Source organism: Capricornis sumatraensis, chromosome 4 (genome assembly GCF_032405125.1).
Source record: "Capricornis sumatraensis isolate serow.1 chromosome 4, serow.2, whole genome shotgun sequence".
NCBI lineage: Eukaryota > Metazoa > Chordata > Mammalia > Artiodactyla > Bovidae > Capricornis > Capricornis sumatraensis.
Window position 1 is genome coordinate 70,294,571 of NC_091072.1, and position 56,443 is coordinate 70,351,013.

Below are 56,443 nucleotides of genomic sequence, written 5' to 3' on the forward strand. Positions count from 1 at the left end.
ACAGTTAGAAGTGGACATGGAACAACAGACTGGTTCCAAATAGGAAAAGGAGTATGTCAAGGCTGTATATTGTCACCTTGCTTATTGAACTTATATGCAGAGTACATCATGAGAAACGCTGGGCTGGAAGAAGCACAAGCTGAAATCAAGATTGCTGGGAGAAATATCAGTAACCTCAGATATGCAGATGACACCACCCTTATGGCAGAAAGTGAGGAGGAACTAAAAAGCCTCTTGATGAAAGTGAAAGAGGAGAGTGAAAAAGTTGGCTTAAAGCTCAACATTCAGAAACGAAGATCATAGCATCCAGTCCCATCATTTCATGGCAAATAGATGGGGAAACAGTGGAAACAGTGTCACTTTATTTTGGGGGCCTCCAAAATCACTGCAGATGGTGACTGCAGCCATGAAATTAAAAGACGCTTACTCCTTGGAAGAAAAGTTATGACCAACCTAGACAACATGTTCAAAAGCAGAGACATTACTTTGCCAACAAAGTTCCGTCTAGTCAAGGCTATGGTTTTTCCAGTTGTCATGTATGGATGTGAGAGTTGGACTGTGAAGAAGGCTGAGTGCCAAAGAATTGATGCTTTTGAACTGTGGTGTTGGAGAAAACTCTTGAGAGTCCCTTGGACTGCAAGGAGATCCAACCAGTCCATTCTAAAAGATCAGTCCTGGGTGTTCATTGGAAGGACTGATGAAGCTGAAACTCCAGTGCTTTGGCCACCTGATGTGAAGAGCTGACTCATTTGAGAGAACAGCACTGAAACATGTGTGTTATCATATGTGAAACAGATCACCAGTCCAGGTTCAATGCATGAGACAGGGTGCTCAGAGCTGGTGCACTGGGATGACCCAGGGGGATAGGATGGGGAGGGAGGTGGGAGGGGGGTTCAGGATGGGGAACACATGTACACCCATGTCTGATTCATGTTAATGTATGACAAAACCACTGCAATATTGTAAAGTAATTAACCTCCAATTAAAATAAATAAAATTTTTTTAAAAGAAAAGAAAAGACCTTGATGTTGGGAAAGATTGAGGACAGGAGGAGAAATGGACGACAGAGGATGAGATGGTTGGATGGCATCACTGACTCAATGGACATGAGTTTGGGTAGGCTCTGGGAGTTGGTAATGGACAGGGAGGCCTGGTGTGCTGTAGTTCATGGGGTCGCAAAGAGTCAGACACGACTGACTGAACTGAACTGAACTGACTGATATACATACATATATATCTGTTCTTTTTCATATTCCTTTCCATAACAGTTTATCAAAGGATGTTGAATATAGTCCCCTGTCCTTATACAGTAGACTTTGTTGTGTATCTGTTTTATATAGCATGCATCTGCTAATCCCAAACTCCTAATTTATCCCTCCCCTACCCACTTTCCTCGTAAGTGTCTGTGAGTCTGTTTCTGCTTTGTAAGTAAGTTCATTCATATCCTAATTCAGGTTCCACGTATAAGTGATACCATATGGTATTTGTCCTCCTCCTGACTTATCTCGCGAGGTCCACCCATGCTGCTGAACTGGCATTATCTCATTCTTTTTTATGGCTGGATAATATTCGCTGTGTGTGTGTACCACATCGTCTTCATCCATTCACCTGTTGGTGGACATTTAGATTGCTTCCATGTCTTGGCTATTGTGAATAGCACTGTTATGAACACTGGGGTGCATATATTTTTTCAAATTAGAGTTTCCTCTGGATGTATGCCTAACAGTGGGGCTGCTGGATGGTATGGTAGCTCTATTTTTAGTTTCTCAAGGAATCTCCATGCAATTTTCCATAGTGATCACACCAATTTACATTCCTACCAACAGTGTAGGAGGGTTCCCTTTTTGTCACACCTTCTCCAGCACTTGTTATTTGCAGATGATGGCCATTCTGACTGGTGTGAGGTGATACTTCATTGTAGTTTTGATTTGCATTTCTCGAATAATTAGCGATGGTGAGCATCTTCCCATGTGCCTGTTGGCCTTCTGTATGTCTTCTTTGGAGAAATCTCTGTTTAGATCTTCTGCTCATCTTCTGGTTGGGTTGCTGAACGTTTTTGTTATTGAGTTGTAGGAATCGTTTGTATATCTTGGAAGTTAAGCCTTCGTCGGCCGATCACTTGCAGATGTTTTCTCCGTTTTGTACGTTATGTTTTCATCTTGTTTATGGTTTCCTTTGCTGTGGAAAAAATTATAAGTTTGATTAGGTGCCATTTGGTCTTGGGGTGTTTGTTTTTGGTTTTATTTTGGTTTTGATTTATCTTCTATGGCTTTGGGAGACTGATCTGAGAAAACACTGGTACAATTGATGTCAGAGAAAGTTTTGCTGAGTTCTCATCTTCCCATGTGCCTGTTGGCCTTCTGTATGTCTTCTTTGGAGAAATCTCTGTTTAGATCTTCTGCTCATCTTCTGGTTGGGTTGCTGAACGTTTTTGTTATTGAGTTGTAGGAATCGTTTGTATATCTTGGAAGTTAAGCCTTCGTCGGCCAATCACTTGCAGATGTTTTCTCCATTTTGTACGTTATGTTTTCATCTTGTTTATGGTTTCCTTTGCTGTGGAAAAATTTATAAGTTTGATTAGGTGCCATTTGGTCTTGGGGTGTTTGTTTTTGGTTTTATTTTGGTTTTGATTTATCTTCTATGGCTTTGGGAGACTGATCTGAGAAAACACTGGTACAATTGATGTCAGAGAAAGTTTTGCTGAGTTCTCTTCTAGGTGTTTTATGGGGTAATCTTATATATTTAGACCTTTAAGTCACTTTGAGTTCATTTTTGTGTATGGTGTGAGGGAGCTGTATTCGTTTTCTAATTACAAATGACCACAAATGTACTGGCTTAAAATGACACAAATTTATCATCTTGTAGTTCTGGAGTTCAGAGGTGCAAGATGGGTCTCACTCAGGCTAAAACCAAGATGTCAGCAGAGCCACATTCCTTTTTGAAGGCTCCAGGGGAGAATCCACTTTTATGTCCAGCTTCTGGGGGTCACCCACATTCCCTGGGTCATGGCCCCATTCTCTCACTTTCAAACCCAGCAACATCCAGCCAAGTTCTCACTTTGCTATCAATCTGTTTCTCTATTCTGAATCCCTCTTCCACACTAAGGTGCCTTATGATTTCACTGGATCCACTCAGATAATCTGGGATAATTTCACTGTTTTAAAGCCAGTTGATCAACCTTAATTCCATCTAAATCCTTATTTCCCCTTTGCCACATAATCTCAGATATTCACAGGCTCTGAGAAATCTCCAGTTCAAGAATCCCACGCTCCACCTACAACCTCCTGAGAAGTCCACGTGCATTCACCTTGTCCAGACCTCCAATCTACTGATTCTGCCATGATTTCCATGTAGCTAATGACTACATTTCCCAGACTTCCTTGCAGCTAGATGTGACCCTGTGACTAGACTGTGGCCAGTAGGGTATAAGCAAATATGACAAAGGCAATTATGGGCGAGGTCCTTGACAAAGGAGGAGTGTGTCCTCCCCTTCTCTCTTCTCCGCTTCGCAATGACTGGAATGAGATGAGGGGTGGGCGTTGGAGCAGCCATCATAAACCACTAAGTAGAAGCCACATTAAAAAAAAAAAAAATAGTAGTAGAGACTTCCCTGGCAGTCCAGCAGTTAAGACTCAGAACTCCCAATGCAGGGGGCTCAGGTTTGATCACTGGTCAGGGAGCTAGATCCCACATGCCCCAACTAAAGAACCTGCATGCGGCAACTAAGACCTCGTACAGACAAATTGAAAAAAGGAAAAGCTGTGAGACAGAAAGAGCCTGAATTTTGACTATTGCAGAGCCACCACACTACCCCTGTTTAACTTTTGTTAAAGCTGCAGTATTATGACCTTATTACTGCATCTGAACTAGTATCTTAATATACTTGTCCACTTCATCTTGCTAGCTCACTAAATATAACCTCCATATAATCAATTATTCAAGCCAAAAACCTGAGTCAGTTTTGATTCGTGCTTTTTCTTCAGTCCTCACATCAATAAGGCTTTGAATTCTATCTCCAGGATATATCTTGACTTCCTCCCTCTCTCACCTTCTCCTTAGTTCCACCACCGTGATGCATCACTTAGATGTCAGCAACAGCCTCCTGACTAAACCTCTCTACCTCCACCCTTACCCCTTCCGAGCCACCCTCCCTTCAGCATTTAGACAAGTGATATTTTCAAGGTATATACCTAATCAGGTCAGCCAATCTGCTGCTTAAACCCTTAAGTGTTCTCCAGTTGCACTTTCAGGCAGAATCCAGACCCTTTCCCTGGGCCTGCATGCTCCCACCTATATCCCCCCCCGAACCTCATCCCGCCCCACTTTCCTACTCCATACTGCACAGCCATGCTGGCCTCCTTCGTGGGACACAGTGTTTTGCAGCTCAGAGCTTTCACCCTCATGGCCGCGCCCTCTGCTTAGAACCCCATTCTTCTTGCTCTTTGCTTTGCTGACTCCTGCTCATCCTACATGTCTCAGCTCAAACATCTCTTCTCAGGGAGAGCTTTCTCAGCTACCCGACTCAGTGCCCAGCCCATCTTCCTTTCCACCAGTTACTTCTGTCACCCAGCCCTGTTTATTCCCTCATTGCACTTACTGTGCTCTGACATTATTTATGTACTTGTTTACTTGTGTATATGGTTTCCACCTCAGAAACATGTAAGCTCCATGAACCCTGAGAACTTGTCAACCATTAGCATTCACCATTTTCTCCCTGGTGCCTTGAACAATAATAACTGGGCAAACAGTTGGAGTCCAACGAATGAGGCTGAATTGACTTCATGAGTGAACAGAATGAATGAATGACCGGATGAATGAGTGGTGAATTTAGCCACTCCTTTCCCAGGAAAGAACAGGTAACAAACCAAGAGAAGCTAGAAGTGTTCACTCAAAATTCCATCCCCTGGGGAATAAGGGAGCAAAGTCCTCTAATGGAAAAGGCACGGGGAGAGGGCTGCAGATAACGGTCTCCCTCTCTGAGAGTGGTTGGGAAGGAAAGATCCCAGGAAGGGCTGAGAAGCCTTTGCTCAGAGGTCCGGTGCTCGCTTTCCCAGCCTCTACAGAATTAAGGCAAATATGAGACCACCTTCCCAGAGAACAAGGTGCAGCATCAAATGTACAGGCTCTGCAGCACGGAAGCCTGAGGTTGCGTTTTAAGAAGGGCTTCTCAACACATGTACAGATAGTTGCTGTTGTTTAGTCTCTAAGTCTTGTCCATCTCTTTGTGACCCCATGAACTGTAGCCCATCGGGCTCCTCTGTTCATGGGATTTCCCAGGCAAGAATACTGGAGTGGGTTACCATTTCCTACTCCAGGGGATCTTCCCAACCCAGGGATCAAACCTGCATCTCCTGCATTGGCAGGGGAATTCTTTACCACTGAGCCTCCAGGGAAACCTCTGTATAGGTAGGGGAACCCCAGAATCGGGACTTTCTTTTACAGGGGGTGAGGGAAGGATCTTTAAAAAGAACATCCCCCTCTAAACTTCCTACATAGAATCTGCAGCTCAATCACGGGGAGACAGGAGTGGGGACAGAACAACCTCCACAGAGCCTCCTGCCTGCACTCCCTCACCCAGTGAGACAGGAAAGCTAAGGCTTCTTTCTGGGTGTCTGACCTAGGACCAGGACAGACACTGGTTCTCTCCACTGTCATCTCCATCTCCCCCTGTCCCAGGGGCCCTTCTCCTCCAAGGGGAATCACAGAAGCTTCCATTCATAGACTCCAATGCACAGTTTCAGAACAACCTAGGATCCCAAAGAAGAGTCCTTAAAGGTCCAACTCTGGGCCTAATGTAAGGAGCCCCCAGACAGCCTCTGGGTACTTCCAGAGACTGAGATCTCCTTATACACATGCAGCTTCTTCCAGGTTTGGGCAGCTCTGCTTACAAGAGAGTCTTCCTCCCAGCCAGCTGAAATCTTTCTTTCACACCAGCGTCACTAGTTCAGGCTGGTTGTTCCCACGTGACAACCTTTGAAACATCTGAAGGCAAGTATCATTCTAATAATAAATGCTGCCATTTATTGATGCTTACCAGGCACTGTGCTAAACATTTTATGTATATTATCTCATTCAATCCTTGCTGCATCCCTATCTTGGAGGACTTATTGGTCCCATTCTGGAGATTAGGGGAAAAGCTTGAGAAGTAATCAGCCCAGGATCACCCAGGTATTGGAAGAATCGGGATTTGTTCCAAGGCCAATCTGACTCCATCCAAAGCCCATGCCCCCACTTCTCCTGTTACACAAGGTCATCCATCCCTAACAGAGTCGTCTTTAGTCCTGGCTGGATGACAACAAATCCTTCAAGCGCTTCTTCTCTGAGAAGCTCAGGGCACCCATCTCCCCATTTGCTCAGAGAACTTCCACGTTCAATAAAACCCTTGCAATATCTAGTCTCAGACCCTCTTCTGGAGGCTGGAGAGTGAAAAGGGAAGCTCTGCTTCTGTGACAGCAGAAAATGGGAGTCTTTCCAAAAGTCCCCCACTGGGCCCCAGTGCCCCCTCAGTCCTCAAACAGCCCTGATGACCCACCAGTTTCCACTACCCCCACCTCCCTTATCACCTATCAACTCCCCTGTCTCCCAGGATTTGTCAGTCTGGCTCCTCCTTATCTCATGCCTCTTCTACCCTAAAGGTCCACTCACCTTTAAACAAACCCAGCTCCAATTTCCCCTCCTCCGGGAAGCCTTCTCCAGCTCCGTCCCCTTCCTCAGTGCTCCCAAAGCCCTCACTTTTCCTATTTCCAGCTTCACTGAGATATAACTGACATACAACACTGTATACACTTAAGGTGTACAATGTAATGACTTGAGAGATATATATATATAATGAAATAAGTACCACGATAAGTTTAGTTAGCACATCCATCACCTCACATTGCTACAATTGTATGTGAGTGTGTGTGATAAGAACATCTAAGATCAATTCTCCTAGCAACTTGCAAACACACAATGCAGTATTGTGAACTGTAGTCACCATGCCGTATGTTACATCCCAGAACTTGTTTATCTCACAGCTGGAAGAAGGCCCCTTTGGATCCCCTTCATCCATTTTCGCCTCCCCCACCCCTGGCAACAGGTAGCCTACTCTCTGTGTCTGTGGATTTGCTACAAAGCCCTTGTTTCTGCCTCTACAGCAGCAGCTGCTCTTTTGCATTTCATCATGTCTCCTGCAGCTCTGGCTAGGCTTCTCTGGGGCAGAAAGTGTGGCTTTAATGACTAGGCCCGTCATAGAGCAGGTGTTTGCTAACTGGATGCTGCTGTCAAATGCAGACTGACATCTTTGATCCTTCAACTGGAAGAACGGTGGTTAGACTGCAGAAAGTCGGAAAACAAGGCCAACACTGAAGAACCAGTTGAGATACCAGAAGAGTGAGCCCCTCCACGTGGCCCAGCACCTGAGCACCACCTGGTCTCCAGGAATTGAATGAAAGAATCCAGCCTCAATGAGTCCAAGGAACAAAACAAGGTTTGAAGCAGGATCTGCTTCTCTCTGGTGACCATTCCACCTCAGGGCTATGTGCTTGGTATTCTCTCCTTCCTGACACAGAGAAGATGCTAGTATGAATTTAAAACCTAATGGCCCTTTCTCCAGGCACAATCTTAACTGTCCCAAATGATTTTGTAACAGAATACTAAAATCAGAATTTCAACTGGGCACCAAGATACAATAGATGACATTTCAAATCATCATATGAAGAATTTCAAAAGAAATGTTTAAGAACTAGTTTCTGACCCCCAGATCAAGGCTACAAAAAGGATCAAGGATACAAAAAGGCATCTTTTAGGGAGAGGAGGTATTAGCAAGACATTAACAAGTGTGTGTGTGCTTAGTCGCTCAATCGTGTCTGACTCTATGCAGCCCCATGGATTGTAGCCCACCAGGCTTCTTCATCCATGAGGATTCTCCAGACAAGAACACTGGAGTGGGTTGCCATGCCCTCCTCCAGGGAATCTTCCCAACCCAGGGATTGAACCCAGGTCTCCTGGATTGCAAGCTGATTCTTTACCATCTGAGCCACCAGAGAAGCCCAAGTCATTAAGTCATGTCTGACTCTTTGGGACAACATGGAATAGTCCATGGAATTCTCCAGGCCAGAATACCAGAGTGGGTAGCCATTCCCTTCTCCAGGGGATCTTCCCAACCCAGGGATCAAACCCAGGTCTCCCGCATTGCAGGCGGATTCTTTACCAGCTGAGCTACCAGGAACAGATGGGGTTAAACCAGAGTATATATCATATCTTACAGAAGTAGAATACCAGGCAATAAGAGAAATTGTAACATGCACTAGACAAACTCAAGAACCAGAGCATACATTTTAGAACCCTTCTGTGTTCTCTTTACTGATGCTTAGCAGAAAGGTGAACTATGACCTCCTAGGTCTTCAGGTGGAAAGAATAAGTCTCAGTAATTAATGATTTTAAAAAGAAAAAGAATGCAGAAACAAACACCTATTTTCAGGAAAAGAAGTAACCATAGGAAAGATAATAAATCAGTCTAAAAACGTCCAGTTCAGAGACTTCCTTGGTTGTCCAGTGGTTAAGAATCTGCCTTCCAATGTAAAAGACATGGGTTTGGTCCCCAGCTGGGGAACAAAGATCTCACATGCCGCTGGGCAGTTACTGAGCCCGGCACCACAACTAGAGAGAAGCCACAGCAGAAAATCCTGCATGCCTCCATGAAGAACCCTCTAGGTGCAACTAAGACCTGACACAGCCAAATAAATAAATACATTTTTGAATAACAATAATGAAGGCACTCAGTTCTGTTTCAAAGGTAAAGATCAACCTGATGCACATTCTTGAGCTGTTCTGCAGGATCCAAAGCCCCTCAACCACTCAACCAGCAGATTCACTGGAGCCCAGAGAATGAGGATGCTGACCTGGGCTGACCCTCGTGACTTCACTCAATGAGCTGCCTGGATTTTGTCAACCTAGAGTGCCCTGTGCCTCATTTTAATGCTAAAATCTCCACTCCAAGGGCTGGATTTGCCGCCATGTTTGAACATGCAACCTATGTTTGAACATGTCACACTGCACATGCATGTCTGGAATTCCACATCTACATGGATGATCACATTCACCCTTTCGTGAATATGCATGCATTTTAGCTTAAAACTTCCCTGATCCTGCTGTTATCGGAGACAACACTTTGAGAGCTATCTCCGTGTCTCCTTACCTGTCACAAGTAATAAATTCTTCTGCTTTAATCAAAAGTATTTGATGTGTTCATTGGCTAAGCACCCCAAGCAATGGACCCATTGCATCCAGTAACAAAGGGAGGATTTTGCAAGGAGGAAATGCATGCAGGAAGCTGTGCTGTGAACCCCATCCCCTCTCTCCCAGGAAAAGGGAGGGGACCTACCCCCTTACAGCAAGCCTAGTGGATGCTAGCATGGTTTCCCCAACAACAGAATATGTGGCCCCTAGAGTGGGGGGGGGGGGGGGTGGAAGTATCCTGGGGCATGGATGCTTCCCAGAAGTTTAGAAGGAGAGACAAGGACGAGGGATCAGCCTGTGAGCAGGCTAGCTAAGCTGGTGCCTTGTGGCAGCCTGGGCTCCCAGAGTTTGCCTGGCCAGGGAAGTACCGAGTTCCCGGTCCTGGGAGAGAAACAGATGTGTCCACATACATCCATGCTGGGTGCTTCCAACACAGCTTCCTCAGGGCACAGAGACCTTAGCAGCTGAGGAAGGAGGCTCAAGTTCCCAGGATAAGGACATACAGGTGGACGGGGCTGCTCGCAAAGCTCTGAGGAGCCAGGAAAGCACCCGTGCGAGAATGGTCAGCAGAGAACATCCGAGAGGAAGGGCAGGAGCACTGCCAGCTGAGGGAGGAGGAGGCTGAGCGCCAAAGGACGTAAAGACTCACCTACCCCTTCCTGTCTGCTCTGCACCACCAGCACCCGGCAGGGCTGGGGGGTGGGGGTAGGGGAGGAGGGAGCCGAGAAGCCAGCCGCTGGCCCCTTCACAGCCGCCAGCTGAAGCAAGGCCCAGCAGGCTACAGAAGAGAGGTGGTAAATAGAATATTATGCTTAGTGAAACGAGTCAGAGAATGACAAATACTAAATGACATCACTCGTGTGGAATCTAAAAAATAATCAAATCAATCTATATGCAAAACAAATAGACTCATAGACATTGAGAACAAATTCATGGTTACCAAAGGGGAGAGGAAAGGAGAGAGGGACAAATCACAAGTATGGGATTAACAGATACATACTACTACACATAAAACAGATGAGCAACAAAGATGTACTGTATAGCACAGAGAATCATACCTAATATCTTGTAACAACCTGTAACAATGTAATATGCAAAAAAAAAGAAACAAAACTGAATCACTATGTTGTACTCCTGAAACGAATGCAATATTGTAAATCAATTGGACTTCAATTTTTTAAAAAAGACTAAAAGAATAGCAAGCCAGAAAAAAGAACACTTAAGTTTCAGGTTTTGGTTCATATATTGATTGATGTGGTCATTGTAATTTCTGAATTGAGCCTGTCTCTTATCTGAGAGCAAGCAGAACAGTTAAAAGGCTTTCCTGGGTTTTCTCCAAGGAGCAAGCAAATAAATTCTCCCTGCCCACCAGCCCGATAAAGTATAAAGGATTGCATCATGAAATCAAACTCATCAGGTATTCAAAATGCAACTTTATTCTCTTATTACAGGACAAGTTGTGGTTTTCATACAATATATAGTATATAACATACACAGAAATATGTGTAATATAGAATATGTACAGTGTATAATGTAATGGGGTTACACTCTCCCCTCCAATGGGACTAAATTACAGGGACCCAGGGTTTCCCCTTCAAAGTCCCTTCAGCCTTCTTTCCTGCAGTCCAGAGCACCCCTACTCCCATCCCTTTGTCTCTGTACCATCAGTAGCCTTTCTTTCTAGGCTTCTTGAGGGCCAGTCCACCCCCACCCATGGGTCCTGAGCACTTCCTCTCCTCCTTGGGGAGGGGAGAGATCTCCCGTACCAGCTCCAGCACAGCCTCCTGGAGCACTCACCACCTCCCTGCCCCACCAGGCACTCTCACCATCTGTCGTGGGTTGAAGAGTCTCAAAAAAGTTCATGTCTACTTAGAACCTCAGAATGTGAACATATTTGGAAATAGAGTCTTTGCTGCTGCTGCTGCTAAGTCACTTCAGTCGTGTCCAACTCTGTGCGACCCTGTTGACAGCAGCCCACCAGGCTCTGCCGTCCCTGGGATTCTCCAGGCAAGAACACTGGAGTGGGTTGCCATTTCCTTCTCCAATGCATGAAAGTGAAAAGGGAAAGTGAATTCGCTCAGTCGTGTCTGACTCTTAGCGACCCCATGGACTGCAGCCCACCAGGCTCCTCTGTCCATGGGATTTTCCAGGCAAGAGTACTGGAGTGGGGTGCCATTGCCTTCTCCAGGGTCTTTGCAGATGTAGTTAATTAAGGATCTTGAGGGGAAATTATCCTGGATTTAGGGTGGGTCCTAAATCCAACAACTGATGTCTTTACAGGAAGAGGAGAGCACGCAGAAAGACGTACAGGAGGGAAGAAAGCCATGTAAAGAAGAGGGAGAGACTGGAGTTACGTTGCCACAGCTCAGGAACGCCTGTGGCCATCAGAAGCTGAGCAAGGCAAGGAAGGATTGTCTCTGAGAGACCTCAGAGGCAGCAGGGCCCAGCTGACACCTTGATTCCAGGCTCCTAGCCTCCAGAACCGTAAGAGAATAAATCCCTACTGTTTTAAGCCATCCAGTTAGTGGGATGTCGTGACAGCAGCCCGAACCAACACACCGTCTCCCCCTGTTCTTCTGGCTGGAGCCGCATTCAAGGGCCAACCCCTGGCAAGAAGAATGCCAAGGCTTGGGCTGGGGCCCAGTGACCTCTGCCAAGCCTGGGAGGAGTGGGGGAGGAGGATGGGCTGTGACTTTCAAATGACCCCTTCCATCCTGCTCTTGCTGAGCAGCCCCAGGAGAAACCAGGCATCTGCTCCCCAACCACCCACCCTCAACAACGCCCCATCCCTCCTACTCGTAGTAACCTACCTCAGTCCAGTCCTGTGGCTGGGGAATTTTCCATCCCACTCCCAAGTCAAAGTCATTAGATTTAATCATTAACAGGGCGGGTGTTAATTAGCAGGACAGGGTGATCATCCATGCTGATGAGGACACAGCTGGCCATCAAGAACAGCTGACCAGACAAGGGTGCGGAGAGCAGGCTCTGGCTAAAAAGGGGCAGAGGGTGCTCTGCAGACCCCTTCCCAAAGCCCCCACTTCTTTTTTTTTTTCTTTTTTTTTAATTTATTTTAATTGGAGGATAATTACTTTACAATATTGTGATGGTTTTTGCCCTACACCAGTATGAATTGGCCATAGGTATACAGGTGTGCCCTGCACCCCGAATCCCCCTCTCACCTCACACCCCACCCTATCCCTCCAGGTTGTCACGGAGCATCGACTTCGGGTGCCCTGTGAAGCTCCCATTTCTTTATCCCTGCCTTTTCCGGAGTCAAAGGAGAAAACACTAACTAAGGTGACCTCCTTGCTACTCATGTTCATTTCTCAAGAGCTTGATGGGTGCCAGGCACTGAGCTAGTCACTCCTGTGGACACCACCTCATCCCATCATCACTAGGATAATAGAGGCATTAAGACCTGTTATTTACAGATGAAGAAACCGAGGCTCAGAAAGGGTCAGCATCTTGCCCAACGTGGCAGAGCTGGGATCTGAACCCAGGAGACTGTTATCCGAGCAATCAGAGGTCACACTGACCTTCCTCCTTCCCCGACTGCACCTCATCCTTGCACTTTCACTTTACAATATCTATCATTTATAATCACTTAGTCACCCGACTCCGCCTGGAGCCCTGCTAGGCCGTAAGATGCCAGCGGACAGAGACTGTACTTGTTTTGTGCTCCACTGTATCCCCAGCACTGAACACAATGCCTGGGACACATGAATACCTGAAAACAATTTGTTGGAAATATAAATTCAACCTGTTAGACAGTTGAGGTAGAAGGCGAGAGATTGGGTCTTCTAGACTGGTGATGATCACAGGGCTAAATCATATCTCAGGAGGTCCTGGGGTCCATGCCTCTGTGTCAGGTCCGGCTGTGGCCCTGCCATAGCCTTCAAATCTGGGGAAAGTATGGCCTCGGGTTTGAGTCCCTGAGAGAGCTGCTGTTTCTCTCTTGGCCTCAGTTTCCCCTCTTGAGCTCAAGGGGGTGGGTTTGGCTGATCTTTAAGTCTCTTCCATCTCGACCAGTCTTGTGGTTCAAGAAGAGGCAAAGCACTTGGGAAATGAGCATCCCTCGGTTTGAATCACCAGCTCTGGCCCCATTCCCAAGAGTGCCAGCTGCAAGGGGGTGTGCACCCAAGCCTGGCAGAATTGCAACGGCGGGCTTTTTCACAGGCAAGCTAGGACCCATGCAGCTGGGGGAGGCTGGGCCTTCTGAGTCCTCCCCCAAGAGGCCACACATCTACCCCAGTGGTGCTGCTAGGGCTCACAAGAAGCTCTGGAAACTTCTCTTGGGGAGATGCCTTCTAGATGGGGCTTGGAGCCCAGGGAACAGACAGTCTCACCACAGGGTGCCCACACCTCGGCTCTAGGTCCAGTCCTGCTCCTCACCTGCTTCCCCTCCTTCTCCATAAGGCACAGCCCCTAAAGACTCTCCCTCATTTCCAGAAGAGCAGAGCCACCCCAAAGGAGAAAGATTGGCTCCCCGGTAAGGATTTACAGAGCAGATGCCACACATTCTGAGCTGATTCCAAAAGAATTTCCAGAGATGTTTGAGAAACTGCAGCAAATTGGTGGGAACATATGGCTTCCCAGGGGGACCACTTGGCTAGAGCTCTCACTCCTGCGGGTGTGTAAAGTCTCAGCTGAGTGTGTGCAAGTGTGCACGCATCATGTTTTCAACAGGCAGGAATTCCGCCCTGCCACACTGGCCAGCAGGGAGACACAAAGATAGAGGTAAGGGCTCCAACTCCTGGGTTCTAACCCTAATTCTGAGACTTCCTGCCCGTGTGACAGTGTGTGTGTTCAGTCGCTTCAGTCATGTCCAACTCTTTACAACCCTATTGGACTGTTGCCCACCAGGCTCCTCTGTCCACGGGGTTTCCCAGGCAAGAATACTGGAGTGGGTTGCCGTTTCCTTCTCCAAGGGATCTTCCACACCAGGGATCGAACCCGTGTCTCTTATGTCTCCCACAACAGCAGGTGGGTTCTTCACCATTAGCACCACCTGGGAAGCCCTTGTTTTAATGTGTTGGTCGCTCAGTCATATCCAACTCTTTGCAACCCCATGGACTGCAGCCCACCAGGCTCCTCTGTCCATGGAATTCTCCAGGCAAGAATATTGGAGTGGGTTGCCATGTCGTTCTCCAGGGGATCTTCCCAACCCAGGGATCGAACCCAGGTTTCCCGCATTGCAGGTGGATTCTTTACCATCAGAGCTATCTGGGAAGACCGCCCACGTGACGGGAGCATCCCTAACTCAGAATGACAAAAATTAGAACAGGAAGAAACCTGCACAATCACCTGGTCTTCCTCGTTTTACAGATGAGGAAACCAAGCCGTGTGTGTGTGTGTGTGTGTGTGTGTGTGTGTATGTGTTGGGGAGAAGGGTGAGTGATTGCTCCAGGATGGCCCAGAGAGTTGGAAGCAAGGGGAGGAATTGAACTCTGACCTCCCAAATCCCAACCCAGATAGACCTTCCCAGCATCACCTCTCTACACGCCCTTGCTTTTGAAAAGTAAAATAAAGATCATAATTCTACCCTCCTTCCTGGTTGGGTGTGGGGATTAGTGAATTAACATGGGAGAAGGTTAGTGAGGAATGAAGAAGATAGACAAATAAAAGCAGAAAGTGCTGAGAGCCACAAAGAGCAGCCCCCATTAAGCCCGAGTCCAGCTCCGGAGAGTCGGAAGGGTGGGAGGTGCAAAGTAATCGCGTGGCCGCCACATCCCTGTAACCTTAAATATTTCATGGACCCAGAAGTACACCACGTGGAACAGCCACTGCTCCTCCAGTGGGCCAGGACTGCAGCAGGGGCATGAACGCTTGCACACACACACAAGTACATCTTGCACAGACACGTGCAAGCGGGGAAGGGCTGGGACAGGGCAGGCACTGACTCTCACTCATTCTAGGAAGGGCTCCAAGAGCAGGCATGGCAACCCCCTGCCCCGCGTGCGAGCAACACACGTTGTCTTCTTCCACCCACAAGCAACAGACACCCACAGTCACGCACCCAGCTCTGGGCATTAGAAAGGTCAAAACAACACCACCCAACACCTTCACAGACGGACACCTTCCAGCTCGTGTGGCAACCCCAGCACCCAAGGCTGCAGCCAGCCACACTCCCCGCCCCGCTCCCCATAAGCACTTGCCCCCGCCATCCCCAGCCTCCTCCCGGAGCCAGAAGCGGGAGCTGCCTCTCCTCCCTCCCGCTCTCGCCTCCTCTGCCTCCACCCCAGCACCGGCTGCTCCCAGGACCCCTCGTCCCACGCAACCCCCATCAGCCATCTCTTCAAAGCCTGAGCGCTCTGGGCCCTCTCCTGACCTGAAGCTTCCAGGGAAGGGAGTCTGAGAATCTGAAGCTTGAGAAGGGAACACGAAGGGTGGATGTGAGGTTTTGATAGGAATTTCCACCACTAAACCCAAGTTTGAAGGGCATGTAACAAATTGGGTGATGGGTGGGTATGTAGGGTCTTCTTATGAGAGCCTGGAAAGGTGACTCCCCTAATTCTGCTGTCTGCCAGGAGATACCACGACAGTAATGGTGTGTGTGTGTGTGTGTGTGTGTGTGTGTGTGTGTGTGTGTGAAGTTGCTTCAGTGGTATTGACTCTGAGCAGTTATCGGTTAACAGAGCCTCCTACATGCTAGATACCTTACCTCCTATGACAGTCAATCCTATCGTAGGGAAAATTCTGCCCATTTTAAGTGTGGAAATCAAGGCTCAGTGAGGGGCATCTGAGGGCCTAGATGTCTTGATGTTCAGTCGCTCAGTCGTGTCCAACTCTTTGTAATCCCAACATGTTGGGCTGCTCTGTAGGGCTGTGGGAATCCTGACTTCAAGTTCTAGGTTCCAGGGTCCTGGCGGAATAGGCGAGGGGAGGGGAGGGACAAGTCACCTATTTAAAGGACGCTTTGGCCCCGGTTCTGTGTATGTGCGGTTAGGAGAGAAGCGAGTGGAAGGAAAGCCAGAGAGCGCGTCCTGTTGAGCCCCTGTGCCTCCCACCCTACCCTATCCTCTTCGCTTCAGGGCCTGCACATGTACTCCCACCACGGCCACTTGTGCGGAGGAGAGGAGCAACTGGGGGAGGGGAGAATCTGGGGCTCACAACCAGCTGTTTTCTGGGCTGGCCCTGCTACATCAAAGAGAGCACAAAGGGACCACGCAGTCATAGGTTGGGTGTAGGAGGTCATTCCTGGAGCAACAGCAAAACAGAGGTTAGTTCACAGCAGACAGACCCAGCCAACTGGGTCCCTTATAACCCCAGCCTTGCCCTGAGAAAGCTGAGCCAGGCCTGTGGTGTGTAAAGGGATACGGTTAGGGGGAAGGCCAGAGGTTATTTTGGGAGGTAAGAGGGAAAGGGGCAATGTGAAATCCAGGCCAGGGAAAGGCTGCCCGGGAGAGGAGGCAACTGAGGATTTAGGCCGACCCCTTAGAGGGGAGGATGATCCCAGGGTCCCCAGAGGACCAGGCATCAATCTGTGCAGAAGGAGCCAGTTGTTCGGTTTAAGGTTAAAGAAACAGATCTCTGGCTCAGGCCCCTGCTCAGCGCCCCCTCAGAGTTCCCTGTCCCTGCCCCCTGAGCCCAGTTCTCCCCCTCCCCCAAAGAGGCATCATCCAGCCTTGCCCCGCCCCCAGTGCCCAGGGCCTCTCCTCCCTCTACCCAGTGGCCCCCCAGCCCCTGGCAGAGTGCCCAGCAGGTCTGGTGAATATTCCGTCTCCCTCACTCACTAGTATTGGCATCTTGGTGCTACACCAAACTAGCGAGTTCTTCGCACAGTCTCACCTCCATCTCCTCAATCACGGCAGATCTTTTCATTACTCTGCCAACAGTGGAACTAGAAACCAAACCCATCTGTAAACAAGCTACCCCACCAAAGGCATGCCCCTCTCCACCAGCAAGGAATACTCTCCGCTGGCAGGCCTTCCACCTGCTTTACAACCCCAGAATTTAGCAAGCAGAAACAGAAACCTATTTCACAAGCATTCCTGGCTCCCCACCCGTTTCTCCTCCTACTGAGTCCCAGATGGTCCTCGCTCCCTGAGCCCTCCACCCACTGCCATCAAGACAGAGGCTCCGGGGACCCTCTAAGATCTTCGTTTCCCCCTCCCCCCACAGAGTGAAACCAGACCTGTGCCCAGACCCCAGACCTCCCCTCCAAGCTTTCACCTCCGGGCTAGCGTTTTCCTTTCAATGGAAAGTCCCTCTCCTGGTCTAACTTTAATCCCTCCTGCTGCAAGCCTAGATCCCCTTTCTTTTCTCTTTGAAGCGACCCCTTTAAGATCAGAAAGGAAATCTTCCTCTCGCGTGTGCAGCCTCCTCTTTCGCAGCGCCCCTCCACCTTCCCAGCCCCTCGATTTTGCCCCAGGTTGGAGAAGTTCTTCGTGACCGCTCCGCACCTCCACCCCCCACCTCCCTCCACCCCACTAGAACTCAGGATTCCCCGCCCGAGCCGTGTCTACTGCGACCCGGGCCGGGCCACACCCGCCTCGCCCTTCCGCGGGGCGGTGACCCCCGGCAGCCGGCGGCGCGGCCACGACGGGGTTAAGGCTCCGGGCGGGGGGAGCCGGAGGGGGCCGGGAGGGGCGGGGGCCGAGCCAATCGGCGGCGGCGGAGTCCCCTGGGCCGCGAGCCGGGCCCGCCGAGCCGGGAGCCGGGAGCCGAGCGCGCCGGGCTGGGGCCGGGCCGGAGCGGAGCGGAGAGGCAGCGCGCCCGCCCCAGCCCCGAGTCCGCCGCCTGCCCGCCCGCAGCCGCCGCCCCCGCCATGGAGCAAGACCACAGTCCCCGGAAGATCCAGTTCACCGTCCCGCTTCTGGAGCCGCACCTTGACCCCGAGGCGGCCGAGCAGGTGCGGAGCGGGGCGGGGCGGCAGGGGTCTCGCCCGGCAGAGGACGAGGGACCCCGGACTGTGCGACCCCAGACCCCCGCTCAGTCCTCCCTTAGCGGTGCGCCCTGGCGAGGGCCAGCGCGGTGTTGGGGCGGGGGGTCTTCTCTCCCCTCCCCCACCGTGGGAGCCCCATCTCCCCATCCGTGTTTCTCCGAGATGGACAGAAGGACGAACGCCTGCCCTCGAAGCCGGTCCCCACGAAAGTCTCTCCCTTCCTTCCGCAGCCCTGGGGGAGGGGGCTTGCCTGAGCACATGACCCCTCCCCCCCTTCACCAGTCTTGCATCCCCCACCCAGTCAAATCCCGCCAGAGTTTCTGAGCTCGGTGGGGACGCCGAAGGGTGTCGGAGGGGTTAAGGGAGAGGGCAGGTAACCGAGGGAGTTGAAAGAGGAGAAAGAGCCCCCCAAGCCCTCTCCTAACTGGAGGCGATCCTGCCGGAGTCCAGAGAGTGAGGGCGAGAAGGGGTTGAGGAGAACTGGGAGGGCTGGGGCTTTGGGGAGAGGAGTGGTCTTGCGTGCAGGCTGGCTCCCCTCTCTGCAAGTCTGGACACGTGGGTCCTTGTTCGCAACTCCTGCCCTTTGGATCGGTAGTGGGGAGAGGGGGGGCGGGGAGGGCATGGGAAATGGCCTTGGCGAGACCGAGGCGGGGGCTTTCTAGGGGCTAGGGTCCAAGCCTGAGCGGAGACACGGAGAAGCACTGTGCTGGCCTGGGCTCAGGGGTGGGAGTCCAGGGCCCTGGCCCAGCCTCCCGTCCTGGCCTATTTTTAGCTCAGAGCAGCCTGGCAGAGGCGGCAGTGTATGAGAGTGTGTGAGCAACTGTGTGTGTCAGGGAGAGTGAGCATGTGTGTGGAGACAGTGACCACCCGTGGTGGCTACTACCACCCATTTGCCAAATATTTGCTCTTTGCTCCATCGCTTTTGGTGTTCTCTGTCCGTTTGCCTAGGCATCCCTGCTCCTAAAGAATATTCGTTTCCCGCAAGGTCTCTGCCCTGCTTCCCCACCTAGCTGCGGGGGCTCTGGCTGGGCCTCCCCACCTGAGCTCTGAGCTCTTGGGATGGGCTGGAGAGTGTGTTCTTCCTGCTGCTCCAGCTGTTTGGGGAAATAAGGTCTGGATGTGAAGGTTCAGTACACTCCCTGTAACTTTCGCTTTCCAGAGTGTGGGCAGGGGTTAGGGACCTGCATCTCCATCCCTCTCCCTGGCCTGGTGGAAGGCACATCTCCAGACCTCAAAGGTGTGAGAGCAGGGAGGGAGGGTGGGGAGACTGCAGACCTCCTGAGGATGAGGGGTGTGGAGAGCCAGGAGCAAGGGGAGCATTCCCTTGGGGTCAGGGAAAAGGCTGTTATGCCTGGAGGCAGGAGACTGGCTAAAATAACCTCAGATCCAGGGAAAGGGGCCCAAGAGTGTGAGTGAGCCAGGGGCTTAGGGGTGAGGTTCCAAGCAGAAATGCCTGCCACTGACGCAGCCAGTGCCCATGCCTGACACCTGCCTCTGTTTGGTGTTAGAGGAGGCAGGTGGAGGTGTGTGTTGAGAGGAGGAAGGGGTAGGCCAGCTGGCCTAGAGATCTGGGGGACAGGGGGGAGGAGGAGGCCATGCTATAAAGCCAGGGAGAAAAAGAGGCTGCAACTTCAGCCTGCTTTTCTCTCCTCTTCAGAAATCTGTGTCTGCTCGGCCTGAAATCCTACCTGTAGTCCAACTTCAGCCCCTCTTGCTGTTACCCAAATGTGTAGGCAGAAAACTCCAGGCTTGGCAGGAGCACCTAAGCCAGATCGACCTGAGAGGGTGGCAGGGCTGGAAACTCTGAGTTATGGAGCACAGAGTGGCAGGGGATGGAGGGGTGCCCACAGCTACCAGGTCCTTGGCGTAACTGGTTTGGAAATAAATCAGAGGCAAAGGCACCAAGCGTCCTTGAGAGCTAGAATTTGTGATGGGGGCAAGGAAAATGAAAGAGACCGACACTCGTTTCCTAGTAGTTCAGGGACCTGGGAGTACTTCCAGAAGTCTAACTTCCCTCCTCCTGTAGGACATCAAAATTCTCAAGGACTCTGAGCGCTTAGAAAGCTTGTCCAAGGCAAGGATTTGGTTATGGAAGGGACCTGTCCAAGGTCAGAGTCCTCCTGCCCTCTCAAGGCCCTTCCCATCATACTTGCAGTGTGCTTCTCAGGCTCCCAACTCCCACTCACCCCCACCCACCACACCCTCTCCCTGCCTCAGCACCCCTCCCCCAGGACGGACAAGTTCTCTCCTAGGAGAATGGCCTTACTCCGCTTGCAGGAAGCATACTTGCCCACCTGAGGGCCCCCAGCACGTTTGCTCCAGCAATAGCCAGAGGTGGACTCACAAATAATGTCTGCAGCACATGCCTGTATGTGTGCACGATCACACACACACACAGAACTGGTATTGCAGGGACCTTAAAACGTCACCCCAAACAGACACTGCTGGCTTGTCCTGAGAAAACAATGCCTACCCCAACCTACCCCTATTCCACACACCCATTTCTTCTTTGGGGAGCCCCTCAATAGACTAACCCTGCCCCCTGCTATACCTGATACCCACTTTCTGGGCAAAGAAAAGGGCAGGCGTCTTTCCACTCCCACCCCACCCCTTTACCCCACTCCGGTAATGATTCTAAATAATGGATACAGAGAGATAGGGATGTGATCATTCAGTGTCCTCAGCCTACTCCTCTCAGCCCTGGATAATTTTAGCCTCTTTCCTAGTCCCATTAGTCTTCCCTCCCCTCCTCTGCCCTGGAGGGAGTTGCAGGGACTCCAACCCCAAGGTTCCCTTCACTTCCAGACCTCCAGAGAAGGGAAAAACTACACGTCCCAAGAGTCCTTGGACTGGCTTTGACAACAACCAACTTTATTGGCAGCAAAACCGAAGAAGAGAGGCAGGGGAAGAGGGGCTCAGAGGCCCGGCAGTCAATCAGCTCTTAGCTGTTAATTTCTTAGACTGGGACCTGGGAGCCCAGGATAAGATTTTTCAGCTTAGCTTGAGTCCCTGGCCATGGTCCTGCCTCAGGCTCCTCCTCATATGATATTTACCACGACAAGGATTTCTCCAGACCGTTATTTCCTGTGTGTGTCCAAAGACAGGGAGGAGATGAGGGAGGGAGGGGCACAGGCCAGAAGAAGGCGCATTCAGATCAGACCTGCCTTCTCTGTGCTGCCCTTCCAGGCTGGGTGGGGCTGGAGGGGTGCTCTCCGCTGGTGCTGGCCCACAACAGGTTCATGTCCTTTTGGGGAGTGGGCTGGGACACTGAGGGGAAGGCTTTCTTCCCTCTCGGGTTATTTCTGACCATTGATCCAGGATGGACGGAAGGACAATGGGCCGGAGATCAATGCATTAGCACAGATATAGATGCTGAGATGGAGAGCTGGGCCAGGACCTGGGGAGATGCAGAGACAGAAAGGGGGCTGGAGGAGCAGCGAAGAGTGGGGGAGGTCTTCTGGGTCCCCAGGGCAGAGGGAGGGCCCAAGAATGTCCCCCAGGGACCGAGGGTTCAGTGTAACGTGGCGTGCTAAGTGGGTGGTGTGGATTCTGTTGCTGAGTGTGCGTGGGGCCATGATGCTTCCACATGTACTTGACCTCTTCCCTCAGATCCGGAGGCGCCGCCCCACCCCTGCCACCCTCGTGCTGACCAGTGACCAGTCATCCCCAGGTAAACCCCAGGATGGTCACTAAAGGGAGTGGGGGCTGCTGAAGACAGCTTGGTCCCAGTGAGAGAAGGCGGGTGCTAGATAGATAGCAGGGCAGGTCTGAGGAGCCGGAGGTCTGCTCGGTCCCAGAGGCACGAAAGTAGCAGCTGGATTAGCAGGAGGGTTTTCTTTGCCTTGGAAAGACCGAGCAGGAGACCACTTGGTTCCTAAGCCCCCCAGCAGTTGGGGTGGTCAGTGGAGTGCTGGTTGCTGCGGCAACAGCCTTCCAGGTTTCTCCAGCAACTGAGAGGCCACTGCCCCCATCCCCAGAGGCGGTGACAGCTGTGAGGGGGAGGGACCGCCTCCATCAGCTATTTTCACAGCCCCCAGAGGGGAAGGGGAAGGTTAGAAACAGCTTAGGGAGCAGCTGGCATTCTGGTCACCAGCATCCCCATCAAGGTCTGGAGAGATAGCAAGGTCTCAGAGAATGTCAGGGGCACTGGCGGGAGAGTGGAAGAGAGATGGTGATGCTAAGAAGCCCGACTGGCAATCCGGATACCTGAGCCTCCAACTTCCCTCCAACTACTTAAAAGGATTGTCCTGTACAGGACAAGTTTGCCGTTCTCTCCTCTGCTCGGTCCAATTCTTGATCCAGGGTAGGGAGAATGGCTGGAAGGAGGCAGAGATGGATATTTCGGGAGGAAAAGAGCAGAAGGACCACAAAGCCTGCCTTCAGGAACCTCCAGGTTTGAGGCAAGGATGTAGGTGCAGGCTAACTACAGAGACAAGGACCAGACTAGAAGCAGGAGATAAAGCCAACCAGCAGAGCAGGATGGGGCTGGAGGGAGGAGGCCAGGGCAGCCCGTCAGGACCAGCTTCCTCGGGGCAGATGTGAGGGACCAATCACAAGGGAGGTGATTGCAGGGGCTCCTCCCCTTGAGAAGTCAGACTGCCCAGGGCCCCTCTGGACCTCCCATCCCCATCACGTTCTCCTCTCTCTCCTTCCCTCAGAGGTAGATGAAGACCGGATCCCCAACCCACTTCTCAAGGTGAGCTGGCCCCTCCTGCTCAGCCCAGTGCAGAGAACCCCCAGACTTATTAGAGGGTTATACCTCCAGCCACTGCCCCCACCTGCAGGACCTTTTGTTTCCCTCCTGCTTGTGCCCTTCACGTGTTCTTCTTGAGTGGAGGTGCACGCGCAGTTCCCTGCATTCTCCCGACACAGCCGTCTTGCTCACCATCATGGGCAGGGTAGGGGCTGGGGAAGCAAGAGTTTCCTTCCCCTTACTTTCTGAAGCCTACGCCTCCCCAGCCCCCATCTACAAGCATGGCAAGGCGGAGGGGAGGGCGAAAAGGGTGGGCGCCCACCTGTGCCCTGTGCCCTTCACAGCCCACTTTGTCCATGTCTCCACGGCAACGGAAGAAGGCGACGAGGACCACACCCACAATGAAAGGTTGGGAAAACCCTTCCCCGCCACACCTGATGCTGAGCAGTAGCCAGGACGGCATCCCTTTGGAAGGAATCCTTGGGAAATCATTAAACCTGCCTTTGCAAAAGGAGAGTTGCTGGAGCCTGAGGGGGGAGGCGGGGTGGGGAGGTGTTGCATTCCAGCTCTGCCACTGACTAGCTGGATAGCCTGGGAGAACCCGCTTAACCTCCAGGGCCCCTGGATACTACCTCACTTTGGCCGTTAAATAAAGTATGTGAAGTCACCTAGCACAGTGCACTGCACAGAGAAGGTACTCAAATTTTTCTTGAATCTAAATGGAGTCTTTTCTCCTGCCCACAAGGGAGAATAGGTATCCCAGCAAGTCAGGAGGATCTTTTGTTCTTAAAGGCTCTCCCCTTCCCCTCTCTCAGCTTTGAAGAAAGTATGTTTTATTGTCTAGCTTCAGTCCCTTTTTATTGGCCAATGAATGTCCTTCCTTGATCAGGAAAGTCAGATCACACAGGCAGTGGGCACTGGCCCTCTAGTGGAGCTGTTGAAGCTGAGGGTCCACAGAGGAGACAGGGCAGTCTCGTCCAATGTTCTCCCCCTTTCTCTTCGCCCCCAGAGCTCCAGATGATGGTTGAACATCACCTGGGGCAACAGGAGCCGGGAGAGGAGCCTGAAGGAGCCGCTGAGAGCACAGGGACCCAGGAGTCCTGCCCACCCGGGATCACAGACACAGCAGCAGAGTCACGACCGGGCACCTCTGGGAAAACATACAGTGCGTTCAGGCTGGGGAGGGACCAGCCCAGGGGAGGCCAGCCTTATTGGCTATGGGGAGGGGCCTAGCAGTAGCCAGAAACTGTCCTGAGAATATGGATCCTTTGCATAACCAGCATGTGTTTGCATCTCTTCACCTTTCCTTACTAAATGACACCATCCCCTCCCACTTGGACTTCCCAGCTCCCTGATATATGGTGGGGGGGGGCGGTGGAGGTGCCTGCCAGAATGGAAGCAGCTTTCTGGGCTGGAATTCTGGCTCTGCCACTACACCAGCCCCGAGGCCTTGAGCTACTTACTTAACCTCAGTCAGCTAAGTGATAATGATGGCGCCTATTGCATTGGGTTGTTTGTGAAAATTAAATGAGACTGGTCCTTAGCTCGCCAGCGAACCCACAGAAAGCACGCAAGAAATGGAAGCTGCATGTCCACGGGTCCTTATCCCAGACGTGGGTCAGAAGTCAGAGTTTTTCCAGCTTTACCAAGGTGACAACGGAATATATACTGTGTGTTCCATCATACTCGCAACAGAGTCCCCCTGTAGTCAAACACATGAATATTTCTGCAGGGAAATGATTGGGCACACTAAGTGGGATACATACGCTATCAAAAGCTTCCTGTCTGTTCAGGTCAGGTTTAGCCACACATTGAGATCATACCCAAATTTTTAAGCTTTTTTTAGAGGTGGTTTTTTTTTTTTCCTGATTGCAGACTTCAAAAAGCTAGTGAACCTAAGTAGTCATTGAGACCAGAGAAAACCCTGTGGGTCTTGCCCCCTTGCCCTCAGCTGGCCTTGGGCTCCTCTCAAGGGTGTTGGAGTATGGGATGGGGTAAGCAGAAGCAGCTCCCTCTCTCCAAGCCCTGGTGAACTCTAGCTCTCCCTGCTGCCACCTGCTCTCCCTCCTCAGAGCCTGCAGAGTCCATCCCTAACACTCAGGAGAGGGGCAGTGAGAAACCCAGCACAGAGGGGCCCTCAACCCAATGACCACCGCTGGATTCCCAGGGAGCCAACGCGGTAAGACCCCCGGGCTGCGTGCCCAGTCTGCAGGGGAGCAGGCTGTGTGAGGAGGGCAAGGGCTGAGATCTAGAGTCAGGGAAAGGGAACAAAGGACCAACTTCAGCCTCTGAAAAGCTGTCCTCTGTGGCTGGAGGATTTGCATCTCTCCTTATGGACAAATATGCTTCCCAGGTGGCTCGGTGGTAAAAACTCGGCCTGCCAGTGCTTAGGAGAGGCAAGAGACGCAGGTTAGATCAATGGGTCCAGGGTTATATTTCCCCTGGAGGAGGAAATGGCAACCCACTCCAGTATTCTTGCCTGGGAAATTTCATAGACGGAAGAGCCTGGTGGGCTACCGTCCATGGGGTCACAAAGAGTCAGACGCGGCTGAGCACGTACACCTGGTGGATAAAGAGAAATGGGATTCAGCTGCAGCAGGGGGCACTGAGGTTAGACTCGTCTGAGGACTTCTGGCTCCTGGAATCGATGATGGAAGTAGACCATGGATTTTCTGATAAAGGGCATTTGGAACCCAAAGGGAGAGCCTCATCTGTCCAGGCTGGATGACCGCTCCAAGATCGTTCCATGTGGTCTTGCCTGGAGTGGAGACATGGATGAAATGACCTCATGAGCTCTGATTTGACAGTCTCCCCTCCACTGTGTAGACAGGACGAGGGGCCAGTGACTGGTATGGGACGCTACACTTAGATGCCTGACTAGCGGGATGGCTGGGCACACCAGCGGGGGAGGGGACCGTAGGACCTCAGGCCTCTCACTCACTTTCTCTTCCTACCCGCTTCCCTTGCAACAGGTCTGAGAGTGAGGAGGCGTCTTGGAATCAAGACCGCAGTTGAGAATGCATGGACACTGGATTTGTTTCTTGTTTCCTCACTTTGGGGGAAAAATCTCTTGTTTTTAAAAAGTGATAAATTTGGTGTTAAGTCCTTGACATTTTCCTTCTTTCCCAACTTGAAGAATCTTTTCTCTCTCCCCTCTTGTCCTGCCTTCTCTGCAGCCCCCTCCCTTCTGCCCAACTGCCTCCAGGAAGGAGGGAAAAGGGAAGCTGGGCAGGAGCCTTGAGAAGGGAGGTGTTTTTCTCCAGCCCTACCCTTACTTGGCTGGGAGAAGAGAGGCCTTGGAACCCTAAGGCCTGGCCAGCTGTGATGGTGCTGTGCGCGCCCTCTGCTGGACAAAGCCAGGAACTGCACCCTGGCCCTTGGCCCTTGGGAAAGAGGGTGTGTTGCTTCAATGCCTCCTTGCCTGCCCTCTGAGACTTGGTGATTCCCAAGCTCTGCAGCTGGGAGGAGACCACCACCCAGATTCCAACCTGTTAGCCAAGCTAGATTGAGGCCACGGGAGCCATTCACGAAGAGGCGCTTGCTGGGAACTGGAAAGGTCACCTCTCCCCTTGTCCTTGGAACTGAGGGGCCAGGGTAAACGACAGAAGCTGAGCAGAGATGAATAACCTTTCTCAGACACCACAGCCAGGCCTCTCCTGCCCACCGCTTCTGATTTTTTCAGGCAGTGGAGGGAAGGCAAGATTCACCCCTCTTTAGAAGAAGTGGTATGCTGGAGAGAATAAAAAGCACTTCAGAAGTGGAAGGTCCCTTCTGCCAGCCCTGCTGCGCACCCTCGGGCAGAACCTCCCCTCTCTGGCCTCCGTATATAACAGGGCACACACAGCACCAGGGTTTTGTCCGCTTGAAGAGACTTTGCACGTGAAGACGCCCAGTGCACTTTCACCCGGCAAACAACACACACAGCCAGGCCTGGTCTCCCTTCTTTATTGACCTCTGGCTATAGCAGGGTTCCGAGAGACCGAGGACAGGGGTCAGTCACATGCGTCTCTACCCCTCTCTGGGTGGGGCAGGAGGAACGAGTGGCAGGTGGCAGGTCTCAAAGACCGTGGCTACGACTTCACACGCACAGGGCCCACTGTACAAATGCACGTCTGGTATTTACAAGGAAGGAGGAGGGCAGTCACTGGACTTGGGCCTTTCCTGGGACAGAGCGGGGCCAGAGGAGCCTGAGGAGAGGAAGGGGCGGGGGCCTGGCTGGGCTGCCGGCTGCTTTCCACCCGCCACTGCCCACTTGCCCCAGGAAGGGGCCTCCTGGGCCGGGGCTGGAAGGGCGGGACCCTCTCTGTCAGCAACGCAGGACTGCTGAGGATGCCTCACCCTCCCCATGCGCCCTTGACCCCAACCCAGCTCTCCCGCCTGTGCTCTAGGATGCATCCTGAAGGTGCTCTGCTGGGGAGACCTCAAAGCACTTTACAGACATTGGTCGGATGGGAGCCTCCCGGCCCCAGGGGAGGGGAAGGAGGCGACGGGTTCAGGACTCGGCCAGGGCAGGTGACAGGTCCTTGAGGACCCCCCCACTCAGCCCCCTCTCTGGCTCCTCCTCCCCGTCACCATTCCAGAATGGGAGGGAGGGAAGACTGCAGAGTCTGGGCGGGGGTGGGGGTGAAGCAGTGCAGGTCTGGGGTACAGAGGATGCCCCCATTCCCAGGCCCTAGAAAGGTGCCAGGCCCTGAAGGAGCCCACGCCCCTCCCTGTGCAGAGCTCTGAAAACCCCCAGCTTCCTATCCTGTTCCAGCCCCTCCCAGGGGAGGAAAAGGGGAACCCAGACCTGCCAGCTAAGATCTGGGGTAGGGGGCTGAGGAACCCCCCAAAATGTATTGCTTAGAAACTTGGAGGCAAAAAGGATGGGGGAGGGCCCAGGGGGCTGGCATCTCTGACCCTCCCCCCAAGCCCTGGGAAACCTCCAGGAAGCTCCCCTCCAACCAGTCATCTGGCCACGGGGAGAGTCCAGAGGGAGGGGGATGGACACAGTGACCATTGGGAGCCCGAAGTTTCCCAGTCTTGCCACCGGGAGAGTAGAGTGCGCCCCAATGGGTGTCGGGTGGGGAGGGGCCCTTCCCCGAACCCCACAATCTCTCGCATTCATCCTTCGGGTGGGTTTTCTGTTCCTCGGCGTCCACGCTCCCTCGGAGCATATGGGGGAGCCAGTCCCGACGGATGGTGCTGATGACATCGAACACCCTGGACTCAGTGAGGACCTAAGGGAAAAGAAGACCTCAGTGCTCTGATCTCTGCCTTCATCTCCAGCCTGCCTTACCTTCAGGCCCGCCCCCAATCAGCGCCCGGTACAGCTGCACAAAAAATGTCCTGCAGAAGAAGGGCACGGGGGGTGCTGGGATGAAGTCATGCCCTGCTGAGCTCCGGAGCCTGGGGCCTGGCTGTGCCTCCCCTGGCCCTCACTCAGAGCTGCTCAGCCCCACCCCGAACTGGGGAGCTGCCCCCTCTCTTCCTGGAGGGCCTGGACCAAGAAGCAGGACACCCCTGTGTCCCACCTAGGCCCCGGCTTGGGCCTTTGTGTTCACTTCCTCCAGGTTCCCACCTGGAAGGAGCGAGGGAGAACCTCGCCTCTGCTGAAGCCCAGAGATGCCCCTTCCAAGAGGCCTGTCGGACGCCCGCCTCGCCCTCCTGCCCGCCCACCGCCAGAGGCCCACCTGGGCCAGGCCCCGCTAGTCCAGATTCCCGTTCTGGTTGTGCTCGTCTTCGGCAGGGGAGGCTGGGGTCTCTTCCTCACAGGGGGACAGCTCGTCAATGGACATCTGGTTGGTGATGCCTGCAGGAGAGCGGGAAGGAAGCTGGGACCAGACTGAGCAGGATGTTTTCCCCAAACCCAAGGAATATGTGGCGAGAAGGGAGTGATTCTCACACACACCCCCTTCCCTCAAGCTGAGCTACATTCACCTGTGCCCACCTGGAGAGAGGCTCCCCAGCCTTGCTAAAGTGCACAGCCCTCAGCCCCCACGTTAAGGAAGAGATGCCTCAGCCAGGGCCACCTGGTTACCACAGCCTCAGGGCACCACTGGCAGGCCGCCAGTGTGCACGGGGCCCCTCGGGCGGTGGAATAACTGCTGTCCCTATCTTTCTCCAGCCCCCATTCTAGAACATTCCAGGTGGGTCAGCCTGTGCCTGATCCCTTTTCCCAACCCGGGGAAGGCGTCGGACACAGGGCTGCTTAAGGGGTTTCGGGAAAATGGGCCTACTGCTGCTTTGGCTTCCCTGGTGGGTGGCTCAGGTGGTAAAGAATCCGCCTGCAACGCGGGAGATCTGGGTTCGATCCCTGGCTTGGGAAGATACCCTGAAGGAGGGCATAGCAACCCACTCCAGTACTCCTTCCTGGAGAATCCCCATGGACAGAGGAGCCTGGCGGGCTACAGTCCACGGGGTCGCAAAGACTGAGCGACTAGGCACAGCACGGTCGCTCCATCAGCCGCCCTCCCGACAAGGCCTTATCCTCCCAGTGGACCCACCGCTTGCCGCCCGTTCCTTCCATTTCTGCTTGTTCTCCTGAATGTATTTGGTCCAGGTGGAGCGGAAGCTGACCACATCAGGGTTGGGGTCTCCCACTTCTACATCCAGAGAAGGCTGGCGCCACTGGAAGCTATAAGCAGGACCCGCCCACATTGTGGAGGTGAGACCCCGCCCACCCCAGGATGGTCTTCCCAGCCCTCAAGAGTAGAGGGGATGGAAGCTTCATCCTTCTCTTTTCCCTCGGCTAAGTACCTCCCAGTTCCCACCCCTCTCCATACCTTGCCTTCTACTAGAAGGAAAATGAAAACAGCATTAGCCAAAAAGGCAGAAAAGACAGCTAATAGGAGAGGTTAAAATATGGTGGAGGGGGCGCGGGTGCAGGCCACACCCTCTGCCCACATCCTTTCGCCCCCACGTGTGGCCCACAACAGAGGAGTCACTGTTTCTCCACCTCCCCCACCAGTCAGTTCTCTCTGTGGGCCCTCAGGTCACCCCAGCCACCCTCACTCACCTGGGCTGGTTTTTAGACTTGGAGTCATCGTCCCCGGTGGGCTGGACACTCTTCTCAGCCACATCAGTAAGCACAGAGAACGTGGGCTCCACAATGAAGTCGATGAAGCCTGCAGTGCAGATAACACACGGACAAGGCTGACCTGGGGGGCTGCGCAGAGGACTTGGCCGGCACGCCGGTGCCCCCAGCTGCACGGAACAGTCACCTGGGGCTCAAGAGTTCCCAGTGGGGGCAACCTTTGTGATGATGTATGTGACCCCAGAGAACTCCACCCCGGCCCTCCACGCTCCAGCAAAGCGGCTTGCCTTGACAGGAATGGGGACTGGGAGCCGTCTGACCTGGCCCAGCCAGCATCCTTGACTTTTCCCAACCCTCTCCTCCCTGCAGGAAGGGACACTCACCAATCTGGGACTGCGCCACGAGGGTGGAAGTGCGGTCACAGAGCGGAGAAAAGGGCAGGCCCAGCTCGGCCTCCTTGTCACCCTGGGGGAGCAGACAGGGCGGGGACTTATTTCAGTCTACCCGGTGGGGTGCAGCTGCGGGTAGAGGGGCTGCCGGGGAGAAGAGGGGGCTCTGTGCCTTTGACCTGGAAATGAGCCGCATGCAAATACCACTGCCAGCAATGACTGTTAAGCTTTTCGGAGATGACATTCTATCCCATGGGTCTGGGATCAGGTTGGCAGCTGCAGGCAGCTGAACAAGGAGCTGGAGGAGCAACGGGGAACTTGGAAAACATGGGGGAGAGAAGGCCCCGTGGACAGGGGCGGGCAAAGATGCCCCCTACCTGGCGGAAGAATTCCTCCATGAGGGCCTTGGTCCAGCGGCTGTGAACCGACCACTGCTTGGTGGGGTGGCTGATGTCAGCAGCATGAAGCAGCAGAGAGAGGGCCTTGGACTTGTCGATCCTGTCGGGGCAGGCGGCAAGGGAAGGGAGACTGATCGTTTAGGAAAAGGAAGCCTGGACCATTCCTAACTTCCCATCACACTCTCTCTCTCAGATCTAATGTCAAATACCCTCTGAGATGAGATACACACACACACACACTTACATATGTATAGGAAACACCCCAAGCTCTCAGAATCAGAGGGCCCAGAATCGAATCCTCACTATACGTTTCACACACTGGCTGTGTGATGTGCAGCAATTTCCATATTTCATTTTTCCCAGTTCTAAGTAGGAATCAAAACAGGATCTGCCACAGAGAGTTGTTCTGAGAATTAAATGACATACAACATATAGGTATTTAGAATAGTGTCTGGCACCTAATAAGTGCTTGGTAGATGTTAGCTATAATTATTATAATAATAATTATTATTATGATTCGCCAACAATGACACGCTCTGACCCTGCCCACTCTCCCACACACAGACACCGTACATTAACACACACCTTCAGGACACACACAAACACAGTCTGTTCTCTCTTACATTTATATACTCCCACCCACTTTTAAGCAACATTAGATGTAATTATGACATTTGTTCTGTGTTTTTTTTTTTAACCTCACACAACTCTCCCAGTAGCCCTGTTAGAGCGGGGGCTGGCAGTGAGCTGTTGTGGAGGGGGGCATATCATTTTCACTTCTCACACTTTTCCATTACATTCTAGAGTATGCCTGTCCTGAAGCTTCCCTGAGGACACCAATCTCAGACCCTCAACTCAAACACTCTCCAGTAGTCCAGCTGCCTGAGCCGTCCACAAACCCAAGGCCAGGTGCGTACATCCGTCACATACACCAGATACCCTCAGACACCTGGAGCCAGGAGAGTTTCTACATCCTGGTAAAGACTTGGCACACTCACTGCCCTATGGATGCCCTCCAATTCACAGCCCCCCAACTCTGGCCTCTCCCCAGCCACACCCCACCAGAGGCCACCTCTCCAGCTGCTGCAAGGCTGTCTTCATGGACTTCACTTGCTGGAAATGGCAGGACATGTCTGTGGCCAACACCATCTCGATGACCAGAGCCCGCAGCTCTCTGAAGGGACAGAACCCGAGGAGTGATCAGCACTGCTAGACAGGAGGCCTAGGGAGCAGGAAGAGGGGGCTGGGGTGGGGGGGTCTCCAGGGATGCCCACGCCTGGCTTCTGCTCACACAAACTCATCCTTGGTGAGGTTGATGAAGATGTTCATCTCGTCGTCCTGCATCATTCGGAAAACAGAGCTGATATGGTGATTCTCCAGCACTGAGCGGTCGTTGTACAAGATGGCACACTCCGACCTGCAAGGCACAAGGTCACCAGGCCCAGCCCTCTGCCGGCCACCGCTGCCCACCCTCCCCCACCCCGCCACATCCCCACCCCTCACTTGGTCTGGATGTGGAAGCTGTTGGTGGTGCCAGTGTGCTCGTAGTCATGGATGGCTGCAGCAAAGATGATGGCCAGGACCTCAATCTCCGACAGGCAGTGCTGGGAGAGAGAGACAGACGATGAGAGGGGGCTGACCCCTGTCGGCCGCCCAAAGACCTCCACACACAGACTGGACCGCTCACCCCAGCCCGTCCATTCTTCATGTCCAGCTCTTGGGCTAAATGCAGTCAGGTTTCTCAGCTCCCAGAACAGCCAAAGACCCTCTTCCATCCCTACTAACAATATTCCCTCTGCATCTGGCCACACAGCCCCAGCGCTGCCCAGGAAGTTACGGTCCACCCAGGAATTCTCTAGAGTGAATAAGTCCAACCTGACTCTGTAAAGACTTTAGGATGCCAAAGAAGAGGACCCGAAGAGAGAAAAAAGGAAATGAGCGTATCGACTGTAGGCTGGACTCCCCGATTCTGCAGCCATAAGACCCTGAATCCCAGAAGCGTGACCTGCAGGGCACCTACCACCATCCCTGTGCGGAGCAAGAAGCAGTGGACCGTCTGGGTGACGTCAGCTGCGTGGATCTGGTTGTGGTAAGGGTTCTTGTACTTCCCATAGCCTGTCTCCAAGGCATCCAGGAAAGTCATCAAAAACACAGTGGGAATCTGCAGTGGGAGAGGGGCAACTGAGATTTGTGGAGGATGTGCAAATGGCAGGCCACCGCGGACAGAGGTCAGTGAGGCCCTTTCATGAAGAGACGGCAGGGCTAGGGGAGCACTGGCCCTGCAGTGAACCGGGCGCGCACCCTGGCTCCACACCCGCTGGCTGCGTGACCTTGGGCAAGCCACGTGCCTCCCTGTGCCTCTGATGCTTAATGGAAGAGTGAAGATACTACCACCTACCTTGAATTTAATGAGATAAGTACAATACAAGGTACTTAGCAAGTGCTCTCCCAAGAGTAATTATTATTATTCCCCTGGAGATTTTTAAGAAGAGGAAAGAAAATTTCCCTCCTACCTTCCAATCACCCCACCCCATCCCCAAACCAATACCATGGAGAGGGGCTCAGAAGCAGGGGAAAGAATAAGAAGGCCCGGAGAGGACCCTCTAGCCAAGGTAGATCACCCCTACCTCTGAGAAGCCTTCCCCCACCCTCTGTCCACCAAACACACACACACACACATGCGCACGCACGCTTGCAAGCGCCAGGAGCCAGAGCTCTATCAGGCTCAATCCTGTCTAGGTCTCTGCATATGCCCTGGGGCATGTTCACCTCCTTCAAAGGCCCAAGGCCCCCAGAGGGGAAGGCTGGTGTCTGCACCTGTCCCTGGATCTCTGGGGCTGCGAGGAGAGCAGGGTTCAGGGCTTGGGGAACCCTCTGTAGAGATAAGCAGCGGTGGCGAGACACAGAGGCCGTGCCCTAGTCAGTCAGACCCTAACATCCCCCGCCCCCACCCCTGGAGGGCTGTGCCCCAAATTCAGGGAATTTTAAAGGACTGTTTCCATGACAACTGCCCTTGCTTTTGCGTTGCCATGGAGTCCCTGGAGGAAGGGAAGGGAAGGGGAGGGGCAGGAGAGGGGCCGGGTGCCCAGAAAGGGAATGTGGAGCTTAAAAGAGCTGCTCCAACTGGGGTCCCTACTGGGCAAGAACGCTAGAGCATGAAGACTCCTCTCTCTAACTGCCTTGAGGCAAGGCGATTTGGAGCTGGGCCAAACCCAACCTGAGGTAGTAACTCTTGGGGTCCCCCAGAACCATCCTTCCTTGGTGTCTGGAGGAAGTCTGAGAGCCAGTTTGGAGAAATGTGAGCTGAGAAAAGTCTTAGGAAAAAGACAACCCTGTTATTCTCTCTCCTGGAGAGGGCAGGATTGCAAAGAAGAAAATGAAACGGCAGAAGAACAGGCCTTAGGGAGGCCTGAAGAGAATCTCAGAGCATCCTACCAAAGTTCTGGGAACTCCCTTGAGAGCTGTTGGGAAAGGAGGAGTCAAGGGTCAAGGAAAGGCTCTCGCACACCAGTACTCTGCTATGGTGAGGTGGAGGCAGAGGGTGGCAGGGAACCTTCCAGAGCCCTCTGGGAGGGCCTTCCTACTGGACTCCTTTGACCACCCCTCAAGCCCCTCCATGGGACATGGCAACCCACTCCAGTATTCTTGCCTGAACATTTCCATGGACGGAGGAGCATGGTGGGCTACAGTCCATGGGGCCGCAAAGAGTCAGACACAACTGAGCGACTGAGAGCACACTCATACATCCCCCTCAAAACACACACTTTCTTCTCCGACCTAACGTCTACTGTCACTCCACCCAAGTGCAGACCTAATATCCCCCTCATCCTCCAACTGCGGTTTCTCCACAAGGAAGTGATTTTTTTCCAGCCTCTGTTCCCCAAAGACGCTCTCTCCTGGCACAGGATCTGAAGAAGATTTTAATCCCATATTCTTCCCGGCCAGCCAAGCTGAAGAGCAAATGGAGTTCACACCCTCCCTCCCCTCCTCCAGCCCTACCTAACCTTGCCAAGAGCTGATCCTTTCCATAAAATTCCTTGGACAGAGCCGGAGGGGGAGAGGAGAAGAGCCCCCCCCCACCCCCCGCCCCGCCAAAAAAAAAAAAAAAATGGAGACACATTAGTCCTGCAGGGCACCAGCTGATAGCCTCTGGACCCCAGGCCTCCAGTGTCCATGGGCAGGAGGGCTGAAACAGGGGGCTGAATTGCAGCCGGGCTGGAGAGGACAAGTTAGGGGACAGAGCAAAGAAGGAGAGGGCAGAACCCTGGGCTGGATAGCCACAGGCTAGAGCCTTCCCCTGGAAAGCAATACATGAAGCCAGAGGCTGGGACTGCAGCAAGAGGAGGAAAGGCCAGACTGCGGTGGGCACAGGGTGACTTCCCCGACAGTGAGACTGAGCCAGAGAGCCCGAAGAATCTGCCTGTAGGAGTAGGGTGGTGGGAGTGGGGAACCCTGCCCAGAAGCAGAGGGAGGAGGCTGCCCAACCTTAAAGCGGCTGATGAGGTTGTGCCGAGTCAGCAGCTCAAAAACGATGGTCCTCAGGGCGTGGTCATCTGCTGCCCGGTTCAAGGAAAAGACATCAAAGCACCAAAGGTCCACGTTCTATGGAGAAACAAGGAACTAAGCAGGGAGCCTCCCAAGAGGGACATCCCAGCAGCAGCAAGGGCTGCAGTTAGACTTCAAGGAGGACTTCCCAATGATTACAGACACATGGGAAGCAGGAAAATAAGTGGTAAACAGGCCTCTTTCTTCCCGGATATCATTCAGTATGGGAGTGACAATAAGTCAGGAGTTTGGCTCTTAAGTGGGTCAAAGTTGTTTTGAGAACCAAGGAAATGACAATTTAAAAAGGAAGTAAAAATCGCCCCACAGGAGTCTGAAAGTCCTGAGGACTATTCTGCACCGCCCCCAACCTTCTCCCCAGGATCACCTTGAGACAGTTGAGGACCGCAGTGGAGTAGGTGGGGCCCACAGAGGTGTACGTTCTCCGGAACATCCTGAGGGAAAAGAAGGAAAGGAGCCTGGGAGTGAGGTCTGATCATGGGGTCTGATCAGGCGGGGCTGGGTGGCTGGGCCAGGGGTACGTGGGCTGGTGATACAGTGGAGTGCTGGAAGCCCCCACTGGGAAAGAGGGCCACAGCCAGGGGCCAAGGGAGGCAGGACGCGGCGAGCCTCACCGCTCCACAAAGATGCCAGCCTGCACTGCGTGCACGATGCTCCGGAACTTGGGCTTCTCTTCCGCTCGGCGGCCTTTGGCCCGGGTCTGCTGGGTGAAGGTGGAAGCCAGCCAGTCCCGCACCTCCGAAGGCACCGCGTCAGACCGCAGCTCCTGCAGCTCATCCTCCGTGTCCAGGATTTGCCTGAGGCCCCAAGAGGGGGAGTCATTGAGGAAAGACTGCAGGTGCTTCCACAGGCTGGAGACCCTGAGCCCAGCCACACCCCACACCCTGGAAATTCTCACACCAGCTTCTCCCTTCGCTGACCCTCCCTTGTCTTTCTTTAGCTAAGCCTTTTTACTTCTGTTTCTCTATCTGATGTTGCCAATGATGAAACAAGTCACTATGTGAGAGTGAACACCCCAATTCTGGAAGCATTCAAGCAGCCAGTGGCAGGGATATCACCTGTCAAGGATGCTCCAGACCAGCATCACTGTCCAGCAGAAATAAAATGCAAGCCATATATAAGTGATTCTAAGTTTTCTAGTGCTTGTGTGCGTGCTAAGTTGCTTTAGTCACGTCTGACTGTTTGCAACCCCATGGACTGAAGCCCGCCAGACTCCTCTGTCCATGGGATTCTCCAGGCAAGAATACTGGAGTGGGTTGCCATGCCCTCCTCCAAGAGATCTTCCCAACCCAGGGGTTGAACCCAAGTCTGTTGTGTCTTCAGCATTGACAGGTGGGTTCTTTACCACTAGCGCCACCTAGCTCAAATTTTCTAGCAGCCATATTCAAAAGGTAAAAAGAAACAGGTGAAATCTCCTTAAATGATAACTTTCCTTTAACCTAATATGCTCAAAGTACCATCATTTCAACATGCAATCAATATATAATATATTAATGAGACATTTTACATTCTTTTTTCCAAGTCTTTGAAATCCAGCATGTTTTTCTACATACACATGCACATCTCAGCTCACACTTGCTACATCTGAAGCCTCACTAGCCACGTGTGACCCGGGCAGGGCAGGTCTGGAAGGCCTCTGCCCTGGGAAGAAGGGGAGGACGCGATGAGCTTTAAAGTCCCTGCCAGCTCTGGAAAGGTCTTCTCCTCCTGATAATCTGTGTTTGTCTCTCTCTGCAAGTCTCGCCTGTTCCTCTGCCTCCTTATCTCTGCTGATAATCCTACCTACAGAGCTATCTGTCCTCACTTCCCGCCTCCCTCCTCTGGCCCTGTCATGCGTGTCTATCCCCAGCTTTCTGTCTGACTCCCCGTCCCTGGATCACTGTGTCTGGCTGGCATCTTTCTCTTCTGTGTGTGGGTTTTCTCCCCGCCGCTCCGCGTCACCACTCTCACCGAGTTTCATCTATATAGACGGCCTCCAGCAGAGAAGCTGTGTACTCCAGGTTTTTCTTCAGCTCCTCAATGTTTACCTCCCCGTTCTCCAACTGCTTCACCATGTAGCGCAGCCTGTGGGGGGATTGGGGGGGGTGGGTACAGAGAACCTGCTTAGGCGCCGCTACCTTGTCAAAAGAACAGGATACCTCTAATAGGATGCGTGTTCCAGAAACAGCCACAGCCTTCCATAGCACATTAATCTTTCTAACAGAATAACAGCAGCTAATGTTTTTCATCACAGGCCATTGCCATCGCCTGTACTAAGTTTATCTACCCTCCAAAGTTAAACCCCAGGCTCTTCCACAGTCCCCACCCACCTTTGACCTCTCAACACCTCCCCTTTAGTCAGTGTTTCCTGAAAACTCTTGTTTAGATTGCCTGGGGCCCAGCAGAATTAGGCAGGTACAAGCCCCTGGGGTGATGTTTTGAGGATGATCTGTTTCATAGTCTGAATAACCAAGAGATGAAACTGCCTATTTCCCTCTGATAGAGGACTTTGGGAACAACAGCCATCAAAAGGGCCCCCAGCATTCTTTCATTATGTCTCTTGGTTTGGGCAGGGAGGGGGTACATGTCCACAGTCCCTCTGTCCCTTGCAGGGATGGCGAAGACACAGAACAAAGACCAATCTGAATGCTTTCGCCTGGCCTCACTCCATCCAGGCAGAGCTAATGGATTATGATTCCAGAATCCATCAACCGGGACAAAGCGCAAGATTAACCCCTGCCTCCCTGGTGTCACTCCAGAGACAGCCTCTGGCAAAGAGCGACTGTACCCTTCCCCTACCTCTGCTGTGAGGCAGCTTCCCCCAGAGCCAAAGTGGTGAGGGTGGGTCAGGGGTCTCACTTACTGGATGCTTTGCCTGAAGGGACCATCCCTCATATTTTGCATTCACGAATTCAGGGATTAACCGGGTGGTTTCTTAAAAGTCTGCTTTATGACTACCTGAGACCAGCCCAGGCAGTCATAGGTACACAAAGCTCTCTGACTTTAGGTGGTGATTTTAAAGAAAGCGATGAAACATCCCCCTCTGGCTCCTTCTCCCAGCTCTGCCCCACCCCACCTAAAAGCAAGGTGAGGTGAAACAGTGGCCAGCACAATTCCCCACTGAGAGGGGCTTCAGAAACCCAAGGTCACCCTATGAGTCAGGGAGAAGAGTATGAGTCAGGGACCAGAGGCTGAAATTAGCATCGATTCCCAGGGATGCTGCGGGAGGGAGAACAATGGCATTCCTGAACAGAAGCAGCTCTAGAATCCTGGGGTCTCAGCAGCTTTGGAATAGGGGTGCCCAAAATAGCCAGCCCCAGGAAGCATCACCGGCCAACTCTCACCCCAGGGACCAGCAGTCCTGGCCAAAGACAGGTCTGAATTGCAGATGAGGCAGAAAGGAAAGAGGGAAAATGGCGGGGAAAGAAGCTGGAGGAAGGCTGCAGCCTCCTCAGTGGGTTATCCTCAAACTGCACCCCCAGCCTCCCTGCTGCGCCTTCTCCACGTGAAAAGAGCAGGCAGTTCCATGAGGAAGAGCCCTGGTTCCGTACAGCCCAGCTCCAGCCCAGGCTTCACTAGGGAGGAGGCGCAGAGGCTGACAACATAAAGGCTTTCCAGCCAATAAGCTGGAAAGTGGCGACTGAGAGCCGACCAGGGATCACACAGCAAAGAGGTACCGCTGTCTCTAGGGCCCAGGCACAAGCTGGGGCTGCCCTCTCCCGGTCAGTCCCCATGGCCAGAGTCTGGGGACACAACCCAGGAAGAAGGAAAGGCCCCTGCTCCGATCTTTTCCCATCCCAGCCCTAATCTTCCACTTCAATCAGCCTTTTTTTACAACGGAAAACTCTGCCCACTAGGGGTCAATGCCCACCACCCAAGTTCTGCCTTCTTTCTGGAGCCACCCTGGGAAACACACATCCTAGCACAGGCTCCCAAAGTGAGCAGCCAAGCCCACGGGTGCTCATTTGCATGTATTCGCATAATCTCTTAACAATGCTGCCAGCTCTACATTTTAAAAACTGCTTTCTCCTACATTATCTCCTTTTATCCTCACAATGGGCCTAGAGGGAGGGAGGGGGGGAAGGCTGTGCAACCCTACTTCCAATGCAGAAACGCAGGATCCCAGCACAGCTCTGGGAGGTAGAAACCCCCCATTCAAACTTCTCACTTCCTCGATATGAGCCCTGGCCAAGTCACTTCTTCACCAGTGTCTACCAAAGTGTGGCCTATGGACCACCGGCATCGGAATCACCTGGGATACTGGTGAAAAATTTTATTCTGGGTCTCCCCACACACCTACTTCACCAGATTTTCTAAGGTTTGGGTCCAAGGATCTGTGTTTTTAACACACATCCCAGATAATTCTAACTCACCCTAAAGTTTGAGAATCTTTATTTTCAACCTTCAATTCCTTCATCTGTAAAATAATGAGGTTTATAATAAACTACCTGTGGTGTCACATGGGCAGCACTAACCCCGCCCCCCGTCCCCCCTAAGAGCTGCTGCTTAGTAGCTCAGTCTTGTCTGATTCTTTTGCAACCCCATGGACCAAAGCCTGCCAAGTCCTCTGTCCATGGGATTTTCCAGGCAAGAATACTGGAGTGGGTGCTATTTCCTTCTCCAGGGGAACTTCCCGATCCAAGGATCCACGCACCTCCTGCTTTGGCAGGCAGATTCTTTACCACAGAGCTATCCGGGAAGCCACCTGGGAAGAGCTGTTAATATGAGAATTAAACGCAATAACTCATGCAAAAGGCCTGGCATATACACTGAGGCTCTACAAACATGATGTGTATTAAAATTAACTGACCAGCATCATGCCTGCCCTACCCAGCTCACACCTCACTCCCTTCGAATCCAGCAAGCACCTGCCTTCTTGATCCCAAGTCCAGGTGAAGAATGGTGAGCCTAATTTGGATGGAGGCTGGTAATTAGGAAGCCCTCTAGCAGAGGAAATGAGAGGATGATAATGACCATGATCTCTCCTTTATAATTACATACCACAATCACCTTACGGGGATGGTTATATGATTCGTCTAGGGTCACACAGCTTGTCTATCTCAATCAGGTTGGCCAGCCTAACACTCATTCTACTGGAGCCTAACTGTGCCCCAAACACCAAAAGTGAGGAAGGACGCCACTGCATCATAGCTCCTTCAGTGTCAGGCATCTGTCCTTCATGGGATGATGTTGTCTGTGAACACCATCAGACTCACAGGAAACTGGGGGTGTCTTGATCGCACTCATGATGACTTGTCTGTCCTGGCAGCTGTGCTCAGAGCACACAGCATGTGCTCAGTAAATGTTCATTGAACAAAATAAAAGGGAAAGGGGGCAGATTAATCAGGTGGGGGGCTATCTGCCAGTGCTCACAATTGAGATCTCAGCCTAGGGAGAAGAGCGTGGTTGTAGGCTGGCTTTCAACACAGCCCTCCCCCCAAGTTCCTCCCGCCTCCACCTCTCGATCTTGTCCAGAAGTTCTTTTACAGCTCCTGTTGAAATCTGAACCCAACATGATCCAGATACCAGAAGGAGAGGGGAGGGACGGAAAGAAAGATTAAAGAATAAATTTGACAAGCGGGGTGTCCAAGGAGGGGGCCTGGACTCGGGCAGCTGGAAGGATCCAGGTGCTAAATTTCCCCCTCTTGGAGTTACATAACCTTCCCCACGACACTTCCTGGCCTGGTGGGGGGCCTCTCGGATTCTGACGCCCTTTAGAATTAGGATCTCCCCAGACCCACCCAAAGTCCTCACCTCGCCATTCGTCTGCTTGGATGGGTAGGATGCTGACCCCTGTCCAGTCCTCATCCAGACCTAAGGAAAACTGGAAGCTCCCTTCCCAAGAGTCCTCCCACTCCACTCCTAGCGCTGGTTCACCATCTCCACTTCTTCCTCCTTTACCTTCCCCACACCACGGGAAAGTCTCAGGGCCTGACCCCTGGAGGCCTCAGTCTCTCCCAAGCTCTAGGTAGCCAGCTGGAAAAGGTAGCTTCTGGGCAGTAATAATCCCAATGCCCCAGACAAGTGCAGCTCTCCAGCCCCCATCAGATGCTCTGGTGATTTCCAAAGCCCCTTCCCACTACTTCTGGCACCCACACTCCCTGAAGGATCACTGTAAGTAGAGAGCTTAGGACAGAGTAGCCTCAAGCTAAGGGACTGGGAGTTGAAAGAAGAATCCTATCTCCCTTTTGTGTTTTTAAGATGAGATGAGGAGATATTGGAGGAATGTGAGGTCTTAAGAATGCTGGGGTTCAGGAGGGAGAGAAAGAGGGAAAATACTGCTAAGTCACCTGCCACTGCTTAATCACACACACACACACACACACACACACACACACACACCCATATGGGACTGTCAAGTCTTGATCCTGCTCTTCTACCAAACTACAAGTAGTAGACCCACAGCAGCCTGTCCTCCGGTCCGCCTTCTCCCCTCTCCCTTCCTCCCTGGAGCCTACCTGAGGATAGGACCCTGGAGGTGACTCCTCTGCACAGGAACAGGGCTGGCCATGGGAATCAAAGTTCTCTACTCCAGAGTATCAAAACGCTGCCCCCCAGGCCCCTGGGCCCCTGAGGGGAGTGGTTCCCTTTTAGGCCCCTGACTTCCTTCTCTAGGTCTCAGCAAAAGTGACTTACTGACTGAACAGAGAGAATTTAGGGGAGGGGAACAGGAGGAGCCTAGCCGGAACGAGTGATGAGGCAGAGACCCAGCCCACAACTGGGTGAGAGGCCGCGGGAAAAGTTTCACATCTGAATCGGACTGAAAACAAGAGTCTGTTCTCAGAAGAATCCCAGAAAGGACAGAAATAGCATAAGCCAGCCCCTTGCTCTGAGGAGGTGGGGCTCCTCTTTCGGGGACGGGAAGGGTTAGCAGGAGGCTTAAGGGGACAGGGACAGGGAGCCATCCTGGCTTCGTCCTGAAGGGGAAGTCTGCAGTGGGGTGGAAGGAGCCCTCCAAGAGCGCCCCAGCTAGGCGAAAGCAGATTTGGCTCCCTCTCAGGGTCTTTTTTCCGGGGCCACTCTTCAAAATGAGCTTTAACCCACCTGCAAGGACGGAAGCAAGACAGGAAGAGAACTAGAAACTGCAGAAAGGGGGCCTGCTGAAGTTACGCTTCCGGGTATCCTTACCCAGAGACCCGCTCAACAAGGAGGAAAGCCCCCACCCAAGCAGTGACTGAAAGTCAGGACTTGCTCATCGAAAAGAAACCGAGAGGCTAGGAGAGTTGAATACTCCCAGCCCCAGTTTTCTCATCTGTCAAACGGGGACTGGGAAATAACCGTGAACTGACTGGAGAGAGGTCTTTGCAGCCCAGAGGCAGAATGACGGGATAGCCCACGAAGAGCCTGCGGGACCAAGGCCCCCTCTCTCTCTTCCAGGCTTTGCTCCCGCTCAGGTTCTAGCAAGGGAAGAACCCGGCCTCTGCGGTGCGGGGTGGATGTGCGCAAACAGCCCCAGCCCGCCTCCCGATTGGCTATGGGGTGACGTCACCAATACAAGCGCATGGGGGCTGCGATTGGTCAGCGGAGGGGCTGGGCGGGGCCTAGGAGAGCCCGGGAGAAGCCTAGCGCAGCTGGTGAAGAGGGTTCCGCGCAACTACAATCTCCTTCATCGACGGTCTAGGGTTGATGTAGGGGTGAGTAAAAGCGACTAGAGGGGATGAGTATGACAGAAGAAAGAGAAAAGAAACGGGCTAAGAGGCAGGATTTTATGATGGGAAGTCTTGCTTCATCGTCCACTGCACCCCTACCCACCAAAAGCAGGGAGAAACTAAAATACCCTGTCACTGTGCTATAGCCTTGAAGGATTATAACCAAATGAAGTTTGGGGGATTACTGGGACGAGTGGAAGTCGGCTTCAGCAGCAAAGAGGAACGAAGGTTAAATGTCTACAAGGTTGTGTAAACTCTTGGTAGCCATGAAGCAAGTGTTTTTAGAGAGAAAGGACTAGTCCTGGAGTCAGAGACCTGGAACTGCCCCTCGGGGATGAGACAAGTCATTCGGCCTGCTCTGTAGATAGAGACGGGGTGGGAGTGGCCGCAGATGGTACACCAGCAAACACCAACTCAGGGCAGTGTCCCCTCCTCACCTGACTCCAGGCCTAGCCCCCAAGCCAAGTAGGCACTAACCCCAACCCTCCTACTGGAAGGTAGAGATTTCTTAAACTAGAAAAGCTCCAGAGAGGATATCTTGTCCATCCCTCTGCTCCCTTGCCCAGTAGAACCAAAACTAGTTGGGCAAATAACGGCTTACCACATCACCCCAAGTACAGACATGCTGCATCATCCCAGTAGGCATCCCACCACGCTCGTCTCACCAGCCTGTTATTAACTCTTCCTAATTAGAAAGGACATTGATCAACCACTGTCCCTTCCTGGGGAAAAGGGTTCACACATACCCACTCACCCTCACATGAACACACATGCCACAGTCTACTTCTGAGTTAAAGAGACTGAGAGCAAGAGCATAGATGTGATGACCCCAGCGAATTCTCCTCTAGCCATTAACTGTAGTTTTAAAACAGCAAGCAGCCCAACTATCATGCCTCCCTCCTTGGTCTATCCGCACCCTTCCTCACCTGCCCTGAAGAACAGGAGTTGGGATAAGGGATAAGCAAAGCATAGGTGACTCTGCCCCCGGTCAGAAAAGAGGGGTGTAAGGGGTAGTGGCTGGAGGGCTGTTGAGGAATGGATTAACTGGCTGATCTAAAGGCTTAAAAATCTCAGAAACTGAAAAAAAAAAAAATCAAGGAAATCATCTAAATCCAGTAGAAAGAGGATATTAATTAAGATCAGGAGATCTTGCCTGCCTTTTAGCACTATGTATGACCTTGAACGAGACACCCTGGGCTCCATTTTCCTTGTCTGTAAAATGGGCAAGTTCAAGCTTCATGGACTTCTCACAAGGGATCATACAAGAGCATTTGGGGAACTGTAAAGTGATGGGTGAATGCGAAAGAGTACCATTTAGTTTTTGTTTTTGTTAATTCAGCAAAGGTTCATTACAAGTGCTCCATGAACAAAGCCCCCTGTGCCCACCCTTGTACCCAGGGCCCCTGAAATAGAAAAGCCTGTATCCCCACCACCACCATTCCAGATGTCAGGGGCTCTTCCCTGGCTCCTTATTCCACAGAGAGCAGGGAAGCAGAAACTGGGGACATGCCGAGCACGGAGCTCCAGAAACCAGGAAGAGCCAGACCCCCACCTTTCCCAAGCACTGCCACACCCCTGGTTTCACATTGCTACATAGGCAGCCCTGGTTCGGGCGGCTGGCTGGGCACGGTGGCGGAGGTGGCTCCAGAGATAAAAATAGCCCCCCTAGTGACAGAGCTAGAGTGCCATCCTTGGAGGCAGCAATCCTCAGGTGGACACGGCAGCAGTGGTGCGAGCTCTCTAGGCACTGGGCAGAGGAGCTGGACGGAAGAAGGGTGGAGAGCGGATGGGCAGCACCTGGGAAGGGGGGTGGGTAGTGGGGGAAGGAGAGAAACCTGGCAAGTGGAGCAAGATGGGGGGGTGGGGCAGGAGAAAGGGACAGGAAAGGAGATTTGAAAAGTGCTGCAGAAGAATGTTTGGGAAACACTGAGGAAGAGGGAAGGGAGTGTGTATGCAGCTAACTCCTCCTCTGCCTCCTGCCTAGAACCGTTTCTAACAGGTGTTCCTAGCAACAGCCCAGTGCAGCTCAGATCAGTGAGGAAGTGGGTAATCTTAAGTAGCTAGAGCCTTAGCCCAGAATAATAAGAACCCAGACATCCCAGCTCCCTGCCCAGTACACAAATGAGTCACCTCTCCCTCCGGCTTCAGCCCCTGAAAGAGGGAGGAAAATAGGAAGGTGGGCAGGAAGGTGAGGGGAAGACTCAGAACTCTGAACTTTGAACCCAGCTCAGAACTCTGGCTCTGGTTCACTTGGCCACACCTCTTCTCCCTCCCTGCACGATTTAATTCTGCTCATTAACCACCTCCACATGGACCACCCCACCAGCCCTCCGAACCACATCCCAACAGATGTTCCCAGCAGATGCCCTGCTTCTGGGGAACCTAACAGATGTTGAAGGTGGCCTGAGATGGGAGAGTGAGTTGGAAGCTTGGCAAGGGACTGACTGCCAGTGCTATGGGAGTAGCTCTGAATTGTGGATCAGCAGGATTTGAGTCTGGTCCCAGCTCTGCCCCTACTTCACCAACTATTTCTGGGCATCAGTTTCCCTCTCTGTAACAAGTTATGGTTCTCAGAGTCAGTGCCTGGGTTGGAGACCCTAGGAAAATAGGGTGCCTGAGTAGGAGTTTATCTTTTTTGACTGGCTCACTGCTTCACCCAACTTAGCCCGAAACTGATGCTTTAAAGGAACAGTGTGGCTTTCTTCTTTATCCCAGGGAGATTACATTCTAACCTCCATGAACTTTCCAGGAAGTTCTCCTGCACGTCTATCTTCAGTCCATCTTGCTTCAGTGAAAAGAACAGCATATTTTCTTGGCATTTCATAGAATATAAAGGAAGAGAACAGTCAGGACAAAGAAGTGTTTGGGATGAGTCTGGTGCAATTTGATTTATTATAGTTCTCTCAGACTGGGGTTGCTAAAGCTACTGCTTGTAGACAGGAGGCTGGGGTTTAGGGAGCCTGGCAACACTGTCAGCATGCGTGCTCACTCAGCCCGACAAGTTTCCAAACAAGGTGGGCACAGAGGCGAGAACTAGGAGGATGGTGCCAAGTTAGATGTACAAGAGCTGATGAACAGAGAAGCAGAGAAGCCAAGGAATAGGAAGGAAAGAAGCTTCTCTGGCCCCCAGGTCCTGCCTGCCAGAGAATCATTAAGCCCCCCTGGAAGGCAAGCTCCCTTCTCAGCCTAAACGGTGCCAACACCAGCTGGCTGCCTAATCATCCCACTGCAGCCACTGTAATTATTGGCAAGTCTGACTTCTCCTTGCAGCTGTGGAATCAACTGACCTGGGGACTTGGCTGAATCCAACATGGTACCACCTGAGCACCCGCTTTGCAGCTTTCCTCCCAGCCCTGAGCCCCCAGGCCTCTCCCTGGATATGCCCTTTTCCCCACCACACCTGCTTAGCCATCAAAACCCCATCCCAGCTCCCTCAGTGGACTTCTGCCAGGTCTGGGATGCTGAAGTTATATCCTAACCTGCTCTTTTCTTCCCAGACAGGGAGAAGATGTAGTAGAAGATGCTGAGGGGAGAGGAGCCTCTGTAGGACTGGGGACGTGGGGGACAGAAGGGCGAGGGCTCTGGCACTAGGGACCTCCCTGCAACGGGCGGGTCACAACTCACTTTTCTACTTTTCCCTTCTGAGTAGCCTTTCTTCCCCCTGAAGTCTCCTCTTGGCCTCACTCACTATTCCCAGGATTCTCTCCCCATTAAGTCTTCCTCCTTTAGGGGACAATCTCATTATCTAACAACTTCCAGTCTCCCAGTGGTCTCACCTGCAGCCCACCTGCTGCCCTGGTTCTGTCCCTCTTTCCCTGCTGCTGTCCTGGGGACAGCTGGAAAATAGCTACTCAACTTCTGTACCTGTGAAAATCAGTCCCCTGAGACTCAAAGGCAATTACCTGGCTTTCTCCCTAGAGGAGCTGGGAGGATGAGGTCACTGAGAAGGCAAAAGAAAGGCCTTGTAGAATACAGGAGTTGAGGCTGGACTCCTAAGGTGGCCTCAAAGTGTGCCTACAGCAAACTTGCCCTGAACCATCACAAGGACACCTGGGCCTGGAGAAGCCCCACCCCCGGGGTGGGCAGGGATATTTCCAGACTCCTGGCCAGGGTGAGTGGGGACTAGGAGCACGGAAGGCCAGAATGAGGGGGTAAGCCGAAGGGAATAGGGAGAGAGAGGAAGAGGGACACGAGAGGAGAGCACCATAGTGCCCGGCAGAGAAAAAGAAGCCAGAGAGAGATGGAAACAAAGGCGGGAAAGGGCAGAGGAAAAGATGCAGGAAAAATCAAAGAGGAAAACAGAGGGAGCAGAAAAGCTGAAAACAAGTCCTTGATGATCCCTTTAAAGCCACAATAAGAGGAAAGATCTCTCTTGAGTTTCTTAGTTCCTCTGTCCCAGTCTGATGGGGGTGTATGAAAAATAAGAGGGGAAGATGTGAGAGAACCCCTGGCTTGCATTGACTTCAGGAGCTCCCTGTACAGGGGGGCAAGTGGAAGGGGTCTGGAGACATCCACGCTTCCCTCCCCCTGGGTCTCTCACCTAGCCTTCCAATTCCAGCTTCATCCCCAACCTACTGCACCCTCCTCCTGGCAAAAGCGCTAACTGCAGCCTCAAATGTGGGATCTCCATGGTCTTTTTAACCAGCCTCCAGGGCAAGCAGAGTGGTAGTTGGGTTCTAAGGGACTACACAGATTCTTTAAAATAGCATGTGTCATAGCTGATCATATCACCCCAGGCCTAGAGACTTAGGATAAATGCCAGAGGGGAGTTTCCCTAGTGCTTTTGGCACTCACCAACAGCAGTCCCTAGGCGCCCTGCACCCGCTACATCTTACAAGGGCAATTGCTCCATCCACTTCTAGTTTGCCCAGCTGAAAAAAAAGATGATAGAGAGTAAGTCTGTCATCTTTTCTTTTGACCTTAGAAGACCACGCCTTTTGTGGGACAGCCCTCCTCCTAGCCCACCCAGCCTCCTATTCTCTAAGCTCAGTCACCTGCCTCACCTTCTCATCAACCACTCATCACCAAGACTCTTCCAAATCAGGCCTCAGACACCAGGACTCAAACCTACTATCTCATTCATATTCCTGCCTCTTGAATCTTGATTTTTCTCATCATCCAAACCAATGACTGCCCATTTATTACTATTCTGCTGCCTCTTCACCCAGCAAGCTCTCCCAGGCTGAAACAGCATCAGAGTTTATCATTTAAAAACCACTTTCACATGGATGATACCAAATAAAGAACAGGGACGCAGAGAGACTATGTGACTTCAAGATCATGCAGCTAGCCTTTGGCAGAGGGGGAACAGGAACTCAAGTCTCCCAATATTCCCTCTGCCCCTCCACCGTCACCGCCCTGCCTCCCTGGTCTCTCCCCTGAAGCCACCTATTCTGACCAGAGGTTTGTGAAGTTCTTCCACTGCTCGGAATTTGAATTCCCCTTCTCTCTGCACATCCCCCTCAGCTTACTGCAGGAATTTTCCACACTCAACCATCAAGAGATGCCTCATTCAAGACAAAGTTGACGGGGGAAATAGAAACCTCTGATGGGAGAGGGGATATAAAACCCAGGGAGGAGGGATTCCCTTTGCCAGGGTTGGAAATAAAGGAGGAAGGGGCGATCCAGGGAGGAAGGAACTAAAAGCCATTCCCACCAAGGCCTCAGAGAAATGATGCTCCTTCTCCAGAGGCCCAAGGAGCCACCGTTTATCCCGCAGTCTTCATGGCAGCTCCACAGCCATGTGCAGAGAAAGAAGGAGAGCAGCACAAAAGGAGCCACAGAAGCTCGTTCCGTGGGGCACACCCAAAACGGGGGCAAAAGCTAGAAGACGCCAGTGAGGCGTCCTCCGGCCCTTCGGCTGCTTTCTCCTGCGCATTTGCTCTCCCCGGGATTGTCCAAAAACCTGAGCGTGTCACAGACACATGCGCAGATCACACATACATACCATTCCATTACCTAGACACACTCACATACACAAATACATCATCTCATTCATACATAGGGCAATGTCGGGTATTCAGGTAAGTGCATATTTATTTTCACACATATTGTTTCTAAACATACAAACAAAGAGGCATCATTATGGAGCTCTGACGTCACCGGCTGTCCTTGTCAGACACATCAGCCTTTACCTAGATACACCAGATACATAAGTATACATGTCAGGCATTCACAGTTTCATTCTGATACATCTTGTTCACATACCCAGATTGTTTCTGTAACTCCTTCAGTTCCAGGCTCTGTTCGGAGGTTCTCAAACCCCACCACTTTTGAGCATCACCCTCTAAAAACAATAACAAAAACAACCTCTCCTTTTCTCCAATTCCCATGCCTACTCCCCTCCCCCACTGGACACAGGAACACACGCACCACAGAATCAGAGACGGAACTGGGCTCTGTGACATATACAGGTATACTCATTCATTCACGTGTTCATTCCTTTAATTAAGAGCAATTATTGAGTGCCTATTATGTTCTGGGTAGCACACTAGATTCCGATGCAACAAAGATGGGTAAAAATAATCCCCGACTGTGTCCTTGCTCCAGCTCCCCTGAAATGACCTTGAACCATAGCTTAGGACATTGAGTCTAAACCATGGAAGCCTGAGCGAGCACCATGTGGAGAAAGGAAAAGAGAAGGGGATTGTTTTATACTATCCCAAGGAAGAGGGAAGTTTTGTCTGTAAAATTTCAAAAGAAACTGGAGCAAAGAGAAGAGAGTGAGGCTTGTACTATCCTGAGAGGGAGAGAGAGAATTCATATATGTCCTTGTACTGTGTATACCCCCCTCCAAAGTAAGCGATAAAGCAGAAACCAGAATGGTTGAATTTTACCAGTTGGGTGGGTATCATAAAACAAGGAGCAGGGGGCCTCCCTTACTCTCCACTCTCTGTGATGGAGTTGAACCATATGACAAGCTCCACAGAATCAGGGACTGGGTCCATTTTGCCCTCTACCGTATCCCCGGCATCCAGCACCTCACCTGCCCCACAGGAGGCACTCGATTAAGAGCTGTTGGATGAATGAATGAGCTAAGGATGGCAAACCGATCTCCACTCATAGTTTTTCTTGTTTTGCAAGACACTGAAAAACCTTTCCATTTCTACTGGCCCTCCCCCACATTCCTCAAGGCTCTCTGGTCTCAGAGAAGAGTGGGCAGACTAGCCCAGTCCTTCATCTCAATGTTAGAGATGCTGAAATTTGTCCTGTTTAACCCATTTTCCCTGAAGTGCCTCGCTCAGTGTCTCTCGTGCCTCAGCTTACGAATCGGCTTAGTTAGGAAAATTTCCCCTAGGTAGAGGTGAAATCCAACAGCTAATATGCTCCAGATTCTGAATTTATCTTTGGCAGAGTGCTAGTATGGAAAATAGAATTCCTGGATACCCTTCCCAAGAAGAAATTGCCCTGCACAATTATACTCATATGGGCTTTTTTAACCAGAAGAAAAAATATCAGGCCCAGTTTTCCTGAAGAGACCCTCAGTGTCCCAGATTAGAAATTAAAAGGGTAGTTGGGATGGAGGAGATAGGACATGTTAAGCAGCAGAATATATATATTCCATCTGTCTTCATTTGACTCTGTGCGACCCCGTGGACTGCAGTCTGCCAGGCTCCTCTATCCATGGGATTCTCCAGGCAAGAATACTGGAGTGAGTTGTCATTCCCTTCTCCAGGGGATCTTCCGAATCCAGGAATCGAACCTGGAATCTCCTGCACTGCAGGCAAATTCTTTACTGTCTGAGACACCAGGGAAGCCCGTTCAGCATCTAGTCCTGAGATAACCATGCCCATCTCCCTGCTTCCAGACTCCATAGCCCCTTCCCATCTGGGCCTTTTTGGGTACAAGTGATGACTGGGATGGGGATGGGAGTTCGATTTCTGTTTAAGGTGGAAATGCCCTCTTTGCTCACCTCTTCAGAAACCACTCAACCCTGAGAGCTGTCTCCCTCTCCTACTCAGCAAAAAATCCTCAGTCCTTTGCTTTCCCTTCATCTGACTGGCAAAGCCTCCCCAGGATTCAAACAGGGCCAAATCCAGTAAGCTATCAACTTCAGATCTCCCTTGGTATCACGATCTTCCTCTGCTTTGAGACTGGGAGTCTATCCTTGGTAATTAATATTGAGGAGATGGTACTTCTCTGGATAAGTTATGACATGTAGCTGGCACTCTTAAGGACCAGATTGCTGAAGTGAGTGAAAACCAGAACAATCTCATCAATAAGATTAGTGATCCTTGTCCACCGTGATCTCCTGCAAGGATGTCTCAGCTAACAGGCTCTGTAGGGGCAGCTGCCTCCACTCCCTTCCTGCCCTGGGTGTCAGTGCCTCCTTCTGAGGGTCCTGTTTTCTTGCCATAGACCACTTCTCACCCTAGAGGAAGCAACTGCAATCTGCTTCCAGAAAAGCTTCGTGGTTAGAAAGGTGTGGGAGAGAGTGAAATGGGTAGACCCACCTCTTTTGCAGGGCCCCTTACCTGGAACAGAGGCAAGGGAAAGATATGATGAGCCACTCGTGCTGTGGGAAAGCATCCTAGGATGCTTGGGTTCTCCTATTTCTAGACCCTGAGGTCCCTTCTTTGCCTTTCAACCACTTCCCTACCTACCCTTCTTGCCAGCTTCGTTACCATCAACAAAGCAGGGTTTTCTATCAAGAATCACCCGGGTGCTCCTCCCAACAAAAATTGATTCAACCCGATTTTCCATTTCTTCATCCCAGAACCTCATTCCAAGGATTCATGGAGCCTGCAAGTTGCCCTGGCCAGAGGCAGCAAAGGAGGGGACCAAGAAGCACATTTGGATTCCAAGCCTTGTTGCCCAATGTGCCTCCATTCTCCCTAAGGCCTTTCTAAGCAGCTGGTATGTAAATCAGACCCACCAGCCCAACATAAAGGCATCATCTTATCGCCACAGGTGAAGTATTTTTAAAACAACACAATTATAAGCATCTATCCATATTCTATCCCCATCTCTCCCTCTGCCGGAACCTAGAAATGAAAAGCTTCAGTGCTCACAATTGAGAATATTGGGGAGCAACTGCGTGTTGAGGCTGTGTTCCCTGTATTTCCTCACCAAACATCTGCAGCCTCTCTCCTAGGGCCATGGGGAGTCATAGCAGGGAGAGCAGCACTTTCTCTTGTTTTCTGGTTAAGGATCAACAGACTGCAGAGATTATCGGGTGGCAGCTGACAGAGAGATAAACATGGTACATGGCTTGTCTTTGAACCAATCCTCTTCTTCTCTGATAAGCAGGAAGAAAACTTCCTCTCCTTCCCTAGAACTGGAGTATGGGACACCTGAATCTTTCCCTTTCCCATTTATTCCTCTCCACATGCCCTCTTCCTGCAAAAATAAGAAAAGATGCCTCGATGTGCTTGGAGATCCTTGGGAGACCCTACAGTGACAAAAAGGCTTTGACAGTTATTGTCCCAGTCAGCCAATCTCCCCTCACCACCACCCCAGCTCCCAGGCTGGGGCTCTGCACCCTCTCTCCCAGGACAGGGTTGCCCCCTTCTCTAGATCCTAGGTGGGTCCCCCATCATTAATATGCAGAGTGTGTTTCCAGGCCCCAAGAGAGATGAACAGCTCAGGAACGGGGCAACCCCCCCACCCACCCACCCTCTGTAGGATGCAGGAGGCAGAAACCACCAATCCCAGCCAAGATTCGTATGACCCACAGGTTGGCACAAGTATCCCCATGCACTGGACCTGCATCTGTGTGCAGTCACTCTACAGACCTCTCTGTGACCCTGGGACACTCATGCACACACATGTGATGTGCCTCACATCTACCCAACCCTGCACATGGATACGTGTGAGTCAGCCTGGCACCTCCTGAAAGCTGCCCGTCCGCAGCCCTGCCAACACCGCAAATATTGTGCCGCCTCTCTGCGCGGCATGTGTCACCCGGGGGTCTGCAGGCACCTCGTTAGCTCTGCAACTCCTAAACCCGCTCCAAGCGGCCGGCTTGCTGTGCACATGCCTTGCACATGTGGCCTGGCCACGCGTGTCCGGGCAGCTTATGTCCTCGCACCTGCCAACATGTGTGCCCCAGAGAATCCACCGGCCCGGCTCCAGCTACACCCCCCCTCTTTCAGGCTCCCTGAGATCCCTTCCCCCCCTGGCCCGGAGACTCACAGAGACCGGAGCTTAATCCACATCTTCTTGCTGGGGGCTGACTTCAGCTCCAGGGGTGAAGGGCAGTCCGACTCTAGCATCTCGGGAGGGCTGCGGGGGGACAGCTCCATGCTCAGCCTCCGTCTACGGAACCGAGGGAGGAGACAGCACCGCGGCTTAGCTCAGCCCCCAGCTGGCAGACCCGGGCCCCCCAGCCCAGCCCCTTCCCACCTGCGGCTGGCAGGGACCAGCCAGGCCGGGGTCTCTAAGGCTCGGCCCAAGACCGCAGAGCTGCAGTTCCTGCGGCTCCTCCTCTCCCGCTGCCCAGCCGAGCTCTGGGCTCCCAGTCCGAGCTCTCCGCGCCGCCGCCGCGCGCTGCCGGAGCCGCCTCCTCGCTTCTCTCCTCCTCCCCGGGCCGGCTTCCCCTCCCTCTCTCCCCCTCCCTTCTCGGCCTGCCGGCTCGTCTCTCACTCCTCGCAGCCTCTCCTCCCCCTCCCGGAGGAACGCCTGGCAGCCGGGGGCACAGGGAGACGGCAGCGCCCAAGGGCGAGCGCACGCACCCAGGCGCCGGGTGCGGGAGGCTGCGTGCGCCTCGCGCGGGTGGATATGAGTGCGTGTTGACAGAGCGCAGCGCAGGCGGCGGGCGGCAGGACTTCGCTGTGGGCGGTGGTGTGGGCTCCCTGGGAGTGTGTTTTGAGTTTCTGTGTGTGTGCCTGTCGTTTCACGTATCCCCGCGTGCCTAGCCGCCGGTGCGTCCCAGGCGTGAGGGAGAGGTCGGGAGGAGTCCTGACACTCGCTGAGTGAAGCCGCCTACCCCCAGAATCCAGCCCCAGGCGAGACCCTCACACGTGTGCTCCTGCCTTTGAACAGAAAAGTACAGCGTCTGCTCTCTGTGGCCACGGTCACCCATTCCTCTCCCCAGTTCCCTGAGCTGGTCTTCCTGACACTTCTCCAGCCTGTGGCCTTCTCTCTGGTGCCTCGGGCAGGGGGTAGTTTCTCCTAAGCCCAACGCTTTCCAGAGAGAATCCACCAGAGCGGGCAGCACCATGTCTTGACCTGATTATAGGTAACTCCGTAAGGGCCAGGAAATCATTCCTATATTATCTCAGCCCCTGCAGTTGGCAGCCTTTCCTTTTATTCTGTCTTCTCTGAAAGAAACCCAATGGCTCAAGACCCAACACAAAACATTTTAGCTGCTTAAAACATCTGTAGAATGAATGCTCTGGAATCTGAACTAAAGACTTGTAGCAGGGCAACGACTCTTTCATCAAAGCGAGTCCTACCTAGGACTCTGGCAGGAAGTTAGGATTCCTTTAAAGTCTCCTCCTTAATGGCCACCTTCTCTCGCATTGGCGGAAATCTTTTGTGAACAGAAAGTGCATGTGTATTCACTAACTAATCCATGATCCACTAACTAATTAAAGAATGTGAGCTTTAATTTCAAGAACTCTGGAGGCTGGAAGGATGAGTGATGAGGAGAAGGTATGGACTCCCTCCTAAATATCAAGTGTCAGCTCCCTCCTTCCCAAGCAATGGGAGAGAAAAGAACAGAAGTAAAGTGGACTGGGTGAAGATTCTCGACATAGAAGGATTGCTTTTCAGGCAGTTAAGTTAGGTCAGGCCTTCAGATCTGACAGGACACAGAAGTATCAGCAGAATCAGCTTCCTGGAAGTACAGGGGCTGAAGGTGACAGCGAGCCAGAGAGGGAGACAAAACCAGAGAGAACACTGGACTTCAGCCGCTCTGTCCATATAACTTTCAGTTCAGTTCAGTTCAGTCCATATAACTCTAGCACACACCATTTCCTGCCCTGGCCAGTGGAACTGTCCTAACCAAAACACGTGTACATCTAAGATGTGGACCAGATTCCTTCACAATTCGGTCCTCAAAATTTGAGGGCAATCACCTTCTTTCGTATCAACTGAGAAAGAATGGGCTGAAAAAGAACCGTGAAATAAAATTAGAGCGAAAGAGCTCTGAGTAGGAAATTAGGGTTAGAGCTAAGGAGCTTCCCAAACTGGGCAGATGTTTCAACCAGAAGAGGTGGGAAAGAGGCTTCCATTAAGAGAGGGATCTGTCAATGTTTCTTCTTTTTTGCCCTCAATGTTTCTTAACATGGTGACATATTTCACCTCTGCCTTCCCAGGCCCCCAACTTCTAACCTATTTTAAGAAAAGGAAAAGTCATACACACACACACACATACACTATTCATGAAAGATGCTTTAGAGTCCATCTAGTCTAATCCCATTTATTTAACACATGGGGAGGAACTTCCCTGGTGGTCAAGTGGTTAAGAATCCACCTGGCAATGAAGGGGACATAGGTCTGATCCCTGGTCCCGGAAGATTCCACGTGCCTCCTGACAACTAGGTCCGTGTGCCTCCGCTGCTGAAGCCCACACACCTGGAGCCTGTGCTCCACAGAGGAGCCACCGCAGTGAGAAGCCCGTGCACCACACCCAGCGAGCAGCCCTGGCCTGCGGCACCTGGAGAAGGGCCCACACACAGCAACGAAGACCCAGCGCAAAAATAAAATCAGTAACTTTCTTTAAGTGGGAAAACTAAGCCTAGAAAAATTATGTGGTCCCACGGAGATTAACAGACTGATCACCTACTCACAGAGAGTAAGTAACAAAGCCAGGGCCAAGTCTCCTAACCCTCTTCCATTCTGTGTTGCTTTCTTTAACCACCAGTCCTGGGTTTTCATCTCAACCTCATCCGTCTTATTTTAATCCAATCTCATTTCTGCCTTACTCTACCCCTAGAGAGGTAAGAACAGGATATGTCTGCTTCATTCATTGTCTCGAAAGACCACCATTCTTCTCTCCCTGTCTTTCCCCTTGCTCCCCACCCCCAGGTTTCCCAGGCTTCTGCCAAACTCATCCCTCTCTCTTCAGCTTCCAAACTGCCCCTGCCTCTTGGAGACCCTTCCTCCTCACTCCCCTAACCCCACAACCCCTTCCGACAATCTCTGAGTTTGATCGAGACTGGAAAAAAAAAAAACACCCCGATGCTTTGGCAGCGGGTGAAGGCTGGATGTGATCTGCCTCCTACAGGAATGCTATTTAAAGGGGCGGCCTCACAATCCTCTCCCTCCAAAGTGACAAGAGAAAAGCCTGCTCCTCAATCTCTCCAGAGCTGCAAACTCAGCTCAAGTTAACTTCTGACTTCCTCAACCTGCACCCTGGTCTGCTGCTCCTTTTTCCTATTCAGGTGGGAGGGAGAGGACTTGACAACTGAGATGTGGGGGCTGAGGGGGGACTCATCTTCGTCTCCTTTGATGACAGGTACTTAGGAGGAGCAGGAGGCCCTGTGGGGCGGAGGACTGGAAGAACACTCTTCCCCCAACCACGTGAGTGACTTCAACCATGTGCCAGCTTCTTCTCAAAGTCGAACTTTGTTGGAAGAGAATTGATCTAGGCAAGAGGATCTAAGGTTCCGGCGCTCTTGTCCCTAGCGGGGACCTCCTTCCCCTCTCGGTGTCCATGGTTAAACCACGGGTGTTCTTTTCCTCCCAGGCCAAGTGCCAAATGGTGAGG

At 52.3% G+C, this 56,443-nt stretch overlaps 2 protein-coding genes across 2 annotated transcripts; one reads left to right on the forward strand and one right to left on the reverse strand.

Annotated features, from left to right (window-relative positions):
- Positions 1-17,933: 17,933 nt before the first annotated feature.
- PPP1R1A (protein phosphatase 1 regulatory inhibitor subunit 1A) lies at positions 17,934-25,974 on the forward strand. The gene is made up of 7 exons (XM_068971708.1): positions 17,934-18,070; positions 21,713-21,773; positions 22,762-22,799; positions 23,141-23,204; positions 23,806-23,961; positions 24,869-24,975; positions 25,769-25,974. The coding sequence occupies exons 1-6, from the start codon at positions 17,987-17,989 to the stop codon at positions 24,943-24,945; spliced, it is 480 nt and encodes a 159-aa protein (XP_068827809.1). The 5' UTR covers positions 17,934-17,986; the 3' UTR covers positions 24,946-24,975; positions 25,769-25,974.
- A 1,995-nt stretch (positions 25,975-27,969) lies between these two features.
- Positions 27,970-53,033, reverse strand: PDE1B (phosphodiesterase 1B). Its single transcript, XM_068970021.1, has 15 exons — positions 52,924-53,033; positions 37,112-37,225; positions 35,776-35,958; positions 35,529-35,595; positions 35,084-35,200; positions 32,619-32,759; positions 32,102-32,202; positions 31,890-32,015; positions 31,671-31,772; positions 30,578-30,698; positions 30,195-30,276; positions 29,794-29,902; positions 29,282-29,412; positions 28,469-28,587; positions 27,970-28,015 (listed from the first exon to the last, which is right to left on the reverse strand). The coding sequence occupies exons 1-14, from the start codon at positions 53,031-53,033 to the stop codon at positions 28,484-28,486; spliced, it is 1,608 nt and encodes a 535-aa protein (XP_068826122.1). The 3' UTR covers positions 27,970-28,015; positions 28,469-28,483.
- Between the last annotated feature and the right edge of the window lie 3,410 nt (positions 53,034-56,443).

Coding starts and splice junctions, on each gene's coding strand:
- PDE1B (XM_068970021.1), bottom strand. CDS start 53,033: ATGGAGCTGTCCCCCCGCAGCCCTCCCGAGATGCTAGAGTCGGACTGC. Junction 35,959..37,111: donor GTCTATATAGATGAAACTCG/GTGAGAGTGGTG, acceptor TTGGGGCCTCAG/GCAAATCCTGGACACGGAGG. Junction 29,413..29,793: donor AAGTCTAAAAACCAGCCCAG/GTGAGTGAGGGT, acceptor TCCTGCTTATAG/CTTCCAGTGGCGCCAGCCTT.
- PPP1R1A (XM_068971708.1), top strand. CDS start 17,987: ATGGAGCAAGACCACAGTCCCCGGAAGATCCAGTTCACCGTCCCGCTT. Junction 18,071..21,712: donor ACCCCGAGGCGGCCGAGCAG/GTGCGGAGCGGG, acceptor CTCTTCCCTCAG/ATCCGGAGGCGCCGCCCCAC. Junction 22,800..23,140: donor TCCCCAACCCACTTCTCAAG/GTGAGCTGGCCC, acceptor TGCCCTTCACAG/CCCACTTTGTCCATGTCTCC.